This window comes from Amblyomma americanum, chromosome 3 (assembly GCF_052857255.1).
Source record: "Amblyomma americanum isolate KBUSLIRL-KWMA chromosome 3, ASM5285725v1, whole genome shotgun sequence".
Lineage (NCBI taxonomy): Eukaryota > Metazoa > Arthropoda > Arachnida > Ixodida > Ixodidae > Amblyomma > Amblyomma americanum.
Genome location: NC_135499.1, coordinates 202306945 through 202378192, shown reverse-complemented (window position 1 = coordinate 202378192; position 71248 = coordinate 202306945). Strand labels below are relative to the sequence as shown.

At 50.2% G+C, this 71248-nt stretch overlaps 2 protein-coding genes across 5 annotated transcripts in view; one reads left to right on the top strand and one right to left on the bottom strand.

Moving 5' to 3' along the window:
- The first annotated feature begins 21966 nt into the window (after nucleotides 1-21966).
- Mmp1 (Matrix metalloproteinase 1) lies at nucleotides 21967-50990 on the top strand. 2 transcript variants are annotated; one of them, XM_077659694.1, is made up of 9 exons: nucleotides 21967-22590; nucleotides 31003-31126; nucleotides 38817-39034; nucleotides 39558-39762; nucleotides 41581-41739; nucleotides 43128-43262; nucleotides 47140-47276; nucleotides 48140-48463; nucleotides 48975-50990. In XM_077659694.1, the coding sequence occupies exons 1-9, from the start codon at nucleotides 22357-22359 to the stop codon at nucleotides 49329-49331; spliced, it is 1893 nt and encodes a 630-aa protein (XP_077515820.1). In that variant the 5' UTR covers nucleotides 21967-22356; the 3' UTR covers nucleotides 49332-50990. The 2 variants fall into 2 exon arrangements, with proteins under 2 accessions (XP_077515820.1, XP_077515819.1); XM_077659693.1 differs by having other exon boundaries at nucleotides 22197-22590; nucleotides 31000-31126.
- A 13929-nt stretch (nucleotides 50991-64919) lies between these two features.
- The window catches only part of LOC144125897 (uncharacterized), a 12225-nt gene continuing 5896 nt past the window's right edge, over nucleotides 64920-71248 (bottom strand). For 2 of the 3 annotated variants that reach the window (XM_077659696.1, XM_077659695.1), the window contains 2 exons: nucleotides 66833-66917; nucleotides 64920-65324 (listed from right to left, as the gene is read on the bottom strand). In XM_077659696.1, the coding sequence (XP_077515822.1) occupies nucleotides 64968-65324; nucleotides 66833-66917 (442 nt within the window). In that variant the 3' untranslated portion in view covers nucleotides 64920-64967. The remainder of the gene's footprint in view (nucleotides 65325-66832; nucleotides 66918-71248) is intronic. The other variant, XR_013313435.1, reaches the window with a different exon arrangement.

The window sequence follows — 71248 nt, the reverse complement described above, 5'->3', positions numbered from 1 at the left end:
GCGGCTTTCGATTTCAAAGGTGCCCCAACCAAGAAGGCTGTTTCCATTGTCAAGTGCAAAGCTAAGGTTATTAATCAAATATGTCTCATTTAAAAAAAAAGGCTTTTTTGCTAAATGAAGTAGGTCGTAGCAAATCACATCATCTGTATAGCGTCATCTGTCGCTTTTCAGGAATATGTTTGTAAGCGTAGTGCTCACCGTTTGTGAAAGAGTATAAAGGCAACTCGGCGCGTTACAGCCGCTAGCTTAAGGCCATATACTGCCTATACAACGCTCTGGACAGCGAGAAAACGCTCGACATTACCCTCTGAGGGTTTATAGCGTCAATTCTGCAAGGTCGCAAGCTGCGTTCATACTTGAGAGTCGCGGTATGGCCTGGTTGAAAAGCAACAGTCGCAAGACGGTGGCGCGTTGCTTGGTTTCCTAGCCTCGAAAACAAGTCACAGAGCTGCTAAGCCAATCACTGGCACCTCGGAAGTGACACGCAGCTTGTTTTACACGGGGCTTGTCATTACCATAGCAGCGTCAAGACCGACAACTCTCGTGCGAACGGGACCACTTGGGAAATATAATCGCAGGTCCTGCTTGCTATAGTGTGAACGTCAGTACTGTCAAATTGCTCCTCAGTCGCAGATCACGGATGGTTCCACCCCTTTTCGACTTGTAAGTGTGAATGCACCTTCGGAGGTTGAGTTACACCGATCAATACGCTATGTTTACGGGCCAGTGACTCGTTCCTCCGCTCAGTCAGCTTAAATCCGCCTCACACAGTGAATGTAACTCTGGCATTTATCCCCTCGGAAAGCCGAGCACCAGACTGGTGGACGCTCGCACTGTGGGTGGGATTTGAGCCCGGTAGCTCTAGCCTATGAGGCGCCTGCTGTTGGCGCCACAAAAGTCCCGTTACACGGACCTGTGCGCTATGTTATTCCGCAAATACTCATAATATCTGCGCAATTTTGACAGAGTGCGTAAATTCATGAAAAAGGGAAGTTTGCGCTAGCAACTCAAGCTTGTTTCTAAAAAGTGTCAATGATCGCAGCAACGTCCGAATCATTTTTCGTGTTTCGACAAATTGTCGCATTGCGTATTCGCGGATGTGCGCAGTGAACGCATTTTTCCCGAAAAAAAAAATTTGAACGGAGTCCAAAACTAAAGAAGAATGCAGCATCCGCGTCGTTCTGCCAGCAAATAGCGCTGCCGGGCGCCGCGCCAGCACGGGGGCCGTAGCGACGTCTCAGCGCTGCGGCCACTGTAGGCTGCAGCCCCTCCCGGAAGCGCTGGCTGAGCGTTGCTCATGCGCGCCGAAGCTGATGTCGTTTTCAATTCATCTCCGCTTTCATTTCTTTCAGTCAGCGTTTAAATAAAACATATATCACTGAGGACTCCGTACGTCTCATTCGACTGCGTCCGCGAGTGTAACTAAACAGGAAAGATGGGCTAATTGGAGAGCATTGAATGACGCTGACATCGTAACTTATGGCGTGCCAAAAACAAAGAATGAGGCGATGGTTACACGGAATAGCACCAGCGCACTACGCTGTGACTTTTTACCTCTCGACCTAGGTGTTTCTGTGCACTGCAACGTATAATTTCCCACACGTTTTGCTTGAAGGCCGACGGCTGAAAACGACGACTGGACAGGTAAGAAAAAGTGTTTTCGTGCCAAAATTGTGCCAGTAGTATACTTTTGCGAAGCCGTGAAGAGAGGATATTACGCAGCTGCTACCGCCTCTAAGGACATTCCGTTTCGCGGAAGAATCGACATGCGCATCGTTTACTTCTTGACATACATTTAGCCTGAGCATTTGTTTGGATTTATACTCTAAGACGTATGAGAAATAAAACACGTGCGCCGCCATTGAACCTGAACACGCTACTGCGGCACTGCACTTTCAATAGGACTAGCACTACACGTTAAATTAAGACTTGACGTAGCGCCTTTAGCACTCAGCCAACTATCTCCTGCTAGCTAGTTAGTTATATGAAGTTTAATGGCGCAAAAGAAACTAAGGCTATGATGCGCCAAGCATCTGCTAATCTCCGTAGCAGCATACCCTCCCTAACGCACCTTCACGCATGACCCCTGATTTTCCTTCCTGCGAAAGGTTGAAACTAGGAGTGGATGAATCCTGGCCGTCATTTCACAATACGCTTTTCGATCGATCAATCAATCAATCAATCAATCAATCAATCAATCAATCAATCAATCAATCAACGCCGTATACTTATTGAGAAGCGTAATAGACGGCACTGATACCTTCAAAATTAATTACCGAGCGTTTTCGCCGCTTAGAAGAGCAAAACTTTTTTGAACTTAAAGAGCCTGCAAGGAAAAACCTTCACATATCGCGCGTGAATTTGGTATCAGGAAACTCGTCTCTGATCGAAGTACCGATGGGGTGACAGCAGCGATCGCGACGCACGCCACCCGAGCTTCGCTGTGTGAGCATACCAGCCAGGGCTTTTTCGCCGGAGGAGAAAGCGGGCCTGCCCCTCCAGGGCGACAGCTCGGACGACCGCTGCCGATAAGAAACCTCACGGCGGAGCCGATGACGCGTCGCCGAACGAGACCTTACGTAAGCGCGCAGGCAGCAGCAGCAGCGGCTGTCGCTTGTATACGCGGGAAGAGTGAGCCAGCAGCCAGTGCCTGTCTCCTCTCTGGACAGGTCCTCCCAGGCCTCAGGCGACGAGCGCTGACTCAGCCTGGCTCGCTCAAGGGAGTGGCCGACCGCCGCTGCCTCCTCGGAAACGGCCTGCCGCCGCCGGCGCTTCGATCCGCTTGGTGCTCCGAGGCATCATCATCCCGAGGCTTGGCTCTGGAAGAACCCGAGCGCCCGCTCACCTACCGCGGCCGGGTCTTTTCCCCTGCATCGCTTTCTTTTTTTCGAATCGAACAAGAGACAAGGAAAAAATTGAAAGACGCACAGTTCGTCATTTGGTGGTGGCAGGGTATAGCCTGAGAGGGGGGGGGGGGGGGGGGGGGAGAAGGAGAGCGTCTCCGGAGGGTGACCACATCCCGAGGAACGCGGCGACTTCCATGCAGACGACCTCCCCTGCTTCCACTCCTGTTCTGGAAGCGATGCCCTCCTTTCTTTCGCCCTTCCTTCTCTCGCGGGCCACTCGGCCGAGTTCGGATGAAATGCCGCCGCCCCGCACATTCATCCCAGATGCAGTGGTCACGTTCCCTCACCGCGGGCTGTCTCGTCAGGTGCACTGTGCGGAGCGTGCCATAGTGCACAGATCTGCGGCGTTGGGCGCGGTCATATTACGGAGTCATGTTCCGGGAATGAGTCCTTTGTATATCGCCTTGCTTTATCGATGAATGCAGTATGCTGCCAACCACCTTAACGACCGCTAAAAATATAGTCACACATGCCGTGAGTCACCGGAACAGTATGTCGGGCTTGGTTCGCTGTACAAGATGAGATCAGGTGGAAAGGTCAAGCGACTGCAGAGCTTTGCACCCGTTCGAAGAGACCGCTTTCGCCTTCCCCGGGAATGCTGGTGTGGTGCTTCTCACATGTTCTACTTGGACTGGCGTTTAGGGGTGTAGGGGGAGGCAGTGAGAGGGGAGCGGGTATGTTGTGTTCATACAAACTTGACCTTGAAGGCCAACGGCTGCTGCCGTGTGCTCGCCGCTGTCTGTTCGGAGAGGCCACTGGCATGCCGTGGCGGCTGCTTCTGCGGCGCGCGTTCTTCACCCACGCTAAAAGTGTCAGCGCGCCAAGGAGCGCGGCCCGTCGGCTACTTTCTTTATGAGAGCCCACAAGGACTGCCAGGAATGCGCCAACGTTGCAGGCCTCAAAAATATGGACATGCGCCGTCCAGTGCAGGCTTTAGGAGAAGTGCTCTTAGCGAGGTTTTTATGTTGCGCATTTTTCCTTCAGCTCGTTCGGTGAAACTGCTGCATGAGTCCGAAATTATCGTGTTTTTTTTCACATATTTTTTTTATCAGCACAAGCGAGTACGCATTTTTAATTTGTTGTCTGGTAGTTGTCTGGTGGTCAGTTAAAGCTTCACCAGGCGCTGCATATTTTTTTGTGTACGATGCGTTTTTCTGTGGCACACATAGGGGAACGATGTGGGGTGAAGGGAGATATGAGTTAGCTGAGGGATACTCCCCTGTACTCCTTAAAAGTGCAAACCATATTACTCATAAACAAATTAAAATAGCTAATGGTCATATTTTCTCACGATTGACATTAACGACGCAACTTTAGCGTTGACAGCGCAAGAACATGACAGCGGGGAAAAAAACATTAATGCTCTGCGGGAGCAGCTGTCTTCTACCACGTGTCTCCTTCGCCCGAAAGCGTTTCATGTCGGCTCGTTCGCACACCGGATGTGACGCCCGGCTAATTTGCGACTCGTCGGAACCATGTTTGCGTGCGCAGTTTGGGAAGTACATAAAGCGCGAGTACGGCAAAGCCGGCGTGCCTTGGTGTTGTGTGCTCTTTCGCAATTTCGTCAGAGGGACGAGCGCCCTTTTAATTAGCGACGAGCCTGCTCGGCCCTCGGGGCCTGGTGCGCATCGGAAGACGCACCACGAGCGAGTGAGAAATGACGAGATGAGCCTTCAATCTAAATGACCTCAGAGTTCGAGTAATGCGCACTTTTGTCTCGAGGATGAAGATGAGCTCTAAACGCATGTTGTAACGTATCAGTGCCTCGGGACTCTATACCGGAGAATCTTGATGAAGTCTTGGTTTGTGACATATAAATGATATAAAGTTTCTGGGCATGGTTTCATGATCCTGAGCGAGCTTTCGTCTGGTAGAACCTTCCCCACCACGAGAAAGGGAGGGTACGTGTGAGTGGGGTGTATACTGGTTAGTTGGGAGGAGGGAGGTATGGTGACGCAGCTATAATTGGTATTTATGTCATGGCACTATACAAATAAGCCCGTATCCCTCGCTACCTTTATTAACGCACAGGAAACAGTTTTTGTTTTGTGATAGTTATATTCAAGTACAATCGCTCCTCCCAACCGAAAAATGCGCGCTGCAAAGCTCTGCGTGAGAACCGTCAACAAACACGCAAAGCTAATGACTAGTCAGATCTCTTGAGTAAACAATGCATGTTGTGGCATTTCGAATTATGTACTTAAAACGGGAGAGAAAACAGATTATGCTGAAGGCAAACAATATAGTCTATGCTGGGGACATGCGACAGACCGTGGAGGCTAATATCAAAGGCGCTACGTGAGCCACCGACCAACAACGTTCAAAGGTCAGACATCAAAAGAGAGCATGTTACCGTGAGCAGTAATGCAACTGCCGCTCGGTTGTTTACGTGTAGTGCTTGATGGGTTGCACTTTTAATCCTGTCCCTCGCTTGAAGAAGGACTCCAGTCCAGCGAGTCGTTCGTTGCTCCGATTCGCTCCATTTCTCCCCGTTCCGGCCTCAAGCATGCCGTTACAAGGCCATGGCGGCGACATGAAAGGCACACACCGGCGACATGAGTGAAGGCTGTTTTTTCATGCAAATGGCTTTCCCCCATACTTTCGGCTTTGGTGACGATAGCAGAACCCTGCGCTATTCGCGTATTTCTCGGCTGCGTCAAAATTCTCCCTCCTTCTGAATGCTGACTCGGATTACGACAGCACGAAGAGCTCGTGCCGCCTCTCTTTCGTCGTCTCCATCTTGTTGCAAGTTCTGGTGGGTCTTCGTGCTGCAATAAAAAAGAAGATTTTCTCTTTTCATGACCTGAGCAGAGGGAGCATCTCAGGCATAATACGCCACTGCATTTGCAAATCAATAAACAGGAGCCAACGGTCGTGCTTGTAAACCGTCTCGCTGAGACAGCGTTCAACCACCTCTTGGCAGCGACAGCCAGGGAGAGGTAAGTGAACGGACATGTACACACGAGCATGTAGCTCGCTGGAGCTACCCCCCCCCCCCCCCCCTCCTTCTTCTCCAACAGTTTTGGCCTCAAGGGGCGGAGCCCGGGTACGTGACTCGCTTTCCACTGTTCGCATTTCCCGCGAAACAGCGCGCTCCGAGAAATACGGCCAGACACGGTGCCACCGAGAACTGAAAACAATCAAGAATTGTGAAAAAGAACGGCGGAAAGAAAAGACAAGGCGTGAGACCGCCGAGGACAGCTGTGTGGCTCATGCAGCCCTTGAAACCCCATAGAGCAGAGAAGCAGCCACAGGAGGAGGGGTGGGAGGGGCGAAGAGAAACCAGAAGTGGTTCTGGCAGGCGCTTGTGTGCGCATATCCCAGACGCGGCGAACTCGACGGCAGCAGCAAGCAGCAGCAGCTCGGGCCAGCTTGCGGGGCATAAGCGCGCGATCGGGGAGGCTGGGGCGCCCACACTCGGGTGTATACTTAGCCAAACGCGTTGGCGCCGCCACCGCTGGTTTATCGGGCGCGATGAGGCATTCGCCCGTGTAAGGGCAACGCCACGTAAGCGCCGCTCTCCAAGAGCCTGTGCCCGTCGCCGGCAACACACTGGGTTGCCTTGTGCGCTCGCTGCCTCAAGGGCGGACGATGCGACGCCAGTCGTCGACCAGTGGAAAGCACTCGGAAGTTCAAAACGGTTAGAGACGGTTGTCTCTACGACGCACTAGGCTTTTATAGGACCGCGCGAATGATGTGTTTGTTGATTCACGTTGAACCCCGCGCTGCTGATATGCAAAGAAAAACGGACGCTACTTGAAGACAACGACGGAAAGAAACGCGAATAAGAAAGATGTTCGTGTTGAAGTGCTTGTTGGCTGGGATCAAGGCGGTGCAAGCTCTTTGAGCCTTGAAGCTTTGCAAAGCAGCTAACAGCTGAGGCAATTAGTGTGGCAGTTGGATTATTCCCTCCAAATGCCTCGTCCTGAGCCCCGTTTAGTTTGGAGCTGTAGGCAGGCAGTAGTAGTGAAAACTGCGGTGCTGAACAGGGAGCTGGTTGTGTGAAAATCGTTAAACATGTCGGACGTTTCAGCGCATACTGGTACAGCTAACGGCACGTGGGCAGCCAAAACACGTTAAGTCGATAACACAATCAAAGCATATAAACTGGCCATATATACAGAAAGCTTTGAGACCAAACTTACGAGCGCACCTGACTTTTTTTTTTTTTTTGAGGTTCAAGTGCTATTATCACAGCTCGCTTTCTTTTCTGTACGGATGTGTTTCATTCGTCACAGATACCTACCACGCCACGCTTAACTCAATGTCATTTATTGCTGAAATGGAAGCAACGATATAAGGAAACCTTGATAATCGCTGACAGGCATGTGTATCGTGAGACTTCAATGCTACTCACATTGTTTACTTAACGTGTCCTTCCACAAGGTACGCAATTTAAACTGTTGCGTATATGTCTCGAAGGCTTGGCCTGCATGACAAGTGAATTTCGCACAGATGCAAGAACCAACCAATGGCAGTTTTCGCAACGCACACGACGTGGCAATATACGTCGCATCTTGTCAGCCAAGTAATATAAGCGGAGTTACTAGTTACGCGTCTAATGACGTTCGTCTTCCTCTCGGAAACTTCCACGTCTCCGTGGGGCTTAGTCAACTGGCTGTCGCTAGATCTTTTCTTTTTTTTCGCCCTTTCTTCTACTGACGCCGCGCGTGTCTCAGCTCTGCTGCCTCGGTTCACAGGATAGGAGGGACTGCCGTCCGTCGGAATGACGTCCTGAGTCACTCGTCATGGCTCCTAGGCACGTCATCAACGAAAAGTTTCTCACGCGACCGCAAAATGAAAAAGCTCCTCATATATGTCTCCTTTCTCGGCTGCTACGCAGAAAGGCTTTCTTTCCGTCACCTTCGACAAAAAGAAAGATTTCCAAGCTCCTAAGCAAGAACCGACCGATGGAAACTCTACGAAATTCATTCTATACTGTCTTATAATGTCTACATTCATCAAAAGCAAAACTCACGCATGCTGCATTTGCACCAGCCAACCATCTGGTCGTCAGCATTATTCCCAGGTCGCATCAGTTTCCTTCAGGCCTTCATGAGGCTTTATAGGTAGCCGTGCTTGTATTTTTGTTAGGTCCTGTCTGAGACGTCAAAATGCCACCACCACTATCGCTTTCTTTCTTTCTATATTTATTTATTTATTTATTTATTTATTTATTTATTTATTTATTTTGTTTCCTTCTTTCTTTCTTTGTCGCTTCTTTTGAACTGAATCTCAGGCCAAGCGCCGAGACAATACACGTTTTTAGCATACCGCAGACGTACTAGCGTAGACGTATGCCGGTTTACCGGACCCCCCCTGCGCACGCGCAGTGGCATACGTCTACGCTAGTACGTCTGCGGTATGTATGCTGAAAACGTCTAATGACGTCTTGATGCCGAGCGCGAAGTCACAGGTTCGATACGCTGCTGGGGCGGCTACGTTTCCATGCAAGTGAAATAGCCAAAAGTTCGATAATATTTCGTTCTGTGCACGTTAGAAAACGAGTCTGCACAGTGCCGGAAGAAAAAAAAAATTGTTTGCCTTCCATGTCGGGAGCGAGTGCGGTGACACTTACACAAACGAGCGACTTCCTTCGGCAAATCAGATTCGGTAAACGAGTGGGCGTGAGTTTTCCCAGCGCTGACGTCTCGCTGCTTTCGTCTCTGGCACGAGACGAGAGCGCGTGAATGAAGCTGGCGTCGTCTCTGCAGGCTTTCCCGGCGCTCCCTTTCGCTTTTCGCCATTTACATCTAAACGACAACAGCATCAGCAACGACAAGAAGCACGACACGCATGTGAGCGTGGAATCACACCCCAGGTGTCACGCTTTACACCGAACAGCGCTACCTTGGGGAAGGCCGCTCGGAGGCTGTTCACTCCAGACGTCTGCGTCGCTGCCATAAACGACGCCAGAAAGTTGGAGGGGAGCTGCGGGCGCCATGGCGACGCTACGAGTAATAACGCGGGTCTCAGCCTGGTTCACACGCCTCATGCGCGAGCAGAGACGCGGGAAGCCCAGCTCCGCAGGTGTGCACTCGAGTCGCACGCCCCGTCTTGCTGGAGTTTCGTGCAGTTCGCTCGAAACAGTAGCTGCACGCTTTCCAGATTGGAGAACATGCGTTGTGAGATAGGACGCAGCGAGAAGCTATAAAAGAAGCTCCAGTTCTTTGGATCGTGCGTGATTCTTTTGCGTCAAATGAAGCCGGAAGATGCAGTTTTTATTTATTTATTTATTCAAGGTACCTACAGCGCCTTGAGAGGCATTATTGTAGGGGGGGGTAAGTACATTAACAGTAAAATTCAATACAGCATGTGTGTCTCTTTGCTTCTCATTTTGTAATATATTTTTTCACAAACTTTTTATTTATTAAGTGAACTGCAGCAGCCATCATCAGAGTAGCTCTACAATACAAGACCTTTGCAAAGTTGACAACTTCTATCACTCCCAGTGCAGTTTTTTTTTATTATCCTCATTACATCTTTCATCTGTCAGCTGATGAAAAAAAAACAAAAAGAACATTTTTTTACCTCACTGCATAGCCTCACGTAGGCTATCTGTGAAGCATCGTTAAGATTTCACCAGGAATTGTTGTGAACGCCCCGAAGTGCTGCACAGAAAGTAGTGTGCGCACAATGCGCAACCCAGTGAACAAAAATAAAAAAAAGAAATAGATGACAGCGGAGGCTGGGGAAAAGAGGTGTGTCAGTGAGAGGACGCGGGGCGGGGTAAGGAGAGGGGGAAGGAACAGCCGTGCGACACTCGGGCAGGCAGCTCCTGGGTGCAGCCGGGAGTTTTCTCCGGAGGCCGGAAACGGACCCTTCTTGTGCTGCGGCTGGGAAACGGAGGCGACCTAGGTAAACATCCGACGCGCGTGTCGCCGGAACAGGTGGCGGCGGGGGTTGCTGCCGCTCGTGCGTTCTGCTCTGCGGCGCGTTTGGTGGAATCATCGTAAAGGGAAGAAAGCCGCTCCTGGCAATGAACGGCCCGGTGTGCAAAGCCGTGCAATGCGCGTCCGGCCCCGGGAAATACCCCTCCGGGGCAGGCGGCTGACCTGGCAATGGTGCTCGATGTGAGTGAACGGTGTGTCTCGGCCGAGGTCGGCCATGCAAAGCGGGGGGATGTCGTGCACTCTCCCTGCCCTTCTTCTTTTTTATTGTTTCTGCAAGCATGAAAGTGAGCACCCATCGGCGAACACTCCACGCAGTTTAATAACTACCATACTTCTGACGTCTACCTGAAGTCTAATGTCTCCGGCCCTTTCTTCCTCCCGCGCCTCTACGAGTACAACCACTCCATGCCTACGTGGGCCTATGGCCACAGATACCGCACTCCGCTCTAACACTGCGATTAAGGCGACAGATAAGAACGAGAAACACGTGACAAAGCTATCGTCTTGTTTGGTTCCCGTTCTCGTCTAACCTCTCTATCACGCTACAGGATAGGAAGAAAGTATGCGTCAACAACTATAGCCCAAGCTGCTATATGACCCATGACACACAGCGTCCCCTTCTCTGACCGATGTACTGCCCATGATAATGACAAAATTATGACTTGCCAAAGTGAGCGCAGCAGTCTCTCAATTTCGTCAAACAAAGACGCCGATGGTGGCGACCTTTATACCCCGGGGAAAGTCGTGCATACAGCTATCGAATGTTTAGAGCAGGCTGTTTTTTTTTCTTTTCATAAACAAAGGCGGCTTTGAACGCTGGTCTTTCAAGTCGTTGACGTCGTCTTTATCCAAGCTTTATCGTTCTGTTCCGCTTTTCAGAGCGCAAGCCGAGCAGCAAACCATCAAAAGCATATTTGTTTCAACTGGCTAAAGCAGCACCTCTGACTGAGAAAGACGTTGACCGGAATACATTCCTGGCTAAGGTCGGCTACCACGCAAGCAAGCTGAACGTCTTACAAATGCAGGATATAAAAGAGCAGGCACGCGCAACCTTCTCCTTGTTCATGCATGGCTGTCAGGCGCTGATTTAGTCCTGAATACGCTGTCCCCACTGCGTATACTAAGCGTCGTCCACCGCTGTAGGAAGCGCAGTAGAATGGAATCCCGCAAGCGGGCGGAAATATTCGCTGCCTTACGTCCCCTTGATCTACACGAGAAACAGCCCCGGATGAGTGAGTGAATAAACATCTTTATTTTGAAAAACGTGTAGCGCGCCGTCCGGGAGGAGCTGCAGACTCTGGGCGAAGTGCTGCAGGTTACGTCGCGCGTGCTCGTGATAGTAAACGCCGAATTAGCATTGGAATGCACGCGGCTCCTGAAGGCGAGCTCGGCTGCTCAGGAAGTACACACGCTAATCTTGTACAGCTTTGTGTCGTCCCTGTATGCAGGAGCCTCGAAGAAACACAGGAATGTCACTCGTACTGACTCCACAGCATACACTGGCGTCTCCGTAATACATTAGGAAAGAGAAGAGGGCTCAGCATTTGAAAATGAGTTTTTTTTCCCCTCCTGCTTTCCCAAATGCCCAGAAAACGGCAAAAACTGGTTGCAGGAAGATGCGGGTTGAAATCTCAGCTTCCATATCTCTCGCGATGCTTTAATTTTTATTCTTTTTTGGGGAGTAAGTCAGTGCATAGTAATATTCGCAGCGGTGTCGTTCTCAGCAAGTATCTTTAAAAAGTTTAATTTATATTTTTTTCCAGGAGGCAATGGCCGAGCCTATATGGTTATGGAGTTGAATTTGGACATGGCGTACGAAGCGAGGCCGAAGCTAACAAAACGTATGCTTTTAAATTCAGCCGCGAACAAAATACTTCAGCGTTGCCAGTGGCCTGCAAGCGGCACTTTTTTTAAAAGAAGACATTACGTCTTTCAGTAATTCTTCATTTACGTCATACTCCTAACTTCATGATGCAGTCGCTCATATGCTTTTGCCAACAACATTATGCATAAAGTAAAAATCGTGAAAACCTCCCAGTTAGCCTGTGTATTTGGGAGAGCTCCACTACGGCACCTCTTTCTTCCTTTCTTCTTTCACTCCTTCCTTTGTCCCTTCCCTTACGACGCGGTTCGAGTGTCCACCGAGATAAGCGACACAGTTTGCGTCATTTCCTTTCCTCAAAGCCAATTTAACTATTTAACTGCGTAGTTAAAAAAGAACAAAAGTGCAGAAAAACAGTGTATATGGAACTCTCATCAAGCTTCTAGAGAAAAAAAAAGCTAAATATCATGAACTGGTACTCTGCGTACCAACGTAATAAAGTGAGTGGGAATCATTCATAAACGGAGTCCTCGTTTCGAGCATGAGATGTTCTGACTCATCCGCGGTCTGCTACGCTCTTGCTAGGAGCGTGGGAACAGGGAAGCCCTCTTCCAGGGAAAGAGGAAGAGTTACAACGTGAGCGTATTGTGACGAGCGATCTCAGGCGCCTACGCGAGCGTTGTAGTTCCTCCAAGGCACGTCTTCCGCGCTCAGAGCGCAATCGAATGCACTCGCTGGGACCACGACCGGATGAAACTTGACACTGCTGCGCGCATCCGCGCCAGCTTCGAGAGAAGCAACGCGGACGAGTTGTGCAGGAAAAACGTCTTCGAAGGGCCGATTTTACTCGGAGGTGCCTTTCGTGTTGCAAGCCAGCCAAAGTGCGATGAAAGGAAGCCAATAACGACGGTTAGAAAAAAAAAAGAAGAGGAAACATAAAACGTCACGTTTTGCAGGCCGGGGGATTATGGCAGAAAATAAGAGGCGACTCGGGGATCGCGTTTCGTGGAAGTCCCCGGCGAAAAACAAAGCGCGAAGAGACGTCGAACGGTGAACTCCGGATTTCCAGCGTCGGGACCTTGAAGTTTGATGCCGTAAATAGCGTGCGGCTCTTTTCGTGTACAAACGTTTCTGCTGGGGTAATAACAAATTCCGGACCTGGCGTGTGCGCCAGGTAAAATAGGGCTGCGTTGCAAGCTGTAGAAAGAGCCTCGCCGATCCGCACTGTAAGTTAGTAAGTTTCAGAAGGCAGCGCAATACGCAGACCACGGGTGCGCAGAACCATCGCGAGCGGCCAGGCGTGTACTCGAGCGAGTGACCGTATACGGAGTGTCTGGACTAAAAGCGGCTGCGGGACAACACGTGGCGCTGGTCAGCAGCAGTTCGTTGGCGCCGGACGCGCCTGCGGGACAGTCACGACGCATGCACGCGTGCACGCCCACCCCGGAGGGTTTTACGCGTCCTTTCAGTCATGGGCTGTTGACGGGCAGGTTTTTGACGGCCTGCGCGGACGAGGCGGCGATTCCGGCGCTCGCTGCAGACTGCGCGGTGCGCTGATCTGTCATTAGTGACGGGTTGACTGCACCACGGAGTTGGCCTCCGAGCGGCAACCGTCTAGGCGACCGTGGATGAACAGGCGGTGAGTCCGAGTTACACGTGCCTGCACTATTACCTCAGCTGCTGATTATTATCATGCGTGTAAATGCTGCAGCCTCTCCGCCCCCCCCCCCCCCCCTCAACCTCTTTGTACAGTTCGGCTCGTCCCGCATGTGATGCTACACACAAGCTAGGTTGAGTGGCGGAACGTCGCCCCGCTTCTCTGTGTGCGGGCCATGTGCTCCTTGTGTGAGAGTTGCCAGAGTGCTTCTGTTAGTATCGCCACAATGGGTGGTCTTTAATAATTGAGATCATCGGTGTGCGCACTTTGATCAGGCCTGTCGCGGAAGATGGCTGCTCGATTGCAATGCTATGATTGCAAGTCCAAGAAGGCAGCAGATAACATGGCTCTGTTCTTGGGCAGACAGCTTGAGGCATCCGCATATATGTTCGTCATCAGCAGAGGCTGGGGCACCTGGTGGGATGTTTAGTAATGAAGCACGCAGTAGTTCAGGTACTTACCGCTAGCGATGTCAAACATCCATGATATAGAATGAACCATGCCTCTCTGCAACCATCGCAGATGTGTAGTCAGGGAAAATAAACGTTACTGCTCAACCTACAAATGCGGAGCCCACTTATCCCTCCACAGAAAAGCAAAGCAACAATACAGAACGGAAGAGTTAAAAGCTGTCGAATAAAATAAGTCGAGCTTGTAGAGAAAGTCTCATTGATCTCTCAAATGGCGGATATACAGGTAGACTGAAGCTATGCAAGATGCAAACAGCAGACGAAAGCGCATGGTTATGACATGTTACGTTTCGAGCTCAGCTATGGGTCACAATGTGTCATCTCGAAGAGTGCGTGAGCGGCCTGGTTAACTCAGCGTCGACGTAGCTATGAATGACTGAGGCGACGAGAGAGAGAGGACTGCGAGTGGCGAGAGAAAGAAGCTGAGCTCTCGTCACCCAACAACGGTCTCGGAGTGGGCGCGAGTCAGCGTCCGACAGCTCCGAGTTAACGGCGGTCCGACTTGGCGCGCGGAACAGTTGCACTTGGCCGCGTTTCAAGCGTCGCCGCCGGCAGACAATGAGCGGCGCTGGTGAGAAATGTGGCACTGCAAGCGACGTCTCCGAGCATCACGTCGCAAGCATCCGTCCAGTGCACGGCGCGCTTGGCGGAGATCTCCTGTTTTGCCCGTCGGTGCGTTCCTCGAAAGCACGACCCGCCCCGTCTGACAAGCGGCCGAGATCACCAGCTGGGCACCTTCTTCGTTGGGCTCAGTCTGCCCGTCTTCGCGATCGTGTAAACAGGAGCCGGGTGCCGCAAACAAGCTCGGCGGCTCGGTAGACGGTGGCGTGCGATGCACTCTTGAGTGGCGCCGTCTGTTGAGGCTGTAATTGGCACTTAAATACGATTGCACAACGAAGAAGAAGGCTGAATGCGCGTGGCAACACTAAGCGCGCTTTGAAAGTGCGTGCACGAGGATGAAAAGCAAAAAAGGAAAGTTGGCAACGCTGTCGACGTCCGAGCTTAGCTCGTGTGCACGTGCTCGGTCGCGGTCAACTGGTGCTCCCTGTTAATTTTAGCAACATGCGCTTTCTTCTAAGGTTAGGACCGTCCCTGATAGCACAGCTTGCATTTACTGTTGACCCTCACTATTAGGCCTGGTACGGCCTCCCGGAGCAGGATCACGCATGTTCGAGTTGAGTGTGACGTGACAGCGCGCATGCGCGAGTCTGGAAGCAGCTTTGACGGCGAAGGTACTTGGCAATATTAACGGGAATTAATTCACCGGCCACATAACCTCTCAAGAATAACGAGGCACGTGCGATACGGCCCCAGAAGGTCTTCACTCTGTGATTCAAACAAAGTCGCTTTGTTATTTTAATTGGAAAATCAAATAACAACTTAAGGCGTCCACTCGGAATTTGGACTCTTCTTTGAGATGCTCTTGTGCAAAGAAGTTTCTTTCCGATTGAGATGCTTTCTGTGTTCAAACAAAACGTGCGCATTAACGACCGCAAGCCGCGGCATATGAGAAGCAACTGCTTAACCCCGAGTACAATTGTGGCTGAAGAGCGCGGAAAAATAGAGAAAAAAATGTTGCTAAACTAGGAGCTCCGGGGAAGTTCTTAGAGACAGGTGAAACGACGCAGCAAAGCGTGAAACACCAGCGAACGCCGAATCCTATCAGTCACGCTCATCCTACAAGTCTGCGACGTTACCTAAGGACTGAAGCGTATATACCCGTCACCGCACAGGTAAAGTTCTCGGGAAAAGAAATGTAGGAAGACGCTACGAGTCCGCGAAACTGAGAGGCCCGCGGAGCCCAGAAATCGCTTACTTGAAAGCGATAAGCCCTCTTTTTTTCACAATGGCCTCTCCCGTTTCACATTCAAGCGAACACTATACGGAAGAAGGGGGTAACAGGAGCTGACAGCAGACGCCTTCTAAGCGTGCGTTGTGTTTTTTCAATGCATCCGGCAACGTTCAACGTAAAAAAAAAAAAAACTTTCACCGTTCGCCACTTGCGAGACGTGCACTGCGCCGCTTGTGTTCGCTGCCCGCTTTGCAATAATAGCCAAGCGGGTTAGTGGGCGCGTGCCACTCAAATGCAGCAACCTCGACATAAAACAGAGCGGCCCTCGAAACTTGCAGACTCCCCACACGCTGGTTTCAAGCAACAAACTACGTTCACTTCCAGGGAAGCAGTGCGTTGGTGCCCAGCCTTTTGCTCGATCCCCGATCGAAGTTCGGAAATCCGGCGGCGCCGTGCAAGACAGCGTTCTCTCGTGAACGCCGTTCACTCGGTCCTGCTTATCTGTCGTGCTGACTCGTTCAGAAGTCTGGACAGTGTCAGGGTAGCGGCACAGGACGCAGAAGTGAGGGTACAGTAAACTATTCTAGACACGAAGAAAATGGTAGTACAGCAGCATTAGAAAGAAAATAAAATAACCTTAATTCACACTCATTGAAACGAGAGCACCAATTTCAATTTGCGTTATTAAAACTTAGGTATTAATGAAAAATGTCGACACTGTGGTACCAAAGGGGCGCTGAATACAACTTCATCCAATTACTGTTGTCACGAAAAATTTGTTATCCGGCTCTTTCAGGCTACGTTGGCGTTTGCCCAGCAGGAAAAGAAGAATTTAATGCTGAGAAATTTGGGTTCAAAAATCTTCTCGTCCGTTAAATAAAACTCGTGACGTCCTCATCTAAAAGGACAGGTTGCAGCCGTTTTGGAGTGAATGGCGGTGTGTAAAGTATAGCCTCTGAGATCCGCGCGGAAAATCGATGTCGACGCATGCATTTTACTTGCGAAATCTGCCGATGATGGCGACACCTACATTTCGTTTTCGTTTTTTGTTGTTATTTTTAAGCTTATAAAAACACTGTCTTCGGTGAGAGTTATCTCTCTCTGATTAAAACACAGGACCATATCGCTACAAGCCACCTTTCCTCAGTGTCCCCTTAAGTCCACGATGGGGTAACTTCGCACAGTTCTCCACACATTCGCATAGAGAGTGCAAAAGGCGCATGCGTCGTGAGCTCTTATCTTCGATTGGCACGGGGGCTCGAAATACTATACTGCTGAGCACGTGCTTTCTTATTGAGTGTCACACGTCTTAGAAAGCCTAATCGAGTCGATAAGAACGAGGCTAAGATCGTCAGCACGCGCCGTATCACACAGCTCGAGTGGTCTAGTCGATTGTGCGGAGCACATGCATGCACAGCTCACCCAGTACTTTCCTCCTCTTTTGATGTCGATATACTGTTACACTTGTTTTCTGTTGGGCTCCCGGTCTCTTGAAGCTGTGTATTATTTTTTGCGCTTTTCACATCAAGAAGGCTGTAAGCATTGATTTCAGTGTTGTTTCGAAAAATAAACTTAAAGCGCGTAAAATTGTATGTTTTTTTAACGTAGACATAATATCACCATTTCGTCGTACGTCTGCGTGAGCGGAGTGAAATTATGCACAAGTGAAGCAAGTGCAACAGGTTCGATGCATGTACTCGGCTGCAGTCAGCATGGTCCTGGTCGTAGCATATATACCCAGCAATTCTGGACAAAAACTTTTTCGAACTTGAAAGAGCACACATTTTATATATATATATATATATATATATATATATATATATATATATATATATATATATATATATATATATATATATATATATATATATATATATATATATATATATATATATATATATATATATATATATATATATATATATATATATTGTAAGATTTCACTCTAACAATCAATATAACCGTAGATCTGCCGTCAGCAAACCTCAATTTTTTTTTTTTTGCTACTAACGTTTTTGCTCTCGTCAAAAACGTTCCCATTGTTTTTCTATAGCAGTCGTAACTGCTGGATGAGGGTGATGGAAACACTATAAAAGAAAGTTTTTGCTACATATCGGAAGAATGGACCATTACCTTCAATATTGCTATACCAGTACCGTGCAGTTTTGCAACATTCAAAATTTTCGTTCTAGGCTGTTGGACATGAGACAACATACGGCCAACAGCGCACAAGCGACCCGCGCGTATCGTTTCATAAATGAGGTTGCCAAGGAAAACCGTCGAAACTGCCATATACATTTCAGGATGAGTGAGAACGCGTGCAAAGCCTGTGCTGTCCTAGTGGTACTTAGAATATTGGACAAGCGCCAGGTAGTGTCTTTTTAAATTTATGTAGGTATTGTTAATGTTCCGTAATAATTTTATTAGGCACAATTCATTCTTTCATGTACGCGGGAAAAGACGGGTTGATTGATTATGGATTGGTAAATCGATATATTGATAACGAGGCATGTCGTGTTGACAACATATCGTTTTTTTTCTTTTGCCCCGAAGTAAGTGCAGGCGCGGCCACAACACACTGAGAGCCTTGAATTGAGACTAGCCGAGAGGATGCCGCCGTAATTGCTGGTTTTAATTACTGTGGCTGACGTCGACGACCCAATGAGGTTGCGTAAACACCAAAGGTGACTTAACTGATGGCCTTGAGAAGAGGCCATTAATACGTGAAGGATCTCGCTTAATCGCCACCTCGCTTGAGCACGGACACTAATGAAGTGCTTGATTGCCCTTCAGTGGTCTTTGACTGAGCGAAGCTGCGACAGGTTTGCGCACCTGGCGCGGCAGGGACCATCAGGACCACTCGTGAGTGTTCGAACCATCGATGAAGTTAAATGCGATTTCCTTTCGGCACAATCCAAGAGCATCATGCTGCCTGTGGTGATGCCACTGTCAAGCCCCTAAAATACCACTTCATGGTCTTTTTTTTTTTAACAGATGCCCTGTAGAGCTTTCGTCTAGCATACGATGAAGAAACATAAAACCAAGGAGGGACAGTGGAAGGTGTCAAGAAAGTATTGAAAATGCGTTTTTGTGCGAGGCCTCCAAAAACATGAAGGGAGAGTGCATGTCTGCCGTCATGAGGAGGTTAACGCTCAACGATACGTAACGTTCTCAGTACAAAAGGTCCAAACTCTGGGTGCCACCGTCCTCCACTGTACCCTTTTTAACTTTTATCTGGCCGATGTATGTCCTCCTTATGTTGAATAGAGGTGGCCATAGCTTTTTGTTGCCTCCCTTGCGGGCACCTGTGACTATAACAAGCACTAAACCAGATATCATGTGGATGTGACATAAAAGTGGACAAAATGTTGCTCGTTTCAACTTCAGTCTTCTGTGTCGACGGGCTAAATTTAGTAATCGAAAGAGCAGTACCGATACAAATACCATGCAACATAACAAAAAAGAACTCAATTTTCTGTGCCCATCACATAAAAAAGAAAAAAATGCAGAGTGTACGATGCAATAGATATTTAAAATAAATTTAGTTTGACAGCAGTCTTTCTATTCGGTCGACTTCGATGACAGCTGTCATCCATAGAAGCCTGAGTCGCTTTGGGGCGTTAAATCTCCATAAGCCATAGAAGCGACGACGCTAAAACAAATTCTGAAGGCAGCCGTCCGGAAGTGCTGGAGATGGTTTTTACGGAGGCTTCACACGTCACTTTAACGAACGGTTTTGCGTAATATGGACAGAAGAAAAAAAGAACGTCTTAGCCGCTCGGGCTAGGTTAGGCTGCTCTTCATTTTTTTTTCCTCGGTGGAGGCAACTTGGAGGTGTGCCTCTATTGTTTCTGGCACAGAAAACCATTTCAGTCATACTTATCAGGTCCCCCCCCCCCCCCCCCCGCAAACTTGAAAAACAGGGGCCCAGTTAAACTAGCACTGGTCACCATGTTCGTCTCTTGAGCACGGCAAAACATTTTATTTCCCTAGTTATTCTCGTACTTGTTTAGCTTTGGTTTATGTGGGTTTAACGTCCCAAAGCGACTCAGGCTATGAGAGACGCCGTAGTGAAGGGCTCCGGAAATTTCGACCACCTGCGGTTCTTCAACGTGCACTGACATCGCACAGTAACACGGGCCTCCAGAATTTCGCCTCCATCGAAATTCGACCGCCGCGGCCGGGATCGAACCCGCGCCTTTCGGGCCAGCAGCCGAGCGCCATAACCACTCAGCCACCGCGGCGGCTGCTACTTGTTTAGTAGGAACTCATAAATAAGTTCAATACGATATGAAAAAGGTAAACAGGATATCGAACTGTATACACACCAAAAGGCAAAACGCGGTAATTTATTCTACCTCTCTCTCTCCGTTAAAAAGAACAACAATATTGAAATTGCGCTAGCAGTCAACAACAAGCCTCCTCTCCTAAACTCCAGGCAGTCACGAGATTCCACTAATTTCCCAATGGCGAACTGCGATCGAAGTGCTTTTGTTAACGGAAACAGCAGCGGACACGAGACATCGTTGTTTCGCCAACGTCTCCGGGCTGTGACCGCGTCCGTGGCGCAACTTACCCACCCCCTTCATCAGTTACCTGACGCACACCTCGCCGTTTGCTTTTGTCTGTAGGGTTGAATATTCAGCTAGCGCGCCGACCTGGCATGCCCTGCAAAAATACAGTGCTACGTTTTCCTTCTGCGTTATTTACTTCCTCCTCAATTGTGTTTTCGCTGTTCTTCTCAACCGTGCGCGAATATTACTTTCTATTGGAGTGCTGCAACGCAAACAACAATGATGGTGCAATGTGTTTCCTATGGCTTCGCCGGGAAGAGAAATTAGCCCCAAAGGCACGTCTATCAGCCGGCATATTAAGTTGAGAACCTGCTACGACACCATCACTCCCCTTACAATGGTCGATAAAAATGCGCGTCCTCACCCATTTCCAGGTAACTTTGAGCTGCAACCGACAATAATAATAATAATTGGTTTTGGGGGGAAAGGAAATGGCGCAGTATCTGTCGCATATATCGTTGGACACCTGAACCGCGCCGTAAGGGAAGGGATAAAGGAGGGAGTGAAAGAAGAAAGGAAGAGAGAGGCGCCCTGCTACCGACAGCTGTTCATTTTTTTTAATCTACAGCAAAACTAACGCACAACCAAGCTCAGCTATAAGAAGCTCTAAGAAGTCCAGCAATACGCAAGAGAAGCGCCGCCCACAAAGACAACGTTTCACGAGGTAGGCTAGGCAGCTTCGAGCACCATTCCCCGGTGCGAAAACGTGTCGCTGCTGGCCACTGCTCACTCACCCATCTGGAAGCTTTCATGTCAGGTGTCTTTGAACTCTCCGCATTGTGTTCGGTCGGGGAATACCGTGTAACTCGAATTTAGCTGGAACTCCGAATTCGGCAAAGTCTCGCTCTAATGCTTCCCCCGGTTCTAGAGGCGTCCCTTTTGTTGCCAGCGTCAGATGCAAACAAGTCAGCCAAGAATGAAAGCGGCGGGCGGTGCGCATCAAATGAGATGCAAATAAAAAAAAAAATTAAACGTTGGAGAGAAGTGACGCCGGGTGCGAGCATCACCGGCTGCTGGTCTTTTGTGTGCCAGACAGGCCAGAGAGAGAGAGTGAACCAGCCAGTCGGCAAACGTTTGCACGCACCACGGCGCGACGCAGCAACATCTCGCAGACTGCCGCTGTCAAAGCAGCGGACGCTGCGGGGGTTCTTTTTCCAGGCCCCGAGTCGCCCACCGGCTCGACTTTTCTTCTTTTCGTTTCGACACGCACGAGACGTCTGGCATCTTCACGGACGCTAATTTTTCACGCAAGAAAGTAGCGTAAGCAAAAGAGGGCGCGTGCACTAGCGCCCGTTGTAACAAGCTCTCGTTGTCCCCGCTAATCTGATGTCGCGCGCACCGGAAAGCCCAGAATAGTCATTCACCGTCTCCTGCACCAGGGGCGCCGGTCTCGTTCAAAGCGTTCGCAGACACCCTGAAACAACTGGCAGCTCTATCTGAATCTTAGAGGAACTACGCCCTCCATGTCCACTTTCGGCCGGTATCAAGTGACCAGTCCGTGAGGATGTTGCTTTAGATGTCGCCAGTGGAACTTAGCGCACCATGTCTTCGTGTAACAGGCGCTACTGGCGGTCGACCTGTATGGCCGCCTACTGTGGGCCACTGACATCTTGCTTTCATGTGTGGTGACTTCGGTCCAGTTTGGACGTCCCAGGGACCTGGAAGCTCAGCGGAGAGTGATGATCGTTCCCGGGTCAGGTGCGCCGGGGCTGGGACCGTGGCAGTGACCGTGGCGGCGGCCACAAGCGTTGCGCCGCCAGCGTAGTTGTTGTCTACCGGCAGCGTTCGCGGAAAAGGTGGCTTGGCGCTGCGCCAGCCAGCGGTGTCGGCGCAGCGCCACTCCGCCCAGACCGGCTCCGGGAATCGCGGTGAACGGCTGGGGCCGTCGTCCGACGAACCTGACGTCACCCTTTTCCGCGCCTTTCCGGAAGGAAGAAGCCTCGCGTGCCGCCGGAAGCTCTACCCTTGGCGAAGGCTACCCCTGGGCTCCCGCGGTACACCTCCCAAGGACGTCCTTCCTCGCGACAGGGTACCTCCATAGATTTGGAACTGCCCCGCAGGAAGAGCCGGGCGGCCCGCGAAAGTTTCGGGACAGGTGACGGGCGCGGGGGCGGTCGGTTGTTGTCCCCGGCGCGCATTCCGGGGCCGGGTTCAAGGCCCGGGCCCCGCTTCTTCCCCGCATCCTCGCCGGGACTGCCAGCAGGACTCGGGCCGTTCCGGAGAGCGGCCGCGCCGGCGGCCAATGGGCGGCCCCGGCCCCTCACCCGCGCCGCGCGGGGGAAAGGAGGCCCCTCATAAGAGCGCCGGCGGACGCACTCCGCCGCAAAACAAAGCCATGCGCCGTCGGGAACTAGTCGCCGTCGATGCGTGCCGGCTCCTCCTGTCCACGATGCCGCTGCTGCCTGCACTCGTCCTTCTCGTGGCGTCGTCGCCCCTGTTCGCCGGCGCCGCCTCGGACTCCAGCGACATGGCCATGGTGAGTGGCCTTGAGGCCCCATTGCTTCGACAAGAGAAAAAGGGACCAAGGACGCTCGTTCGAACCACTGCCGCGGCCACCGGCGTCGTGTCTGCGAAGTTGTTGCCCCATCCTCAGTGTCCGGCCCGCTTGCCGCTGCACGGCCGACGTCTAGGCCCCGACAGAAACAGCCCAACGACGCAGCCTCTGAGCCCGGCACCCAGGTTTGCCCGGAGACCCGTGTGCCCGTCGCTGTGTTGTTTCTGCCCGCAGAGCCGAGGCGAAGGGTCTTGACCGTGCTTCGGCCGCGTGCCCTTGGCCTTCCTTTGGGTGCCCTCATTATCGACCAGCGCTCCCGGTGAAAGGCGCGCTCGCGATCTCCGTCTTCGCCGCTTCGTCCGTGGCGTTTCACTCTGGTTCAACTGTGCCTCGAGCCCTTTCTGGCACAGCTAAAATGCAGGCGGCAAGCGAGACAGGTAATGTAGTACGGCCCACACAACCCATCCTTTTTTTAACAATGGTTGCTTCGGCAAGGAACTGCGGGAAATCTGGTAAATTGCGTTTTTATTCGTTCACATAGATATCCATCTTTTCTTCCCTAATATGCCTCTCTTTTGGCAGGACCTGCTTTTCCTAGTTCAATAGCAGCTCGTGATCCAGATAACGTATTCAATTCGGCAAAATTATAGCGATTAACTTTCAAGCCGTAATGAAAGGTCTTACCACCTCACAGTCCTTCCGCAAAGTGCAAGCAAGGCACATCCTTCGTTCTCCTCTGCGCCACTTTTATTTTCCTTACCGAGGCATTTTTCTCTCGAGGGGAAAGCGGCCAGCACAATAGCTTCAAAGAAAGGCGCCCTTCAACGCTCGCGCGTGCAACGCCTCAATTTTTTCCTTCCGCCCGTCACGGTCGAGCATGATGAATGTTGGCGGCACTCGCACTCCGCGCCGCTGGCCATGCAGCTTCGCTTGACGAGCCGCCAAGGCGAGAATCGCGCGGCGGCGGTTTCTCTCGGCGGTGTTTGTCAACACTGGCCAATGCACCTCCGAGAAGGTGCCTTCGCGCGGTAGAGCTGCCTCTCGCTCGGCACGCTCCCTTGGCGCCAGCAGACACTCTCGCATTCCTGCTGCGTGCCCATCTCGAAGGGCGAGAGTGCACCAGCCTCTGACTGACGTGCTCCACCGCAAGTGACGAGTGTACCCGGCTGCCGCTGCTGCTACGAGGCGTAATTTATTCGGGCGGACGACCGCGGGTGACGGGCGGCTCGCCTTTACCGGGGAGTCGCCCTGTTTACCTGGCCGCATGCGAGGCTGCTGCCGCTGGTGGTGGGTTCAAGGTCGGCCCCCCGTTTTTTCTGTGGAGAAATACCCCCCTCCCCGCTTTTTCGCTTGTCGCTCGCTCCGGACACGCTTGCTTCGACATTACTGAAAGGTGCCCGAGGAAGCGATTCACCAGGAGGGCTCGTTCCGGCGGATCTTGCAGGAGGCCATCAGTTAACTTTCCTCCGTCTATTACTTTTATTTTTCCCTCCCTTAAATTGTCTGCTTGGCCGTCGCTGTGGACACAAGCTGCATTTTCTCCGGCCTGCCTTGTTTATGTTGGCAACGCTGTAACGTTCCCTGTGCGCGTAGCGTGGCATGCAGTTGGTATATGTTTTCCTCCAGCGGCGCCCACTGTGCCACGTTGCTTGATGCAACGCAAGTGTTTACCCTCACCTCCCGCCCTAATGGACACTGGGTGGTCCCTTGCCTTGCCCCTTCTAACCATGGCGGGAAAAGTGAAGCAGGGATTACGTCTTGCTTCGGCGGACGCAGGCGCTGAGGCTCAACAGGCTGGATGCAACAGAGGGAGCGCTACGGAGGTGGCTGACTTGTTTTAAGCATGCGAGGAAGTCGTCCATCTTCATGTCTTCTGTGGCAGCAGTGCCTGACACGCGAGTGCTGTACGGCTTGCGAACAAACCCTCGGCATATGTTCCGCTAGCATGGTTGTAAACGAGGCCATTCCTGGTCTTGAGGCGCTGAAGCAGCATGCTTACATTCTGCAAGACATAACAAGTCTGCCTCCTAGCGTTTAATACATTCACACAACCTCCTTCATCACTCGTTTCTTTTTTTTCTACTAGTGCCAGCCATCGCCTTGATTTCAGTAAGTTCTTCCGCTAAATGTCAGCCTTCGTCGGTCACCTTTTCCTCGCCGCAGTTTCACGCATCGCATGGCAACCACACGTCTCCGACAACCAGCCACTTAATCTCAGTTTGAAACTCGAAGCTTAGATAAGCGTCTTGACAGAGCAAGAGTTGCGTCACGTGTTTTTCGGACGACTCTTTAATGAGCTAGACGTTGAAGATCTGGCAGCTGTCTCGGCCTCTGCGCCGTAACACGCATCGTCCGACCGTCCATCAACTTGTACTCGACACCGGTAAAGACATTCGCTTCCTAGGGGAGTCGCCGCCGCCATTTTTGTTTACCCGTCTTCCGCATGCCTTGCGCGTCTCTACCTTGGTAGGCACCCAACCATGCAGGGTAGAGCTTGCAGTGCAGGGCTGCACTGACGTCAGCGCGGCGCGCTTTTGAAGAGTCTGTCGCGGTTCGTATAAGCAAAGAGCCGACGTTGGTCGTTAGTGGACAAAGCCGTTCCAGTCGAAGCGCGCATGTGTCCCGTGTGCGCCTCGTATATTGCCCGCACCCTGGACAGCAGCCAAATGGGCGTCCCAGATGAATCACGGGGCCAGGCGGCGACCGACTCCATTTTCCTTAACAAATAAGAGCTCAGTTGCGCGCATGGGCAGCGTTTTGGACGGGCGAGTGAGAGAGGTTGGAAAGCTTAGTGTATAATCATACGCGGAGTCCTTTCTCTCTCTCTCTCCTTTCGGAGATTTCGGTGCCTGTAGAACAGTGTTTACTGACTCTACAACGGGCCTGTTTGGCCTGTCGCTGGGGCTGAGTGGCTTGGTGGGTACTTCGAGGACGCTTATGTACTGTTGGGCTTTCAAGAACGCACCAACTTGATGGCTTTTTTCCCTCACTTATTTATTTATGCATGTGGAACTAGACGCGTAATCATTGATATACTTATATGTGAAGCTTGCCATTTATAAGCGAAAATTGCAAGTCTTTAATATAACCAGCGCCTCCACCAGTGTCACGACCTGAGGAGCCGTGCAGGTAGGTGTCGGGGAGAACCCAAGACTGAAGGCTATTTTTAATTAGAGAGCCAGGGTCCAGGTCACAGAGCCAGAGCGCCTCTAGAGCGAACCACCGCTTCGTCGTCGTTTCGACTAAGCGTGGAGACCGCGGCGCGTTAGGCACGTAGCAATATGTTAAAGGTCACATCTGGACACACTTTAGTGAGCCCTATTGCCAATGTCAGAGGCCGAGCAGCCTTTCGTAGGCGCCAATTCTGATGCGAGATCACTCTGTTCGAGCATGCGGAGTCGCACATCCCGTATGCGACTCACGCGTGCATTTAGGCACTCCCGTGGTCTGAGAATCACGTCAGCTGCCTTTTCTCAACCGGTTCTCGCTTTCAGCGTTCTCTAATCTCTTTTCCAGCCTGAAGTGTCGCGCCCAAAATAACTGCATGCGCCCGCCGGGGCGTTCGATAAAGTCCTCTCCCCCACACTTTGTTCGCCAGTCCGTTCTCCAAAGAGCAGTTAACGCGGAAACAGACCAGGCGCCATGCGGCTCTCTTTTCAGGGGCGACCCTGAAACGGCACTCGAGCGAGACCCGCGTCCTCGGGCCTCGTGTTGGCTCAGCCGTTGTCCAGAGTCCTTCGCTCGCTCGCGCCCGGCTCCAACGGGGCGTGCTGCCTCCTTCCGTCGCGTGTGCCTCTCAGCTGCCGCAAGGTTTCCAATCGTACGGCAACTGGCGCGTTACTGCTGCTGTACGCACCCGAAGCCCAGGGAGGCAGTAGGAGCCTTGAATACGGCAGCGTTTTCCCAATGTGGTGCATGTGCACGCGCAGCCGCATATGGGCGTGCTCAATGAAGACGCCATGAAGCACCGGCAACGTTTTGTCTTCACCGCAAGCGCGCACGCTGCGTAGCGCAAAGCCAGTACGACGCACGCGATGTTTATCTCTGGCAACACTGAAGGGTGTACGCGTTGCGTCACGGTTAGCCGTTCGCTCGTGTTCTCAGGGGCACTTGTCGGCTGATATTGCCGTATACCCTCGCGTGGAAACAGATGGGACGGAAACAGTTTCCTTCCGGGAAGCAGGCTTTGTCACGTGCAATCCGGCAGGCCTCTCGCAAATTACTCCGCCACTTGGTTCGGTAGCGGAAAATTATCGACGGATTCTTTCGGCCTAACTTTTTTAAAGATAAACTGGTAGTTTACAGGTAACATATATTTTGTTTCCAACTGGACTATGAGACGTGCTTCAGTGACGGGATCTGGATAAGTTTAAACCTAATAACGTACCCTCTCTGTAGGCAACAATCGCCGAAATATTAATAATCGAAGCAAAGCGAGAAGTTGGGCATGTTGGTGCTGGTTCATCTTGAAGGAGAACGCAGAAAAAGATGAGACACTTGAAGGAACACTTGAAGTAATGGGGCATTTTTGCAATATTTCGCCTGGAACGTCATCAAACACGCGAATTCTCTCTCATCAGCAGAAGGCCTTAGCGAGTCACCGTGCAGGTGGGGTGAATCGATTTAGAAGACAGGTCACCCGGTTTATGTCACATGATTAAACTTTCTCGCTAGCCGCGAGAGGTATTCCCAGACCTGTAGTTTTAGGTCACGTTCGGAACAGCAAAATTATGACGCAGTTTGTTTTTGTCCCGCTCCTACGACGTGCCTGACACAGCGACCTTGTATATATAACGACGTTAGCGAATGTGTACTCATTGCGCAACTCATATGAGTCGGCTAGAAGTCACATTGCGAATGGAGCAATGTCGATCGATGGTTTCCGAGAATCGAGTGCATGCCGTTTTTTTTTTCTTGCTCGCCTACCACTGCGTTGCTCTATCCACGCGTGAATCGATAGCGTCTCTACACGTGTACTCGCAAAAAGAAAAGAAAAAATATCAAGCAAGCAAAACGAGGTTCTGAGAAAACGCAGCGATGACCGCTCTGCTTACGCGTTCGCCACTGTCTCGGCGACCAAAGGCTATCGTGCGCCCGACACAAACTGCGTGACGCGAAACGTGAAGCGCAACTCGGCGGCGGTGTCGCCGGTGAGTCACTTTTCCGAGCATGCGTCGGCCCGAAGAATGATGCGAAATGCTTGGTGTCGCCCCCACCTCACACCAACCTCCTCTATCCCTCTACTCCGCCCACCCACTCGGTTCTGTTTAACTCGCTCTGCCTTTCGGACCCGTCTCAGAGGCAATGCGAAAGATATGCATACGTAGAAAACACCGCATCCATTGCAGGCGAACACTGCCGACCGTTCCGGGCAACGATCGAGGCTTGTTTTCACGTATCTGCTGCAGCATTCCATCTCACTTAATGCATGCAGTGTTGTGGAAGCTAAGGCTGCCGGAAGCCACTCGGGCGCTGTATGCACAGATCCGGGCAATATAAAAGGGAGCCCTTATTTCGCCCTCAAGAATGAAGTTCATCTTTAGTTTTCAAAAATTATATAAAGCGCACTTAGGACAACAGACAAGGGAGACCAAACAACAAAAGCGCTTGCTCGCAACTGCGCGTTTTTTTCGAGAAACACACAAAAGGAAGAACAATCACAAACAAAACAAAAGCCATCGCGCAGGCGTGACAGGAAAAGTGCTCATACAGGTGCGTCAAGATAACAAAACTCTCTTTCATGCAAAACCACCATAGGGTCGGCAACACACGTGTGCTGATTCTTACGGATGTGATAGGCCTCTGAAATTTCTCTGGCTAGCTGATTAGGGTGTCGGAACAAGATTTTAGTTTGGTCAAGCAAAGGCTTGCAGCCGCTGCATTTCGAACAGTGCTTAGCGAGATTAGATGAAGGCGACTTATTCAGTGACAAAAAATGCTCTTGCAAGCGCACATTAAGGCAGCGGCCCGTTTGACCGATATAGGTCCGGCCACAAGAAAAGGGAATGTGATACACCACTCCTTTTGAACATCTGACATAGCGGTTCTTGTGATTCACAGTGCAGCACCGCTTTCGTTTATCACATACGCCGTTTATCACATAAACCAACTAGCTCAGATGTCAATTCTGCTTCAGTTTATCTGTAGTTCTGCGTAGAACTCAAGGAGCCATTAAATGGGATGATGTGCCTAAAGGGAAACTAAGTGAAAAAAAAACGAACCACGTGGTTATCTCTCGTACTTCTGGAGAGTAGTTGAGTGCGCGCTGAGGAAGTGTTCTCTTTCATAGTGCTTCCAACTACGTATAACAAAGGTTTGAGAACTGGCCAGTGCCCCCTGTGCTGACCAATCTCAATGGCCAGAGACACGACGCATCCCAAGATAGCTGTATGGATTCGGCTCCTGATTGGCTGACAGTGTAGCTGTACCTTCCATAACGAGCACACGTTTGTTTTGACGAAGTACGACGCCTCGTAGAATAGCAGGGTGACTCCGCTCGGCTCCGATGGCCGTGTCATGCTCCGTTGCAGACGCCCCCACCATACTCGATCGGAGCACATATGCGGGGAACACCCACGCGCTGCCTCCGAGCCGAAGTCGACCCGCGCGCTCGTGTGAAGAAGGGCGCCCCTACGACGAACCGTGAATATCAGCGACGACACTGACCTGGACGAACGAGACCCCGATGTGAAAAAGCGACGGGTGCAAACATATGCCCACATTATAACATCGCCGAATGCATCGGGCGCTCAAGTCGAACGGTGATAAGGCGAGGCGGCATAAGCACTTCGTCTAGAAATCGGTGCGGCGTTTCGCGAGCCGGCAGGCTTCTCCCTGGATCTCGCGATTCTGTCGCCGGCCGCTGCTATCGCGATCTGCGGTACCCGCAGAAGACATCGGGCCATCTCGCTGTTGCAGCGAGTGGCGAGGGCAGTCAAGGGCAGATTAGCGCAGGATTGCGTGGTGCCAAGAAAATGGCAGATAAATGCACTCATTTGCTGGCCGCAAAGAGATGGACAGAGAAAAGAAATGCCTCGACAACAAGGCAAAATATATTTTTGCCGAAATGACTTCCCTCACGTTTATTTTATTTCGTGCTACGAGTCCGGGCAGGATGAGGTTCGATGCATTTAAATGTGCCGTCATTTCAGTACTATGCTGGACTTGCAGCACTCCGCTCCAAGCAGGCTATAAGTGTACGTACTTAGACGGCATCTGGACCGAGCACAGACGTGACCAGAATGCGATCGTTGCTATAGGTCGTCAGTCCCGACTATCAAACCTCTACATGGCAGGGTGTACACAATGAAGCGACGAAACAGAAGCCATACTGTGTCATGGAGGCGGAGGTTACGCAGCATTTTGTAGGACAGGGTCTAGTCGGGCGGAAACTGGCCTGTGCAATACCATGGAGCGCTCGCCCCTCATTACTCTAAATCCGAGGAACTGCCTTTTTTGTTTCATTTTTTCTTCACTCAAAAGGTGCGTCGCTGTAGGCAGGCACAAGTCCTGCAGGTATTATCTGGAGTTCGCGAAGAAGAAGTCTGCAGTGCCCTCTTGTACAAGGCTTTGACATCTGGCTTTGTCTCTGTCTTCTTCTGATTTAAGAATTCATGCTCTTTTACACCAACGAAGCTGGTTGTCACGAATTAACGCAGCGCACTAAACAGCATGGCGGTTTGCATGTGTGGTAGTAAAATAGCTGAATACGCCAAAAGGCTATTCGCAACATCTGTCTGATCTTCTAATTACAGCTCCATGTTCAATTTACAGTATGGGTACATTTTCTTGTTGGCCGGCTTAAAGTGAGGCTTTGCATTGAAGCAGCCCATGCCGTGCCGTCGGTAATCGGTTTTGGGGGAAAGGAAATGGCGCAGTATCTGTCTCATATATCGTTGGACACCTGAGCCGCGCCGTAAGGGAAGGGATAAAGGAGCGAGTGAAAGAAGAAAGGAAGAGTCGGTAACCTGTTTGTTTTCGTGCACACGAAAACTCTCTCCTTCCTTTTATGAACCCGACCGCGGCGGCTGCGTTTTTATGGAGGAAAAACGCTAAGGCGCCCGTGTGCTGTGCGATGTCAGTGCACGTTAAAGATCCTCAGGTGGTCGAAATTATTCCGGAGCCCTCCACTACGGCACCTCTTCTTCCTTTCTTCTTTCACTCCCTCCTTTATCCCTTCCCTTACGGCGCGGTTCAGGTGTCCAACGATATATGAGACAGATACTGCGCCATTTCCTTTCCCCCAAAACCAATTATTATTATTATTATTATTATTATTATTATTATTATTATTATTATTATTATTATTATTATTTTATAAGGAAGGCACTCGAAAAGTAGTAGAGACCGTCGCCAATCTAACCAATCGTCTCCCGCTTTTCTCTCCACAAGCAGAACTACCTGGAGAAGTTCGGCTACATCGCGCCCACCAAGAACGGCACAGCGGCTCTGCGTTCCCAAGAGGCGCTCGTCGATGCTGTCAAGGAGTTCCAGCGCTTCGCCGGGCTCAGGGTTACCGGTGAGTTGCCACCGCCGTGGCCTGTTCTCTTCATAGCAGCTTCAAGCACTGTTCATCTCAGTCCTACCGTCTATAGCGTTAGCGCTGTCGCGAACGAACCCATAATATTATGGTGTCTGTAATAAGCACCCGACAAAACGGCCTCCCTGTGCCCTGAGCGCATTGTATTTCCTGCGTATATAGCAGCACAGCACTACTACGTTAACGGACTGAAAAGCGCGCTATGAACATTGGGATCGCGCACTGGGCGTATACATAATCGCAACACACTAAAGCGTAAGCAATATATGCTTTTTCCTGTCTCGTTCAGGCACGAGAATCCTTATCTATAGAGTGTGCTCTTGAAGAACACTTGCGAAAGTTACGAGGGCCACGCGCAGGCCGCACTTTTTTTTTTCTACTCGGTTTAGTAGTCCTTCAGGTAATCTGCATTCGAACAAAAATCAAAACCGTTCATCCTTTACTATTAGCGTCATTTCATATTTTGCCTCAATACCGCGTCACGCGCTCACGTCAGTGACTCAACGTGACGCTCGAAGGGAAATCTTTTGCGTATCATACACTCGCGCGCGCACATCCCTCAAGTGCGGAACTCTCCGTCGTATGCGGCCGCCAGGAAAAGGCAAATCTCGCGCGTGGTTGCACAATGTCTCTGACACCAGCAGCCGGGTTGTCACTCGATGTCGACTTCGAGGATCGCGACGCCACCAAGTCGTCGTCGAGCAGGAAACGCGATGCCGCGCGCGATTGCGCGCGCTCCTCCGCGGCCTCGTCACGCCGTGTGTCCGAAGCGCTCGTCGCCGTCGATATCCCTCGCGTGCTAACAGCGCGTAACTACTGCGCGCACGACCGCCGTCCCTGGCCGGACGGACAGCGTTGTACCTTTCCTCGACCGCCTCTTCCTCCGAAAGCTGAGCAGTTCCCGCGGACGTGTTTGAATATCGGCGCGTGTGTATCCTCTGGCGTGCCTTCACCCGCCTGGTGTGCAATGCTGCAGGGATGAAAGCGTGAGAGGGAATTGTGCATAGCGGCCAGTCAGTCGAGATGGCTGTGTAGGTGGGATCCATGCTGTATGCGTCACGCATTTACGTCTTCTGGCTCCCGCGTGACGTCTACAAAACACGGTTAATTGAATCAGTAGGCCGTCAACATCATTCCTGCCGAACCCACTTGATATTACTTTGGGCAAAGGGGTGAATTATAAACAGTTTAAGCTCCTGTGGTAGCTTGAACTGTCGTATAGCTGCCGCCATGTTAAAAAGAAAAGCTGCCAGACTGGGAAGATGCTGTATGCATTAAAGCTGCGCGAGTTTTGCAAGCGCGAAAAAGGTGGCAGTAGCAGGAAAAAGTCAGCGTATTGAAGACTACAACTGCACCCACGGCATAGAGTTTCTTACTATTAAGTAGAGGGAAAGCCGGCGCCCCGCCTATGGGAGTTTGCATGGAGCTTCCTCGAAGCCACCTGTACCACCATGGGCGCTCTGAGCATCATGGGGCGGAGAGCTACCGACTGCAGAACTACAACTTTTGGCCAAAAAATAATGAAAAAAAACAAGCATAACAGAAAAGCATGTAAATGCAAAGTTTGCTCAAAATAAGCGATGACTTGCTCTCCTATTGGCCAAGCATTGCAGACAACAAAAGCCAACATTTCGTGCTTAACAGGCGCACTTTTAAAAAGAAATATGTTTTTGAAAAAAATGTCGCTTCAACATTTTAAAAGGTTTCTCCACAGCATCTCGGAAAACAAAAACATTTTATTGGCGTCGTGTGCTGTTGCGTTTTCGCTACTATGGCTTTTGCACACTACTTTTACGCCGAAGTTGTCTGCGCGCGAAGCGCGCCGTGGATACGGAATGGGACATCTTAGTAACGCCACTCTGTGTTCCTGAAAAAAAAAAAAAAACCTACTGTCTCGCACCAAGTAGCTCATTGCCCCATGGTGCTTTGCGCGCCCGTGGAGGTTCAGGTGTAGCGCCACCAGCTTTCCCTCTAGTTAATAGTAAGAAACTCTATGACCCACGGCTCCAGAATATCTCTTCTTGATAACGCAGAATAGGATCAGAATTTCCTTATGCCGCGAAAGCGTGCCAGCCATTACATCTGCTTCAGATTTCTTTTCCAGCGCATGGCTGCTTGCTGACGAGACGAAAACTGAACTGGCAGCCTTGCGCAGCCGTGCTGCGCGCATTCCTCTGCGTGGTTGAATTCTTACAAATCAGTTTACGAGAGGCAGAGAATTAGAGAAATGAAGCCGGGAACGGCCTCAGCACCGAACCACCGTGCGTCAACGCGGCCGTTTCTTTCTGGCGAATGCTCTCGGAATACTCGCGAAGCTGGACGCATTGGCATGCATGCCACGGGCCAGGGTCGGCAGACAGCCGCCGACGCGGGCTGTCCGCTGCGTTCAAGAACGCGCTTCTGTGGCGACAACAACAGCGGCACTGGGTTTTCCACACCTCATTTTCATTCCGAAAAGGGGGGGGGGGGGGGGGGGGGGCACTGGACGATTAGCAGCGCGGCGCAACTGCTATCAGACGCCGTTCTTGCATTGCATTCTTGTGTGCTTGTGCCAGTCGCTTATAATTATCCAATCTGGAACGGAAGGGTTGGATGCCGAAGTTGTGTTCGTTGATCCCCTTTTATGTTTCGTCGGAACCCTTGCGTCGGAGCTGCCTGTGTCATATTAAATCCATGAGTCGGAAGGGCCGGTATCAATGCAAACCCGGTTAGTAGTACAGCTATGACATTTCTATGAGAGCGCCTGACGTGTGTGGGGTCGATCCCCGTCTTCTTGGCGCGAAATGGCCACGTGACGCTGACGATCTTTCCTCTACTCGCCGAAGAAAAACTTTCTTTGTGGTCACAAGCATTCATCGACGCCACCGCCTCGTGAGCAAGCGACGCTTTGCTTGGAACTGCGTGCTAGAGTCTCCATTTAAACAAATAGTTATTTCATCACGCCGCGCTTAAGGACAACAAAGCAAGCACTTTGTATGCAAAAGGGAGAGCATATATACCGGCCGCTTTGGAGTCATTGAGGTGCGTTCGTTTTGGGGAGGAGGACTCCTGTCTTCCACCAACCACGCTTGGTACAGAAACTAGCTCTTCTAAGTAGAATACTGGAAAACCCCCGTTTCAATACCCCTGTTCGCCTTGGAAGCGTGAAAGTCACACGTCATGCGTAATCGTTACGGAAGACGCATGTGCTGATTTGTAGCACAGGGCGCACTCTGAAATAAGAGTCGGTAACTTATTCCGAAACTAGTTGGCCGAGGCTCTTCTTGGAGTCGAGGTATCTTTCCTATTACGGGCCGCCTTGTGCCCGAGGGCTGCTTGGGCGCCGAAGGCGTCTTGGCGATGGCGCGATTATGGGCCGCTGTGACGTCACGCGTGCACTCGGGCGCGCTCTTTCCCGGACCGGAGGCACGCTACCGCTGAGGAAGGTCGCGGTGACGTCTCGCTGTCGCCGCCAGCGGCCACTTGTTTGTCCACCGGCCTGGCGGGCGACTGCGTGGCCTCAACGAGCTGAGCGCCGCTCATCAGTGGTGGGCGCACGGCTCGACTCTCTCAGGCTCAGGGGACAAGCAGCGTTTTCGAACGTTTGCTCATCAGTGGTGGGCGCACGGCTCGACTCTCTCAGGCTCAGGGGACAAGCAGCGTTTTCGAACGTTTGCTCATCTCGAGTCACGAGATGCGCGGAGAAGTGTTCTAGCTGCGCACTCGAAACACACATTAGATAATAATAATAATAATTGGTCTTTGTGGAAAGGAAATGGCGCAGTATCTGTCTCATACATCGTTGGACACCTGAACCGCGCCGTAAGGGAAGGGATAAGGGAGGGAGTGGAAGAAGAAAGGAATAAAGAGTGCCGTAGTGAAGGGAGGAGGAGAAGAAGAAGAAGAAGAAGAAGAAGAAGAAGAAGAAGAAGAAGGGCTCCGGAATAATTTCGACCGCTTGGGGATCTTTAACGTGCATTGACATCGCACAGCACACGGGCGCCTTAGCGTTTTTCCTCCATAAAAACGCAGCCGCCGCGGTCGGGTTCGAACCCGGGAACTCCGGATCAGTAGTCTAGCGCCCTAACCACTGAGCCACCGCGGCGGGTAAACACACTTTAGACGAAACAGTCTAGTAAAAAAAACAGTAAAAAAAAACGAAACAAAACACCGGCATATGCTCATAGACGCACGCAGGCATGCACACTAGCTTGGCCGCGTCGCCGGGTGGCCTCGCGGTTTTACCGCGCCGATTTGCAGGCCGATGGGAAACACGCGCGCCTCTGTGTGGCTAAGGCTTCCCGGTCGGAAAAGCCTATAGTGCCACGGAAAATTGGCGCCGGTCTATCGACGGCGGCGCGTTTAGTTTTGAATTATGGCGAGCGGGAAAAAAGCAGAGAGAATGCAGAGAAGAAAAAAAGAATATTGGAGAAGAAGCAACGGAGGCCTCAGGTGTTTTCCCTATCCCACAGCTCCACGCGCTCAGCGTGATAAACATCGACTTGCACACCCGTGAGTCGATGCCTTTAGCTTAAAGCACTCGTTCAACTGGTTCTGAAAGAAACTGGGCGCAAGGACGGGGAAAAGCACGGACAAGTGATTCTTGCAGTAACAAAGATGCAACAACAAAAAGAACTTACAGCGGGAAAATTTTGAGCTCTCATGGTTACCCTGTATTTAGATTAAGAGCAAGCTGTGCCTGTGCCAGAAGTAGCTGAGTCGGAGACTGTTCCCTGTAGTTAGCTAGCTGCAGGCAACAGAACAATGAGTGCAAAAAAAAAAAAAAGTCGCTATCTTTGTCGCTCGGTTTTTCCACTTCAACGGACACGTTGCCTCGTAACAAACGAAACGGCAGTTTTCTTTAGTTGTATTTTTAGTTGTTGAAATTACAATGTCACGGTTACATGCGTGGTGCATAAATTAGCAAATGAGCTCCAATAGAAAACTGATTTGTTCCAAAAAGGACTTCGGAAAACATTTGCGGCCCCGCCGCGGTGGCTCAGTGGTTAGGGCGCTCGACTACTGGTCCGGAGTTCCCGGGTTCGAACTCGACCGCGGCGGCTGCGTTTTTATGGAGGAAAAACGCTAAGGCGCCCGTGTGCTGTGCGATGTCAGTGCACGTTAAAGATCCCCAGGTGGTCGAAATTATTCCGGAGCCCTCCACTACGTCACCTCTCTCTTCCATTCTTCTTTCACTACCTCCCTTATCCCTTCCCTTACGGCGCGGTTCAGGTGTCCAACGATATATGAGACAGATACTGCGCCATTTCATTTCCCCCCCAAAACCAATTATTATTATTATTAAAACATTTGCGCAATTTTTCTGAAACGTTTTAGTTACTGTCAGATGGGAACAAAATTAGGATGGGTTTTCCGCAGTGAGATGCAATATTTGCATAGCCTGCCCGATATGCATAACCCACCAATCAGTACGGTTATATTTTTTCATGAGCTGATCTAGTAAACTCCGCGTCTGTTCAGCTATAAATATACACCGAAGCTCGCTTCGCGATTAAGAGGCTGCGCGTGCATTAGGCTGGCTTAATTCTGACGACGGCGCCGTTTCCGCTCGGAGAGTCGGAGAGAGTGAATCCACGCACTCAGCAACAAAGGCCAGACCTCCTTTCCGGTAACCTTGGGTCGCCGCTCCGTAGATGTGAAGAGCAAAGGCTGGCGCAATTTGTGATAAGAAAAACGAAAATAGATGCTGAGATAGACACTGTGAAAGGTTTCCGCCCGCGTTGGCGGCAGGCTAACAAATAAATGAGAAGAAGCGGGAGGTTTAATTGCTGCAAAAATGCACGCCGCCCTTTTCGGGTTAAGTAAAAAGAAAAAAAAAACAGACAATGCTTCAAGGAAGGGTGAAGAAAAAAGTAAAAATATATGCATATACTCGTTCGCCGAATTCATACCTACCGGTGGGTATGTATGTCGTGTGGAGCTGGCGTGACCGCTCCGTGGTATTTGAGGCAGCTGTGGTATTGCGACATTGAACGTGACCGCAACCACTGGTTTTGAAGCAACGGGGAAAGAACAAAAAACCGCGCTACGTTTGTGTCAGGGAGGAAAGCCCGCCATACAATACAATGAAGGCCGACATGTAGCCTGTACCTGTGTAGTATAGAAAGCGAGAGAGTTTATCGTGTCAAATTGCGCGTTGAGAGCGGTTTACAAATGTTAGTGAGCGACATGAGGCCGTAAAAATGCGAGAACCTAACGCAACTGAGCCAATCACTTTGAGCAACACAGGACTGGCGTTGTGTAATGTGAAAACAGAAAAAATAACAAAAAAAGCTTCAAAACAAAGCAGTAGCGATCAGTACTGGCCGAAGGAAACATACGGGTGCTGTTAATTGTCAGCGGCTCTTAGGGAACAACAAACGCTCGAATGCAGCCTACCACTGTGCAGGACTGGAAGAGCGCGTGGGAGTCATTCGACACTTCTTTTTTGTGAGGAGTTAATGACGCTGAAAACAAAAACACGTCGTCGCGTTCACGTGTTGTGCAACGAGACAGGCGTTTGGCAGGTGAGCCTGACAAATGACTGAGATGTGAGGCCCCCCCCCCCCCCCCCCCCTTGTTGCTGATGATGCCGCTTTGACGGCAGCCCAAGAGCAGCAGCCTCGGGCGCTGATTCACTGCCTGGCAAGACAGGAACAGAGGCCGCCTCGAGCCCCGCGTGGGAAGCTTGTACACGGGCCGAGCGCGGGCCATCGCCGATGAGTCAAGGAGCCTCCGCGCGCTGTCCGGAAGCAGCTCCGCAATGTCGCGCCGCTGACCTTGCTCCACTGGTGAGTCAAGTGCGGTCGCCGTGTGTGTTAACTGGGGCACGCGACTGGGGTCGTGCCGTATGCGGTTCACAAGTGCTCTCGTCGCCGAAAGGGAGAGCGGCGGACGTAGGAAGAGCGCAGCGCGCACTTAAGTCCTCCACGACGATGAGGTAACGCACGCCGAGCAGCTCTGAATGACTCAGGGCTGTGCAGCCGGACGGGGATTAGGCGGCGCTTACCTTACTCGAGCGTCTGCGCGGCGCGGAGTGGTTGTGTCATATGTCGTGACGAAGTGGGCTCTGCGCGAGCTTTCTGCCCCATTCTGACTCATAGAACAATCGCTTCCGTGCTGTCTACTCCCGTCAAGGCACTGCCGGAACGTTGGCTTCACGGTGACCTTTTCCGAAGTCTCAGACGGTCGTTTTATAGTATCATTTATGATATTGTCAGTCCAACAACGTCTCACAACGAACAGATCAAGATTAGAAAAAAAATATAAGTATTTTTTTTTTCAAATTACATTTGACATTATGTCGCTGAGAGAGTCCATTCTTCAAATATGAACATCTTGACCAGTTCAACTGATTTATGGAATAATTCCCAGTTGGTTCCAGTTGGTTCCAACTGGGACGAATTGAATTCCCCTCTCTGTTCCAACTGTAGCCAACTAGGAATTATTCTATAACCCAGTTGAACAGGTCAAGGATTTCATCTGAATCTGAAATGACGGGCAACACATACCCGCACGCTCATCTGGAAGCCGATTTCGCCCAATGCTTTGGATGGCCCGGATGTGGTTCGTCTGCTGAGTGATTCCGAAGCACGACATTTAGTTGTGGCGCCGGAAGTGTCCTATAAACACTTGCCCCTCCCTTTAACGAGCATCCCCCCCCCCCCCCTCTCCTCCTTGTGTGCTGCAGGGCGCGTGGACAACGAGACCGCGGCCACGATGCAGCTGCCGCGCTGCGGCGTCCGGGACAAGGTTGGCTTCGGCCTGGACGCCCGACGCAGAAGGAGGCGCTACGCGCTGCAAGGTTCCAAGTGGGCCAGCAACGAGCTCTCCTACCGCATTAGCAAGTACCCGCGCCGTGTGAAGGACCGGGTGGCCGTCGACAAGGAGATTGCCCGGGCGTTCAAGGTACGCGTACACTGCTGTCGCGACTGCCATATAGCTATGCTACACTATGGCTTTTTTCCGCACGGAGCTACGCACTGCACTGCGCCGGCCGTGATATATGGTGAAGCTAGCATGTATACCTTTGTGCCTTAAGTCGTGTCCAAAGCGCGACTCACTTCGAGAGACTGCTTAACCAACTACAAGTGATCGACTTTAGGAACGGATTCGTAGCTACCACTGACATAAACCTGAGTCTCGTCGTGCTCTTGTATTGACGACGGCCAGGAGCATCTATATAGGATTTCACTCCCTGCGGGCGTCGCTATCAGAGGTATCGGAGGGCCGCTTGTAGATTTACCTGAATCCGTGATTGTCGCGCAGCGTTCACCGAAGACAAACTAACACGTAATCTTGTCGTTACGTGAGGCTTGCTTTCTACAAGCACAGACAGCTATAAAGGCCATTGCCTCTCATATGTATCTAAACCTATAGACCTTTGAATACACTTCCGGAGTTAATCTCACCGCCGCTTTTACACATGCAGATGTGGTCGGACGTGTCCCCTCTGACCTTCACGCACAAGAAGACCGGCCCGGTGAACATCGACATCCAGTTCGTGCGCGGCGAGCACGGAGACGGCGACCCGTTCAACGGACCCGGAGGAACCCTGGCACACGCCTTCTTCCCGCGATACGGCGGCGACGCGCACTTTGACGACGAGGAGAAGTGGACCATCGATGAGTACAACGGTGAGCACCGTGGCCGCTATGTGCGGGCACAAGTCCGAGACTCGCCAGTTACGCTTTTATAACCCACTTAGTTTACCTTCTACGAGACAGCCCGCATTTTCGGCAGCCTTGGGCCATTTCGCCTTATTCTATAGGGGCTGTTATGCTTCTCTGTTCTTGTCCCTCTGGGAAGCAAGTGCGCGAAAGAATCAACGGCCGAAAGGTGCTCAGTGAATGCATCTGGTCTATTCGTGCTAAATGCAGCGATCTTGGACGAAATTGCTAGAGCATTGGTTAGCGCCCGCATGATAGCATCGCAGCAGACCTATTGGTTTAGACAACAGAAAACAGTGGAACGAGGCTGAGAAAGTGAGGGAGAGATGGAGAACCTCATACTCCGCAAGCGAGCATATGTATTTTGAGCAGCGTCGCATAAAAACGAAGTTGTAGGCCGTTAAGCTTCCCATCAGAACCACGCCTGCACTCTCTGCACTCGCTGGCTTCCCCTCCAAGCGGCAGCGTAATCAGGAAGAAAGAAGCAGCAGGTACTATTATAAGAAGAGTCTCAACTTAATATAGGGCTGCAAAAGTGACTGCCATTACAGTAATCACACACGCCGTTCATGTAGACTCCGGGGAAGTCCCTAATTAAGTAATCAGGTGAGGCCACCAGAGTGCAATGTTACACGATGTAGTGTTTTGGGGTCACCGGTGCAAGCAGGGGTGTGGGCAGCACTGTGCGGGGTTCTAGCAAGTCTCAGCCGCGTACTATAGTTATTCTTCCTTCTGATGGCTGCAAACTCCTGATGAGGTCTGTGCGTGCACTTTCTCCCCCGACAATAACCGGTGCTCCTCCGTGATAAACGTGCACGATTGATGGTGTGCAGTGGGTTAGGGGAGCGGTCAGCGGCGCGGTCAAGTGACTCGCGCACAGCTGGGAACTCGGCGATGGGCATCGTACTTTGACCATCTTACTACTTTGTTTCGTGGACGGCGCGCAAGCCCACTGAAGCGCTCTTCCAAGAAGGCGTGCAGTCTCCTCTGGGCGACCGCTTCTGAATGTTGTGCTTGGACGGACGGCCGCTGCGCTTTACGCGGAACAGAGTGATTAGGGGAAATCCCATTGGCCTCGCTAATGACCGACTCGTCGCCAGCGAAGCCATGCGGCACCCCCTCCGCCACTGCTTCTGGGAATGGCGCGGAAACAGGCACGGGGACCAGGAGGGCACGTTGGCTCGATAAGAATCTCTTTCCCGGAATAATTATTCCCACGCAAACCTGCATCGGAAAGCATCGGTAAATAGAAAAAAAGGATCGCTGCGATTTTTTTCTCGCAGAAATATGCGCAAAGGGCGAAAGGCTTTGTGTGTGCACTGTGTGGTTCCGCCTCCTGCGGATGTTACTGTGCAAGCGAATTTGAGGGTGCATCTTCGCTGCTATCTCCAGTGAGGCGGAACTGTTTCTTCAGTAGATGAACAAGGACGTCGCGTGTCATTGCCGATGATGAAAAGTTCCGTAACTGCTCTCTGCTGCGCGACAACTCGTAGCTGGGGCTTCGTTCGCCCCACCGACTGTCGACGCTGTGTGCTCTGCGCTCTAAAGACGAATGCGCATATACGGGAGTAAGCTTTCCCTCAACGCTCTTCCTTTTATAAAAGGGAGTGCGCTAAGGGAAGCTTGCTCCCTCTTCTCTCCCTTGTTAAGAATGGTAGCAACCTATAAAAGCCGCCCGTGACAGTGCACCATTGGCTCGCTTTCCGAGGCGCACTCGCATTACCTGCCCACAGCAGTGCTCAAGACTGACACCGTCCCCTTTTTCCCCTGTCTTCGCCGCTGCAGGCGTGAACCTCTTCCAAGTGGCGGCGCACGAGTTCGGCCACTCGCTGGGCCTGTCACACTCGGACGTGCGGCGGTCCTTGATGGCACCCTTCTACAGGGGCTTCGAGCCCGGATTCCAGCTGGACCGGGACGACATCGACGGCATCCAGGCGCTCTACGGTAAGGTCCAGCCTCGCCAAGACCCCAGGTGGCAGCCGAGGCCAGCGTGGCCGCCCTACGATGCCGACCGCCGCCGCCGCTTGCCGCAGCCCTGGACCCCGCCGCCTCGCAGACGCCATTGGCCGTCCTACTGGCCGCGTAGGAGAGCCCGCTTACTGCGCCCCCCGCTCACCCCACTGCCTCCCATGCATGGCGCCACCGTCGTGATCAATGCGCGGACCCACTAACACAGCGCGCTACTAATAAAGCAACACCCGCATGGCTTTGCCCGTCGTACCTCCTCGTCGAGCTGTGTGCGCTTCTGCCTGGCTCTCTACTGGAACACGCCACCAGTTGGCCGCTTTCTAACAGACGCCCTGCCTGCTCCGCCTTGCCTGTTCCCGCCGGCTCTGCGCTTCCACGGAACGGCAGCGCTCCGTCTAAAGAGGGAAGGAACCAGCATGCCGACTGGGCGATGGCGTTACAGCCTCGATAAGAGCAACGATGCGCGGAGGGACGCTCGGTGTTTGGCTATGCCGACGGCCAGTAAGTCGCTGACGCAGCTTTCGGCTTGCGCTTCATTTTTCATTTGTTCTCCTTTTTTGCGAACCTTGCAGCTATTTCTGCTTGCGAGCTGCAGCATCTGTAGACGTGCTGCTTATGCTGCATCCGCGCGGCTTCCTGGCCAAGCCGTGCAACCAATGGTTCCTTCCGTCATAGTGATACGTGACATCTCCCTTCCACAGGATGCAAGGAGAAAATTTTGGCTCCAGGACTTTGTGCGCCGCGATATTGTCGACGTATTACATGTAGTGTGCTATACTGCAGAACAGAGAAAAACGGCGGACCTAGACCAATTGCTCGATATACTTTTCATGCTATATGCAGTTACCAAAATCGTTAGATTGTGATTTCTTATAATTCCTAACGCACGAATATTATTCTCTAGAATAATAATGAATAGAGGTGACTCAGTTATGTGTTGTTATACTTTTTACCGTGTGGAGACGCATAAGCAAGGCCAAACTTCTAGTTCTTAGCATTTAAAAAGAGGTCCATAATGACTAGTGGCTACTGATAAAAGTGATCCTTTATGTTATGGAACATTTGCGAAAAGTGAAAGAACTAGACCTTGTAATTCTGTGACAAACTTAGTTTCCAGCAAAATTTTGCTTGGCATCGCTCTAAACGTGCATTACTCTCCAGCGAGCGAGCTGTTCTATTTTTTCATTGTGCATGAGAGAAAACGACATGCGAAAGCGACACTGCACCTGACTGATGGCATGGCCCGGCAGGCGAACGAAAGAGTTTGTGGACTGCGTATGCGGCGAATGCTTTGGCACTGACGCTAACACGTTGCCTGCTGTCTGCGTGGGGAACAGCGCGTTTAACTTGATCTCTCCCGCCAGGTGCCGTGCACAGAACGACCAAAACGCCCAGCAAGGGAAGCCGCAAGCCAGCGCAGCCTGGTCCCGACCTCTGCCAGGACGCCGCCATCGACGCTGCTACCAGGACTGAGGACGGCAGTTCGTACGTGTTCAAGGGTAAGTGTACTCTTGTCGGCATATGTCCAAATCGGTCGCCCTAAAGATTCATATTATCGAGGAACGCCATGGAAGAACTGGTTGCTTCATGCACCACAGCTGCTGCAGATTAGCCCCTTCCAGGTGGTCACAAATGGAATGAAGGAATCATTGCAACTGCCATCAATCTCAGCGCTGTAATGTGAAGATTTCTCTCATCTTCGCAGTTAAAAAAAATTCATTCTGGAATGGCGATCGAGTCCACAACCACCGCCACGCTAGTTGCAGTTGCCGCCCCAATATAACTGAAAACAATTGCGAGCAGACGGCGGGAAGAGGTTTAATAAATCAACAGTTAGAAGCAGGATCAATGCTTATTCACTCCATTGAATGACGAGGCGGGGATACACGCACAATTAACGAAATCAGTGGTATCGTCGACGATGGGTGGCCTTTCGTTGCAAGCTGGATCGCTGCAGAAGGCGGTGATTGTATTGTCTGAACGCGAAGGGCTTCCAGTAAAGGGCTCACTTGGTTAAGGTAATATAGTCGTGACGAATGCTCCTTAATTTGGCAGCACACTGCAGAAGTATGCTCGATGCAGAAAAGGCATCTGGTAGTGGACGTGTCATGCCGGAATACCCCATTGTACTCAGCAGGCACATAGCCAGAAACTTTTTGAGAGAGGGGCCCAAGGCAGTTTCTTGCAATGTGCGTGTGTGTGGAAAAATAGGAGGAGGGGAGCTCCCCTTCCCCCTTTGGATGCGTGTCTGGTACTCAGGACACAGGCTGGGAAAGGCGCAGTCATCTTTATTGTCCTCCCACTCAATTTAATTACCTCATTTATTACCACCCACAAACGGCTCAAAACCAAAATTACTACATCGTGTTTTAAAGTATATAAACATGGCTTGCGTAACCGTGATCTCTCATTAGATAAAACCAATTTCTCCTTCTTGAAACACATCACACCTAAACAAGACACCTGAAGACTTGGAACTCACCTTTGCATTTTAAAGAGAGAAAGTACGCTGGTGCTGCCTCAGGCAGAAAAGTTCTAGATAGATTCTTTTTTTGTTTTCCTTCCTTTGTTGCTTATCGGAATAGCAATATTCTTTAAGCTTTTCCAGATTTCTTTTCTGGGAAAAGGAATTTCGTTGATCGGTCGTCCGCTGTCGCTTTATACGTAGCGGCAAGGCAAAACAAACCCTATCAAAGAAGAACCGTGCCGCGCACTTTTGTCGATGTGCGTCGCCTTTCAAAAACTAAATAGCGAAGACGACTTTGGTTGCCGGGCTGCCAGGGTCAAGCGATGTTAGCGATTTGCCGCGTTCGCGGTCGTGGCGAGAGCGATAGCATCAGTTTGCATCTCCAATCCTTTCACGTGCGGAAAATCCCCGCGAGGCAGACAAACAGAAAATCAAAGCCGAACGGCGCCCCGCTGCTAAAAGACCGTCTCCGAAGGCTGAAACTGACTTTCACGTAGTACCACGGATGTGCGCGGTGACAGTCGGCAGCGAGAGGATGCAGGTCTGACATTCGGAAGTTTCGGGCAGCTCACGCGCAATCTGCGTATTATGAATGTAACTCGAATTAGTAAAAAAAGAGAAAGAACAAACAAACAACGTGGCCATTGCCGATAGAATGACAAAGGCAGCGTTACTTTATTTTGCACGAAGCAGCTGTGTTCGCGCTGGCATCCCGACCGCCCTCAGCAACCATTAGCCAGTCGATCGACCTTGGCGTCTCCAGCCTGGAACGCCGCTATGGCTCGAGTTTTCCTCGTGCCAGGCGCTGTTTTTTTGCTGCTGCTGCCACGCACCACAGAGGAGGAGAAAATACGAAGAGACTGGGGACCGGAGGAGGGAAAAAAAGAAATAAAATGAAATTGAAAATAAGAAACGAGAGAAAAGTAAGAGTGGGGGGAGGACAGGTGATTCGCGGGTGGCGCGGCAGCAAGCCTTCACGGCTCAGGGCCCGCCGATAATGGTGGCACATGCATCGCAAGACGTCGTCGGGTCGGACCGGCCGATGTCACCGGCGGCATGGCGGTCGCATCCGCTGCTGTCTGCGGAAAAGGCGACGCATACGCGAGCGAGCGTGTTGCTGCCGGCGGAGGACGCTCGCATGGGCGACTTGGGCAACAGGCTGCCGTTGCGTAATGGGGAAGGAAAAAAGAAGTCCTCCCCCTCCCCACCTTTTGAAGCACGATGACGAAGACGTCGTGAGGCGCGTCGCCATGCGGGCACTTCAGCCGGCGACGCCGAGGAGACAGCCGTGAGCCTAATTATAGCCGGTGTTTATAAATTCGGGGCAAGGAAAGAATTATGGACACGCAAGTACAAAACGTGACGCGCGGACGCTTGGGTTTGAGCGGCTTTTCCAAACGTTGCCACACCGTCGGTGCTTAAGACAGTCGGTTGGGAAAGTACAGGCATATGCATTTTTTTTTTGTCATTGCGTCTAACCGGACTGTTGGCCACTCGGGCAAGTCCCGCTTTAAGCAGTCTAAACGGGTTTTCTGAAGTTTGAGCGAAATCATCAAGAATTATTCCAAGTACGCCGTCGCGGTGGTGGTGAAAACTTTAATTGACACAGGGGAGTTTAGGACACGCAGGTCCTTGGGCACCCGCGCGGCCCCACTGCACTCAAACGTTCATGTCCCGGACGCTCATGACGCTGGCAGCCAGACCTTTGGCGATGGTTTGCTTGGCCGAGTCCTCGGAGCGCAGAAGGGTCTCCCAAGCCTCCCAAGTAGTGAGGTGCTCCAGGCCCAGCGGGGGAGGATCCGTCGGGCAGAGAAAAAGGATATGATCGAGAGTGGCTTTGGGGTGGTGGCAGAGGGTACAGGAGGGGTTTGTGTGGACTTTGTGATAGCGCGAGCGTATATAAGGGGAGGGTAAAGTGCGTGTTTGGAGCCGCCTCCAAAGTGTCTGGTGATAATTGTCGAGGGAGGGATGGGGTGGGGGTAGAGCGGACGCTCGGCTTTGCAGGCCTGCATCAGTTCACTGAATGAATGCATGCGCTCCCGTGAGAACCCTTGATCGGAGGTCGCCGGTGCCCGGTTGAGAGAACCTCGGGCTAAAGCGTTGGCAGCCTCGTTTCCGGGATTCCCGGAGTGGGCAGGCACGCCGTCGCGTGGTGTAGATGCAGGCCTCATCCTGCAGACCTGCATTACGGAGCAGGCAAACGTTTTCAAAACGAAGTTGTTACTCGATGACCCGCTGCTCGATAGTGGGCGCTGTCAATGAGCCATGGATATATATGTCGCGAAAACTGAAATTCCTTGGTGCAAAACTCAATATATTCTGCAATTTTTGGGTGGGAATTACGGCCATATAACCAGCAGTAGAACAACTGTGATAAGTAATAAATCAACGAAATTTCCACATACAAGAAATGTCTTGGCGGCAACGGGCCAGAGCGTAGCTATCAAGTTAGTACAAAGCTGCCGCGGACGCTCCAAGTTTACGAAACTGCATAAGAAAAAATAATCGCATCCTCAAGCGCGTGGAGAAGCATTGTGTTCGTGATGAAACATAATGAGCTCAGCATTATGACCAGAACAAAAATGAAATTTGCTCTCAATATGTTAAACCTTGTAAATTTACTCTTGTAGTGGTTGTATATTGTTTATAAATGCATTTTTAAAGTTGATTTACTAGTGTAGAATGATGATCATGAAGAGGGCATGCAGAGTGCCCGAAGGCCATGTGGTCGAGGCATGGGCTAGCGCTTTATATTTCATCCACATGTCGCCATCTGACTTCACATAAAAATATTGCCTGGAGCCTATCAGATATGCCCATAATTGTGCATAATTCTGCACAACCACATCGTCAAATGTGTGAAATATCTTGCTATATGTCAGCTGAGACATTTTAAATGATCTCTCCAGGTGACTATTACTGGAAGATTGAGACTGATGGCGTGGCCGATGGCTACCCGCGGAGGATATCAGACGACTGGGGTGGCCTTCCTGGTCACATTGATGCCGCGCTTACGTGGTCCGACGGAAAGACCTTCTTCTTCAAGGTAAGCAGATGCTCGACACCCAATATTAGCTATGACAAGGCATACATTCCTTACCTTCGCGTCTCGTCGCTAGATTATTGCAATTTGACTGCACATATCAGTTGCAACTTAGTTATTGCGCATCAACTCTTTGTCTTCACTCAGTGAAAACTGTGTCCCATGCTATCCCTTGGATCGGCAGCGGGAATTAGTGTTGTGTCGATGCTGAAAAGCGAAACATTGCTGTTGTCTCGCCTCAAGTTCGGATTTCTGACACAGGTCATAATTGGGAAGAGCTGCAGTACATTTTGTTTAGAAAGGTTATAAAGAGCCCAATCGGTTCAAAACACAACCATTAATCATATACTCTTATTTTCTGGCAAGTTAATCTGCATCGCTGAACTACCTGCAATTCTTCCAACAAAATTGTGGACTACAGTGCGCTAGGCTTAGCAAACCTTTTCCGGCGAACATGATGTGTAAAGCATGTAAAATTGCAACGAACTGCATCGAGCGCGAACATAACATTTGCCTCGAGGCTTTTCCATGGTACGCTTCATTTTCCACTGTATTGCGACATTCCTTTCCATAGGCTACATTTGTAACTAAATTATCGGGAATAGTACCAAAATCTGGCGCAATGTAAACATAGATGAGTCATTTGAAGGGACATGAGATTCTTGTCCCTATTCTTACACGCTTGGTCCGCTCCCCTATAGTTCATTGTGGCCCAGGCACAACAACCAGCCAAGCAAAGAGGTCCTTGGTATTAGATCTTGACATTTGGTGGCGCCTAACAACATTACGTACAGAACGGCTATAACCATGCAATCCCCTCCATTGGCCGTGACACAAACCAATTCCTTGCATGGTGCTTTTCGCAGGGAGGCAACTATTGGCGTTTCCGCAACAAGCAAGTGAGCAAGGGCTACCCGCAGAAGATCAGCGTCGGCTTCCAGGGCATCCCGGACAATGTGGACGCTGCGCTCGTCTGGAGTGGCAACGGAAAGACGTACTTCTTCAAGGGATCCCAGTACTGGCGGTACGACAGCCGCAACGAGGTGCCTGTCAGCGACCGCTACCCGCAGCCCATCAGCAACTGGAACGGCATTCCTTCGCACCTGGACGCCGCATTCCAGTGGCAGAATGGCTACTCCTACTTCTTCAAGGGACCCAACTACTACCGCTTCAACGACAAAGACTTTGGTGTAAGTGCAAGATGAGATCCGTGCGGACGCGATTTGAAGTGCCGACGGCCTGCTATCGGATGGTCTTCTGCTCAGCTTCATTTTTTACGGGTGCAAAGCTCGCTAATGTTAAATCTCCAGCGATGAAAACAGGTAACGGGGCCTTTCTAAGTTATTAGAGCCTTCGCTCTGTGATCAGAGTAATCGCCAAGACATACGATATAACTCTTGACTCGCCCTTTGGTGGCGCTAAATCTTTGGGCACTGAGATGGACTGTCCTGCCACTGTCCCATTAAGCATGCAAAGCACGGGTTAAGGTACCTCTGAACCCCCACTTCGCCACTGTCTTTACCGTTGTATCAAACCGCAAGTAGCGCAACAGCTCCCTCATTACACTGCTTTGTAACCATACCGTGCACATGACAATAGCCCGAACAGCACTGTACGTAAGGTAAAACAAGCAGTCAACCTCTTTCCACTTTCGTATCAGGGCGATATTCTTGGCACTCACAATGTTACTTCCTTCGGCAGGTGGACAAGGGTGACCCGCCATACCCACGCGCCACGTCGGTCTGGTGGTTCGACTGCAAGGCGATGTCCAGCGCCATGGCTCAACAGCAGGCCTCCTCACGACGCCACCCTGAGAGCGCCACAGTTCACGTGCTCGACCGCACCGAGGCACCGATGACCGCCAGGTTTCCGGTGCGCCCACAGGGTCTGCAGAGGGACGCCGCGCCCGAGGCACCCGAGCTAGGACCCGTGGGACACGCCGAGGCTCCGCCTCCCACGACAGTCGCTGCCGGCGCCAGCTCATCCTTCCTTACATCCAGTGCTTCGGCGCTTGTCCTTCTCATTGTGCCCCTCTTCAGGCCGCTGCAGCTCGTGTGATGGCACAGCCCTAGCTCGTACAGGGCGCCATCCGCGTTCTGAGAATGGCTTGCGTCAAAGTAGTTGTGGTTGCCACGCCTGCCAACCGCAATACAACCAAGGCAAAGAAGCAGTGTTCATGGAGGCATTTCTGATGTTTACAAGTTACGACGCCCAAGAGATTTTTGGGCCGCTGTGAAGACACACAGAATTGTTTCGCGACCACTCACTAAAGTAGTTGAAGCACACGGTTGTCAAGACTGCGGCGGTGTTCGAGTGGATTCCGAGAAGGTCCGTTTTTGAAGCAGCACAGAAATTGAAACTGCCAGCCCAAAACAGTGGCGGTGACAACGTGCTGTACACGCTGCCGGTGAAGTTAAACACCAGTTAGTTTGCAAAGTGTATGTCCTCTCCGATCTTCTTGGTCCATTGAAACAAGCGCCACGCTAATCCCAGCGGTGCGTTTTGAACGGTGCTTTTTGTTATTTAACATTCACCTCTTTACATTATTCGCGAGTTCTGCGGAGACGACGGCGCGTATCACTTCGACATCGTCCCTTCCTCCTTGAAGAGAACGTGCCACCCCTCTCAGCTCATCGCCTCCAAGTGCCTCGTCGACATTTCGTGGTCCAACTCTCTCTTTTGGATGACACACAGACACTCCCATTGTTTCCACTCGTGGACAGTTTTGTAGTGACAGCTCGTGTGTGTGGAGAGCCTCCTGACTGTGTCAGGAGGAGGTTGTGAATCCGCGGCTCCTTCCAAGAAGAAACCGAATAGCCAAGAGTCATGGTTTTTTTATCACTTTTTTTTTCTTGGTGAGTGGCTAGTTTGTCAAGGACAGAAGGAATTGATGGTGTTTGCCGAGTGTTCGCGAAATAAGGTCGCCTCTCCTTTACACAGCTGCTACTCGTTCCAGGCGCTCTGAAGACCGCCACAGGAGTTAAAGAACAGCGCAAGAGCTACTGCCTTCACCTTAACTCTTCTACAGTACAGCAAAACATTCATGTTGCCAATCAAGAACGCCCAGCTACAGTCCATTTCAACGTAACCCAGGATATATGGTAGAAATTGCGAGCTGCGGTCGTCAGTTTGACAAACTGCTAACTCGGACAGTGCAGGCACCCGGTCACCTATTCACCGTGCCAAGCCTAAAACTAAAAAGAAATCACCCAAGTATTGACGACTTCATTTCTGAGAGCGCAAGGAACGATTCTGCGAAGGAGAGGTAGTTTCCTTCACGCGGGAGCCGCGCGGCTGCACGTGAGCAGGAGTGAATTGTGAGACAAGCATGCAACGTGATAGTGCCAGGCAGTGAGCACCGGCCATGGTGTGCGTGGTGCCACCGCCATTCACCAAAGACTGACCAAGAGGGGCGCAGGCCGCCCCCCTCTGGCGTTCCCCACCCCCCCTTTCCCAAACCCTCAACCCCCGTCCGGCTGGCCCGGGCTCCGCCCAGAGGCGGCCGGACCCCAAGGGCCTTAGCTCCCCCAACCCTCCACTCATCCACTGGGCGTTTCGTCGCCGAGGGCGGCGCATGGCCTGTGGACGGTATATACGAAGTGTCAGTGGGTCGTGGAAACCTCTCGCCGCCAAAACGCCCAGTGCTCCCGCGGCGTGCGCTTGTTGGCGCCGCCAAGGGAGTCGGTTGTTTCTTCATTAAAGTCGTTTGCCATTGTACCCTCTTGTTTTCTTTTTATTTTTTCCACGCTTGTCCATGGTGCCCATCTCTGCCCTGGGTCAGTGGTCTTTGCGTGTCTGTACTCACATGCATGTATGCAGGCAGTCAAGGCCAGCCTTTAAGTTCGGAGACTCACATGTTTACTGTAACGTAATTTACAAATTGCATCACAACCAGTTGGCGAAAATAATCGGAAACTACAGTGGATGACTGTGATGGCCCACAGGATGTTGATAATGTACATTCAACAAGAACTCTCGGCGTTCTGTACCCGAGCCTGTTACTGTGTCGGTCATGTAATGCGCCATGGTTCGCACCACACATTAGTGCAAAGTGGTGCTTGTTCGTTGGGAAGGACAAAGAGCAGCTACGGCACGCGATCTGGTCTGGATGTCACAGCGTGCTTTGCCGTGACTCATGTCACCAGCCGCTTCCATATTTCGCTCGAGCCTTTCAATGCATGAAATGATGAATTACGGAGTAAACCAGATCTTAGCACGACTCTTGCTCATTCTCACTGATGTCTGGAAATTCTCATAAAGAAATCTGGGTGATGACATACCCAAATAGGGTGTGTCAACAGTCATCCTGTAGTGAACCAAGCACAATCATGCACGTGAAGCTTGGTCAAACAGTGGGAGCTCGACCTCTTGACTCCAAGACAGGCAGGTTGCTGACTCCGCCCACTTGTGCCAGCATGCTGTCATAGCGTTAGGTGCGTGGAGGTAGAGACAGGTGTTCCCAGGAAGCGGAAGACGATGACAACTGCGATGACCGCTGCTGCAATGGAGCATAGCCTATATAGGCTATGCTCCCTGCGCATTGTATATGGTTAATCTATGCATAGGTACAGGCATATGTATACCAGTGTCTGTGTAGGCAGCGACTTGAAGCTAAAGAGAAAGAGGTGAAATTAAATTGAGCGCAACGCACTGAGCTATGGGGAAAAAATGATAGGGGTAACGTTAAGAGAACGGGGAACACGAGTTAATGATATCCTGGCTGAGATAAAGAAGAAATGGACATGAACAAGGCAAACATTGCGGATAAAAGATAACCGATTGTGTTAGGGAAACAAATTACATTACAAGAAAAGGCAAACACAGCAGGGTGCGACAGACAGTCAGGTTGGCGGGTGAGGTTTTGAAATTTGCGAGGACATGGCGGCCGCGGCTGGTGCAGGGGAGGAGTAACTAAGGATCACATGGAGAGGCCTTTGTAGCAGACAAGGGAATGGAGAGAGGTGCTCGTTATGACGTAAATGACAGAAGCCAACAGTCAACGAAACCAAGCAGCATATAGGGACGTGTTTTTTTTTAATTTGTGGTTTTCATCAATGGGAGACTAATAAAAGCAGAATAAAAAACACCACATGCCACCGATAGGATCCGAACCCACGACCTCTGACTTTCGCGTTCGGTGACTTTGTTCTGCTGCTGTGATGATGACGACGCTAGAAAAATTGAAAACGCAGATGGATAGAGCAATTAAAGTCCCTTACAACGCGTATTGTCCCCCGAGTTGATCTAAGATTAATCGGCACAGCAGTCTGCACCTGATTTCGTGCAAATCTAGCGAGACAGGCTTAGTCACACACTGCTCAAACACCAGAAAGAGGGGAGCTGGACGTACCGTTACAAAATCAGCCAGCTCGAGGAAAAGACCTTCACCATTTGCGAGCGCCTCACTTTAACACCTGCACGGAGGTGGAGCTGTTACTATGAGTTGCACATGATGTATTAGCATACGCCACTGTGAGTAAACTTCTCTTGTCAAATCCAACCGCAAACATCTGACCTACCGTTTAAAACAGCGCTGGCATTTTTCTGTGAAGTAACTGATTATGGAGTGCATACGTCTACACTTTCAGCATCATCGCACTTGTTTCCTGGCTGCAGGAAAGTGCACGATAATGTCTCCGAGTGCGAGATAGGAATGTAGTTATATTTTTAAGGCTTTAGGGGAGCATAATTTGCCAGGCCCGAACTGTGCTCGTCATGGAATGCTGTACCAAAATCGCCCATGATGAGTCATGTTCGTCGAGCAAGCCCGATGCTGTCTTAATATCGCTGCCAAAGATGAAGTAGACTCTTCCAATTTTCTCCGCGTTCTCCTGATATTTGGTTACGGTGCATCTGATCAAATACTGTGCATTTCAGGGCCAATGATTTTATAACTCTCACATGCACTGAGGAAAAGCTTCTCTGAAAAACGCCTTTTCTTTTAAACTGTTTGGGTTATTACCATCAGAAGTGCACGAAATTAGTGCACTTTTTTCCTAAGTTAACTTGGGTGTTAAAGGGTCAACGAAAATCCTAACGAGAAATTGCTCATTGGTATCCCCCTGAGCGCAGCTGTACGGCTACAAAGGAAGGCTGTATAGCTCGAGTTGATCAATTCACCCTCGCTCTACCATTTACAAGGCGTCCTGGTTAGTGCAGTTGGTTGAGCGACTGCTCTGGACAGGCAATGGTCCCGGGTTCGATCCCCGAACCAGGACGAATTATTCAACTGCAGAGCTTGTGAGAAAGCTGCATAGCTTTTCTTTGTAGCCATATGGTTGCACTCAGGATGGACGCTAATAAGTAATTACTCCCTAACTGAAATCTACTCCACTTTGGGTGTTTCACCTAAAAAATTGGGCTACATATCACCAGAGATACGACAAAGGAACACAATAAAGGAGCGCATTTCATCATGCCACACCTTGTCAAACTGTTCGAAGGACAAGCAATTCGTGACAAAAACCCAAACAGATTTTTTTTTATTTCATAGGGAAAGAACGAGCGCGGTAACTGTCTCGCTCCCTGTGACACCTGAATCATGTCATGGTGGGAGGAATGACAGGAGGCAGAGGAAGAGAGCAGCCATGGTGGAGGGCTCCCTAACTACCGTATAAACGCATGTAAGGGCCGCACTTTCTTTTCCAGATTTGGGGGCCAATTTTCGGAGTGCGGCCCATACACGCGATTTTCGAAAAAAAAAAAATTTTTTAAGTAAAAACACTCCAATCAGAAAATCAGCAGCATTTATTCTACATTCAATCGCCACTCGCGGTGTATTCCGACTCCGAGCTGGTGCTGCGGTAAAAAGTTCTAGCCACCCTAGCTGTGCTCTGGTTGCGGTCATTCCACAAGAAGTCGCGCAGCACATCCGCTTTCAACACGTAGCCGTTGAGCAGCTCCTCTTCCAGTTCGGGAAACTTGCACGCCAATCACCACTCGCGGTGTATTCCGACTCCGAGCTGGTGCTGCGGTAAAAAGTTCTAGCCACCCTAGCTGTGCTCTGGTTGCTCTGGTGCATGCTCATTCCACAAGAAGTCGCGCAGCACGCCCGCTTTCATCGCGTAGCCGTTGAACAGCTCCTCTTCCAGTTCGGGAAACTTGCACGGCTTGCCTCGAAAAGCGCGCTTTTTGCAGCTCGAGTTCCTCAATGCATCCTTTTGGTTCCACCGTCGTCGGACGCACTTCTCGGCCACGTCAAATTTTCTGCCTGCTGCATGCTTGCCGCGTTCGACAGCAAGCTCCCAGCCGTGTAGCTATTAAGGTGCTTGCGCATCATGCTAAAACTACAACGCTCGGCGGCAGCACGCGAAAGCCGCAACTATAGTGACCCATAACTCCCGTGCCTTTGACAGCCGCAAAACAAAACGCTGGTGATGCTGATGCCGATATGGATAGCGGGAGCCAGTGGAAGCTCGCGGCGGCGGTAAAAGTTGACGATCTGCCATCCGTGGGCGGCACCTGGAAGCTCCTATGCGCATGCGTCACCTCCGCAATCAAGCATGCCGTTGCTCGCAGCTGGAGGTGATCTCGGAGGCAACGGCGCGTACATTTCGAAGGCTATTCCCACGTGGGTCATGTGGAAAGTTTGGGTGCGGCCCATACAGGGATATTATTTTTTTCTAATATTTCCTTCTGGAAAACAGGGTGCGGCCCATACACGGGTGTGGCCCTTAGACGCGTTTATGCGGTATTAGTTTCGACTTGGTGTCGTTCTTTAACGTGCCCTGACATCACGCAGCACAGGGGTGTCTTTTGCATTTCACCTTCACAGAAATGCTGATCCCGCGACCTGGCATTGAGTAGCCGAATAAAATGACTACCGAGCCACCGCGGTGGGTCAGCATGTAGCCGGTACCCTCATAACGTGCATAAAGGCGTTACATGTTGAATATATGCTGGGAAGTTCCAACTATGCGAGAAAAAAGCGCCTGACTTGAGAGAATGTGAAAAGCGCTGTTACAGATGTAGGCAAATGCCATACAGAACAGCGCGAAAGGCTACAATCCGGGATATTTTTGTTAGGCGCACACATATATATAGTGGAACTGCACAGCATAACAGAACATAAATTAACACATCCACGTAAGCGGCGACCACACTGCTCCTGGCTCCTGTAAGCAAAGTACTATTTTTGTCTTTTTCCCAGCACGTCACCACAAGTAAGCTTTTCTTGGACAACAATATATTGAACAAGCGAGTCGGCCTCTGAGTGACTCCATGTTAATTCGTGCGCTGTCAAAACCTTTTTGGACATGCTATAGTTTATATATTATAGTTAGCACACGTTACTGATGACCTAGCGAAATAGACGAAGTCCACATAGCAGAGTTTTGCAAACGTTTCTGATACCAACTCCCACTCAACATGCGAGCTCACAGGTACGTACAACTGCGCTGACTTCTACAAATGACGGGACGAAGAAAGAGCATAGAATGCACAGACAACACAATTCGCAATTATAACTGCCACTCTAACTGCAGCGTAACACTCGGGCTAGTTGGCAGCTCGTAGCTGACGAAAACACATTGTGTTGAGGATTAAGCCAGAGTGCTTGCAAACGAACACAATAAATTGCGCATGCGCATTTCAATTCTTCAGTTTATGCGTCACTCGTTCAGTATTTAATACAGCGCTCTTCGCCATCTAAGCAACTATTTTGTTTGCACGAACAGCGGAAATCATACTGTGGATAAATTCTGACAGCTGTAATGCAATAAAAATTTAACACAATGTTTTTAGGAGAGTCCATATAAGTAGAGTAAATTTGCAACAAGGGAGCGATTACTCATTATATAGCATCAACCCAAGTGTAGCCACGGCCGGTCTCGAGGGGGGAGCGCGCGCTCTTTCATACGGCCTTTGCATTCGCCGCGGAAGCAATGCGAGTTTTTCTCCGAGAGTTATGCCGCCCGCCGCCGCTAGAGGCGCGACGACCCCACCGCTGGCTCCACGCCTGCATCTGCGGCGGCAGGTGGTTTTTGCCTGGTTTCGCGCTGTAGCCCGCTGGTTTCATGGTGAGCGCAGCACCGAAATCAAATAAACAAAATGCAGGTGCTTAAGCTGCGTATCTTCAACACAGTCCACTTGTGCACAAATTCTTTGTCACAAACTTTGCTTGATGAAAACATTTAAAATGAGGAATCGCTCTCACACTTCTCAGAACTATGTCGAGAATTTGTGGTTTTAAATCCAGAAGGAAATACTCTGATCACTTTCTTGCATATGTCTCATGGTCAGTGGTTAAATGACAAGTTAATGCTAAGGGGAAGAGAAAGAAATCTCGGAGAACGAAAGCGTTGCGATCATCCCATAAAAATGCACTATATCGAGGAAAATATTCTCTACGACGTGTGAGCCGTAAATCCAATAGCGCCATAGCTAATGGCTTGAGACAATACTTGTAAAGTTGAAAGTCAGACTCATGTACACCAACGCTGAACTGTGAAATGAACTGACTGCTGAGGGAGATGTATATAGTACTTAATTACGCCGATATCACTTTTCGCATATCCTGAATGTACTTATTTTCCCCCTCATATACATCACAACTTCCTTAAACGAGAGGCCTGTATCAATAGCTCAAAAGAATGCTAATTACTAACGTGCGAGCAAGTGTCAAGAAGAATTGTAATGCATTGTTCCGTGCTCGAAGCCAATGGCACGCGGCCTTTCCGCTTTTGTTGTAAAACGCGAGGCCACCAGATTTCTCTGGAATGACTGTAGCCGTGCACAAGTCTCTCTTCATGTTTAAAATTGTCGTAAGCGCATTAGGCGCATTAGGCAACCTTAGTTGACTGAGCACTTGTTTTATCGCTGCGTGCCGAACTGCTTTCTGTTTGAGACATGTCGAGTTCCCCCAATAAACCGTTTTCAACTTGGACGCAAGCTTCCTTGTCATCATTCTGGCCTGACTGACGTTAGCAGAACGTTACAGAAGCAACAAGTACAGGCTGCGTATGCTGCCATAGACATTGACGCGTAGAGTATTGCAATTTCAGAGAGTATGTATGTCCAGTGATTGACTTCAGCTAACATAAAGAATGCCATTTTTTGCTGTCCACGTGTATTCAACATGCAGCGTGTCCTGAAACTGCCTAAAGAAATTTGGTTTAAATATCTTTGCAAAAGATCTCAGATTATGCAGTTGAATGATCAGTGCCCTTTATTCTCTTAAATTTGGGGTCTTTTATTAAGATGTAAGCATTGCAAATGTTAATTTTTAGTTCCTTACATTGTAAGCTGAGCAGCTGGTATAACGCACATTGCTGTGAGTTTTAGTGGACTCCGTTATGTTGCTGAAAACTTCTTTTTGGAGTGCTATTTTGTTTTCTGAATGATGTGAGGAAAGTTCGTGCCCTCGGGAGTTTTATCGAAAGCGATGACGAGGCTACAGAAATGCAGGAGAATAATGCAAAGCTTTTATAGTCAATGCCTCTCAGATGAATCTGTTCGCTCGTAAAGGCCGATTTTGTTGACAGAATGCAGTTCCGAACTAATTTTGCTTTACTGGCAGTTAGTTCATGCTTGCAGTTACTGTCAACAACTGACTTAATTTTTGCGCCGAACTTCAAAATGCTTTTCCAGGAGGAGATCTTGGACGTCGCATGCGTGCAACATGTTCTGCTCCTGCAGCCAGGGTTGGGTTCCATCTATACCCATTCGTTTCGCGAATGACATGTGTTTTCCTGGGGAGCACCACGAATTCTTGCTAACGCCGCTGCTGTGCAAAATTAAAGCAGCTGGACTTGAAATTTCAGGAGCTATATGTACGCTGGAGAATCTTTTACTCTTTGAAACTTGCCATTCAAGTATAACATGCCGCATATCATTCTACATACTCATAAAGAACCTGCCGTAAGACGAACTATGTAAGCTGATAGCCTTGCTTTCTAGCCAAATATAAGGGCAGAACGTGTTGATGTCTATGCTCGAAGCAATATATGTTCGACCATATACAGTCGTGCTAAAGGAGAGAGCTCGCAAACGGTAATCCGTTGTTGCAGATTTCTCCCATGGCAAAGAGGCTGACTACGCAGTCTTTGCGTAAAGCTTAAGAGGTAAAAAATAAAGGCTTGATGGTTACCACTGACGCGGGCTGAACTGGGATCGAGCGCGCATTCTCCTTCCGCGTGAACGGCGGTCGCAGTGCCAACCCCACAGAGGTACGGTGGGAGGCAGAAACAGACCCCATTGCGAAGGCCGCAAGAAGAGAAGTGCACGCTCCACTTGAGACCAGCCGTGGTGTAGCCATACAGCCACAGGGGAAAGCTATACATCCTTCACAAAAACTTCGCAGTTCGAAGAAAAATTCGTTATTGTCAAGGTTTCTAGCTTGGGATTGCTGCCTTTCCAAGGCAGTCACTCTACCAAAGTGGGATCGGTGTTAATACAATTTTTGATAAGGGCAACATTGGACTAAAACTGTTCCAGCTTCTAGTTGTCACTTAGGCCTCGTCCTGACTGCTAGCTTTCCTATGTTAACAGAGCTGGCAGAGCGACTGCACAAGACACACAGTAGTTTGGTGCTGGAACCCTGAACCAGGACGAATTTTCCTTCAACTGGAAAGTTTCTGTGATGAAGCTGTATAGCTATCCTCTGTGGCCATATGGCTGCATTTGGGCGGATGCTTATTACAATAATAGTGAGAACAGTAGCATTAATATGTTATAATAGCAATACTTCTAAATTTACAGCAGAAATCCCGTACCCTTCAGCGTGAATAAAAGTTATTTGTGCCTCAGGTTGTCTGTGTCTGCATTGCTCTCCTTTCTTTCTGTCGTCGATAGAAGTTATCGCATTCATTGTAGGGGAACAGCGCAACAGCGACGAGACATAGACAAGACAAGAGCCATGTCTTGTCTATGTCCCAACGCTGTTGCGCTGTTCCCCTACGACAACTGCATACCAAATCGCCCAAATTTCAGCTTTACTCTAAGTTATCACAGCAGTTTCTGCCTGCGCCTCACAGTCCATCTTACTGTCATGTTCCTTGAATGAACCCATGGCCGAATTCTCAAAGAACTACACAAATGTCGTGGAAGAAGCTTCAAACTGCCCTGTACGTCCTCTAATCATGACGATCATGGGTCGGCATCTCCGAAAGAGCTGAAAGGCTGATGCATGGCACAACACTCTGGAGTGGGCCAGATCCGCACGACTGAGCTGAGGTCAATCGATATTCGAAGAAACAAATTTGTGCAGAAAACCTCGTGAAGGTCATTCGACGTGCTCAGTAACCATAAAAGTTTGTTCTATGTCCTAACGTGCTATCGGTCTAGTGCCCCGTCTACTCCTATCCTCATCAGTCTACGCTCTAATGCCGCTAGTGATATATTTGTTTTTAGCACCTTTTAGGCGCCCACTGCTATGGCCTTCGTGTAACTACGCGTACAACGTAGGGGCGTAACAACCACCGTTCACGTTGAGTTCTGTAAGCACCAATGCCTTGTTGCGAGGAAGGGCTCTTCAAGGTGAAGAGGCCAGCTTCAACCGTATCTGGCTCTTGCTCGTCATCGGCATCCGTGGTTGGGTGACTCTTAGTTCGTTATATATGTTGGCACCGGCGAGGATGATTTTATTCCTTCTTGTGACCTACCATAGTATTTAGTTTGCATCCTGGAGCTACCGAAAGAGGCGTCCTGTGATGCCCTAACTGTTTTCATGTAGTAACTTTTAAGATAATACTACCAAACTAACGCAGTGTTAAGTTCCAGGGGTGGGCCATACTACAGAGGCGAGTAAAAGTGCCTTTGCGAAAAGTATTAAAAAACAAGCACATGGTTTTAGGATTCAGTTCCTTTGGTCGTGGCTTGTGCCTGCGTATCTACTTAAAAGAGAACTATTGGGCACGTGTGTACATACTACACTGGTATCTCTTGGGACTCTTTTAAAACCACATTCATAACTTTGGGCTTTGGTTATCACTTTAATAAAACTGACAGCCTTGAGGCACTGTTTAATGCAAGCTTAAATACACTGTTCAGTTTTAACAAACTGTGCGACCCGGATTCAACTCGTCTTGGGAGTCAGAAAAGCGTGCTAACTGTGAATTTTCGGTTTATGGGACTTAACATCCCAAAGAGACTCGGGCTATGATACGCCGTGGTAGAGGGCTCTGGATAATTTCGGCCACCTGGAGTTCTTCAACGTGCACTGGCATCGAACAGTACACGGGGCTTTAGCAATTCACCTCCATCGAAATGCGACCGCCTCGGCCGGGATCGAACCCGTGGCTTTCGGGTCAGCAGTCGAGCGCCATAACCACTGAGCCACCGTGGCGGCAAACTGTGAAGTATTTCAAGGCATATTCTGAAAAAAATGAACAATGCTGAGCACATTCTTAAGTCTGCCGTGAAGGCCCAATCGCTTCACACGTGTTTTATTAGCCATTAGTTATGGTTCATAACACCGAAGCATATTACTGATGTTCTATAGGGCTTGAACTTTCATAAAGGAAAGAAACTATTGGAGCCTTTTTCATGACGGTTAATGTCAGCTTCTTTTATTTTGCCACTTACATTATCCTCCAAATGTAATAGCCTTATTGCCTTCGAGCTACGTTTCCGGTTCCAGCTTTAGGCACCCTTGCCCTGGTATTGTGAGCTTATCCTTTGAGACAGTTATTTCGCAGAAATACGGCTTAGACAACGCCAGCGCATGGGGATGAAGGTGACGAAGATGGGGCAGGACGTTATTGACACTTAGTTACAGAAGACAATGGCTCAACAAAGACACGGGGCTGGGGCTGCTATGTCTATGCTGTGCCTTTTGCCGTGTCGTTTTGAGCAAGAAAAAACAACAAACAAAAATTAGAACAAAAACTTCGCAGTGGGAGAACTAATCCGGACAAAACTTCCATTGGTACATCCGCACTGTCAAGCAGTTAAGCTCGCGGCGATCACTGCAGCATTCAGCATCCATCTCCCGCCCTTGGTGCACCACACATTTGTAGCAGGCTCACAGTCGCTAAATGCACAGAGGTTCCTTTAGAAACTGCGCGCATAATGAAAGGTGCACTGCAGATCTGCACATAGGCATAGGCGATGACGCTGGAAAGACAGCGGTTTGCTTAGTCGGGCATCACCTTAACTATAAGTTAAGCAGTGCCCCTCTTGCTTCCACTTATGGACAGTTCAGCTGAGCTCAGAGCTGACCACACCAGCAAAAGCTGCACGAGGCACCGGGATGGCTGCTCACGCCCCCTGGTGGGGCGCTTCATCGCCGATCAGCGGCAATCTGCCCCTAACGAAGACCTGCTACAGCGCCTGCGCCGAGGACACCAGGTGGAATGCGATCAGCTTCTCAGCCGCCAGTGGGTGCCAGTCGCCCGGCGTGCGCCCAGGTCCTCGTGCACCTCGTAGTAGTGGCAGCGCTTGGTCAGCCGCATCGAGGGCACCAGCTCGTAGGCGTCCACGTGGCGGCACTGCTTCAGCAGCAGCAGCAGACCTGTGCCCAGGCGCCGCTTATACGTTTGCACCTTCTACATATCGATCACAACACGAGAGCGATTCACGGCTATGGTCATATGCAAGTCAAAAAGAAGGCGGCTTTTTTCCGTCAATGGAGCCCCTTTCAGCCAATAGCGTCGGCTGATTCTCATGAACCTGCTAGCTGGAGTAGCACAGCATTGCAGGGAGTGGCGTGACAATGCAGAGAGGGGACTATCTCCTTTCATCTCCCACTCCCTGCATTGTCACGCTGGGAGGTTCACGAGAATCGGCCGACGCCATTGGCTGGAAGGGGGTACTTTGACGAGGAATAGCCGCTTCGTTCTTGAGTTGTATCCGTGCATAGTATAATATACTACCACATTTTTGTTCGTCTGCATTTAATTCTTTTCTATGCCATTTCATTCGACTGGCGGACTCTGGAAATAGCAGGGATGTGGCCCTTGAGCCTAACAAATCAAAACGGAATAAAATTAGAATAATTTTCTTATAATATGCATACTAGGCTGTTTTGATTAGAACAGAACGAGGAAATGGAAAAAGCGAGGCTTCCGGAAAATGTATGTGCAACCTCCCCCAATCCCCAGTGCAGGCTCTCCTATCTTCCTAGTTATGCTTGATAGCAGAAAAAGTGGAAATATTTAAGAGAGACAGCGAGCGAGCATATAGTGGTTCAGATGCGTGCGGGGAAAAAAATGACAGATGAAACGACACGATAAGTCATTGCGCCTTCAGTCACGCAATGAGTTTTACATATATTTACTTACACTTTACCCGGTATCGAACATATGCTACAATCTGCCGTGGTGGCTCAGTGGTTACGGCACTCGGCTGCTGACCCGAAAGACGTGGGTTTGATCCCGGCCGCGGCGGTTGAATTTCGATGCAGGCGAAGTTCTAGAGGCCCGTGTACTGTGCGATGTCAGTGCACGTTAAAGAACACCAGGTGGTCGAAATTTCCGGAGCCCTTCACTACGGCGTCCCTCGTAGCCTGAGTCGCTTTGGGACGTTAAACCCAATAAATCATACCAAACCGAACATATGCTACGCTGCGTATGTCATGAATGAACCCCCTCTCTCGCATGTTCCTTCGAGCATTTAGCTTTTCTGATCAGATTAATCTCCTATATGCAGCTTGGTTTTGCATTTTATCATTTCGATTTGCATTAGATGAAGGGTGCTACCTCCACCTTTGGTTTTTCCCTGAATTATGTATATCTCCAGTTGATATGAAAACCAAAAGCCAAAGTGAGTGTCATTGGAATCCGATGCCACGGTGCTGCGGTGTTGACGACCTCGCTTTGCGACACGTCCAACATTTGGCTGCGCATGAGCCGAAGCCACGACTTACGTTTCCAGTGCGAGAGCACTACTTCACTAGCAAAGCTGAGAAACCAGTTGTATGTGCGAAGCTTCAACCTCTGATCCTTTGCCTTGACCTTGAACTTCGACCTTGATATTGCATGCAGTTGCCTTTGAGGCAGTATTGCCTCAAGTGCTTACGCATATCCTACTTGCTTTAACTAAGTTAAAACCCTACCATTTTTTGTCGTTTTTAAGGTTTTAGAGAAAAACAGTGTCTGCAGTGCCGAGCCTTTCTATGTAAATTGCATGTCACAGACAACTATATATGATAAGCTTAAAAGTGCCGAACGGTGCCACAATCTGTGCAAATTTCGGAAACACTTTTGCTGGCAGTGTTCACGCACTGAGGAATCAGTTCGAGGGTGGGTTCCTGAGCACGGGCCCAGGGAAACCCCGGGAAACGGGCCTTGGAAACCAGGCGCTATCGTGGTCACAATCGCTGGAGGGGAGAGCTCTCACACAAACGTTGTTTCTGCCCGAGATGGTTAAGAATTTACTTTTTTTTTTAAGCGTTTGCTTTTTTTGTGTTCCCCTGTTTGGCACTGTCCGCAACACAGTTCTTGGCAGCACGCCACGATGCTTTGCACCGATAACATCGCAGCACCGATTCCAGAGGGGGTGGGGGTGGCTCGCTTGGCGAACTTGGCAGAGCACCAAGATTCTTTGAGCCCTTGACAGGAGCACCGGTGGCGAGGCTACATGCATGGGGTGATACCAACATGCATGGGCAATATGTGGGTGTGTTCTTTTTGCTTTTTTTTTTGCCGGTCCAGATATAACGATAATCGGTTATAACAATCGGATTTTCCGGTTTCCTCAATATCGTTGATTGCTCTGTACATGATGTGCAATGAAAGACGAAGCCAATGATGACAGAGGGAGAACGATGCTCAAGCAAGTCAGCTAAGAGTCAACTCAGTTCAACACCGCAGTTATGCATTGACTTCACTTGGCAGTCAAAATTCCTGTCAAGTTAAACCGGCTGAGGAGTTATGGTTTCCATTACTTGCAAACTTGGCTGAGCACTGTTCTGTCTTGGCTGTCATTGATCTTGTCTTTTAAAGCCATCTGAAAAACATTAAAAATCCGTGCCACAATGACCTAACACTGTCCCTTTTTCTTTTGTTACTCAATTTTAGCATATCCCCCACGTGGCACCCCGAAACTCGTTCCTAGCTCTGCCATCACGCTGGCACCTTACAGGACTTTCGCTACCAGTTGATCTGCCTCGGGGTTTGCATGAAATGTAGACAAGAAGCACATATATATAAAAATGTGATACGCTCTGTTTACACCACATAGTATCTGCTAACTCTGTCCAGTATATTCCAGCAAGATGTAAGCCTAAATAAAGTAACTACACCAAACTGACCATCAGGAAGGAAAATCTGATGTTTGCAGCTGAAACAAATATGCTATTCAAACGTATTATCTTTTTCTGCAGAGGCCAGGAAAGCACTACTGAAAGAATACAAAGGAGAGTAGAGGAGGAAGCCTTGAAGGCTCAACAAATTACTCCAGAAAATGCTACTCACATCATAAGGAGGATAAACTGAGCCTGCCACAAGCCCAGTATACTAGTATTGCACAAACAAACTAGCCATATGACCTTTGCTGACCAGAAATATTTTTGCCCTTTCTGTCCAAGAAAGACATTTTACTTTTATTAATTATAAACTCTCCCTCTCATATTAACTTTATGCAGTGCTCATGTTGCAACACCTCAATCTCTGTAGTGCACAGCTCTAATCCCTATTTTTCAAAGCCACTAAGGATATCTCATATTCAACGTAAACAAAAATACCAACAGAAGGAGGCACGCTTCACAAATGAGCACTAAAATGGTTATATTGAAGAAAACCAAGCTAAAAAAATTTGTTAGGGTATGGCACGTTGAAGGCATGCATGGTTGCAAGAAATGGCAACACGTGCCTCAAGCTGCCGGTGTGTGTCTTGTACTCCATGACGGTGTTGATGGGCAGGGTTGAAAACACGCCGCAGGGTGTCTCGGATGCGTAGCGTGGTATGGCTGTCACTGGCAGTGCGGTTCCATATTGACACTCCTCCTGGATTGATGTCCTCCTGGAAGCGCACTGACGCCACCGCACCGCACACCTCTTCACCGACCATAAACTGCTCGCCAAGGATGGCCAGGATCAGGTTCTCCCAGCAGCGGGACGCTAGCCCCTTGCGCAGCCGTACGATCCACTTGCCACCAGTGCGGTTAGCTTCATCCTGGCATAGAAATCAAACAGAGTGCACTGAAGAAAACTGCCAACATCATGATGCACGCTAATAGCTCTCAATGTTGGCACTCTGATGCGATGTTTGTGCCAAAATTGCTATGGTGGTTGGTGCATAGTAGTAGCGGCAGCCTTAGCTTCAAGTTCCCTTTTGTATTTTGAGTGGACCAGTAGGAGCAGTACGAAACTATCATGACATGGCCTCAGTGCCTGCACAGCATATTAGTAAACCCCCGGGTTTACAAAGGTTACACATGCTGCAGAAAGCATTTTATGTCTGGCTCAGAGTAATGTTTTTGTACCAATGTTGCTTGATGTTTTTAATAGCCAGCTTTGTTTCCTGGTTCTGCAACAATACTGTAGTTGCTGCAGCTCCCTCCCTTCTTGCTTAATGTGAAAAATGTGTTATTTGCTGAAAAACTGACAACTAATGTAATCCCATTCTTGCAACAATGAGAAATAAACTTACTTTTTACACTCAGACCTCACTTTAAACTTTGAGAATTTCAGGATAACTGCTAGTCTGCTTCACTGTATAACCTTACTTCTCATGTTTTTTCTTTCGCCTTAAGTTTAGTTCAGTGAAAGTAAATGAAACAAATGGCCACATCTGCCTGGCCTCTCCTAAGAGATGGTATTTTCATACAGTCCTCTGGTGTGCACACTGTAATGTTAATTCCATTGCTGCTGAAACGATTATCACAAGTTTGATTTCTGCCAGGATAACCAGTGAGCTCTTGCATGCCAGTAAAGAGCTGAAAATGTGTATGCAATGAAGCAGTGTGCCTGAAATACCTACTTGTGAAATTATGCACACGGACGCTGTACAAACAGCTGTTACCTTTAGAAGGCTACAGAATACGCATCATTTTGCATTACCCAGCTGATTTGTCACATTCTCTAAATTTTACAACAGCCTTGGAATACTTTCTAATCCCCCTGCCTGTCTCCTGCTTGAGAGCATGATGACTTATATTACAGGCAGCTGCATGGAGAGGATGCTCTCCTCAGTTTTGCAGCAGAGGAACGTCAACAGTGAGGCTGCCACTATGAATCAGTTCACATGTAAGTGCGAAGTAAGGTATCCACTGAATAAACAGAGCAAACTATCTTTTAAAGTATATGAGAGTAATAATGTGCACTTGTTTCCTTTTTACTGTGCGAACTACTACTGTGCATGTAAGAAAACTGAGCTGAAGACAGTAAAAGGAAGTTGCAGAAGTGCATTGAAAGCAGGGCTGTTCAATGCCTAGTAAAACACTTTGCCTAATCATCTACTTTCTGTTTTCTCAGTCACTTGGGCAAATTTGCATGTGACCTCACAGAAGCACCCATGGAATGCGGTAAACGAAAAATTCAGTCAACTACAAAGCAACTTTAACACTTCTGGAATTACATAAAGTCATATATCAGTTCCAATTTTTCAACATTCAGTGTCCAAGATGGCATGCAAATACAAAAACAACAGAAAAGAGCTTGCCTCCCACATTGGTTTGATACCTTCCTTGAAGAGGTGGTAGTCACTGTGTCCTGACATTTCTGATGGCCAAATCTAATGGCTGTAGTGCCTCCAGAACTGTTCCACCTGAAATTAACCAAAGCCAACATTTAAAAAAGGTCAGCAGTGACGAAAACAGTATTGACAGTGACACAAAGATACTGTATACAAAAATAAACTAAAATAGTAAACATGTCACTTGTGCAACACCGTAAAAAATTGATTGTACAATCAAGTCAACAACGACATCTGTAAAACACTGGAATGTGTTTGATCACATGAAATAGAGTTGTGCCTAGCAGTCCTAAGAAAGGATTTAAATTATGTGATCAGATTAAGCTCCCAGCACCACAATTACTACAAGGCCACCCTTAAAATGCCAGGAGACCATTTAAGGAGTGCCTTAACAAATATTCCAAAAAGAAGTCTTCTTTCTGTTTGTGCCAAACACACATTATGTGCATTCCTCTGAACATGTGTGCTAACTACCCCTTAGCATGAAATTCTGTCTTCAGCGTCACCTTTATTTCCTTTCGAAGGAAAAAAAAAGCAAAGGCGTCACCATTTTTACTGTCATGTACAGTGCATGCCGATTCCCTCCTGCTCTTCGTGTTTCACTTGGCTCGTGCATTTCCACTGACACCTCGCATGGTCTGTTATGCACTTATGATCGACTCTACTGATGACTCAAAAGAAAGGTCATATTGCCAGGTGGCGCTGAGGCAAAAAGACGTTGATGCTGGTGGCGCGTGGATTGAACGACGAAGCGCACTGTCACCCCCCCCCCATCGAAGGACGTCTGCTGAGCCCTCTCTTGCCGGATACTTGTCTTGTCACCAACACCGTGACAAATCTAGTGGAGGTGGGATCGATCTCATGTCCCGTACCCCAAAGGTTAGCCTGAGCTCCAGTCCTGTTCCCGTCAAGACGCCTGTTCCCCGTGTTCGCGCCGGATTCGAGGCTTACCACCCGAGCCTGCCCCATCTGGTATGTCCACGGAACACCCTGGTGCGACCACCCCAATGCCTGGGGCGACCACACTCTACTTCATGCTTCAGAAACCCCGCATCCCGAAGTCCTTCCATGGTGACATCTTTGAATACGTGGAAGACTGGTTGCAGTACTACGAGTGAGTTGCCGCGTTCAACCAGTGGGATGACGCCGCCCAGCTCAGGAACGTCTACTTCAGCTTAGACGACGGTGCTCGGACATGGTTCGAAAACCGCGAAGACCAGTTGTCGTCTTGGAGTGAGTTCCGGCGCCAGAAACATACGGCAGCTCGGATCGTCACGAACGGGCAGAACGCGCTCTGCAATCACGTGTTTAGCTTCCAAATGAAAACATTGCAGCGTATGCAGAGGACTTGACATGCCTCTTCAGGCGCGCGGACCCTGAAATGTCCGAGGACAAAAGGCTGCACCATCTCATGCGTGGCGTCAAGGAGTAACTCTTTGCTGGCCTTGTCTGCAGCCTTCCGAAGACTGTCACCGAGTTTCTCACTGAGTCTTCCACGATTGAGAGGGTCCTTCAGCAAAGAGCGACGCGTACGATCGACCCGTGTCCGCCGCCTCCGTTTCCGGCGAATTACCATTCCACAGCATCGACACCTCCCCACTACGTGATCTCATACGTTCGATTGTGCGCGACGTCCATCCCCTCCTCGTGTCTCGCCTGACTGTCGTCTCACCTACGCCGAAGCCCTGTGGTGCCCTGCTCCAGCTTCGGCGCCCTTTGTTCCGGCTCCTGCTGAAGTGCCGGGGCCGCCTGCACCCGTACCGCAGTACGTGGAAGCTCCCCGACCATCCGCACGCAAAGCCGACGTGTGGCGCACATTCGACCGACGCCCCCAATGCTTTCACTGCGGCGAACCAGGTCACCTGTATCGGCACTGCCCCTACCGCCGTCTAGGCTTCGAGGGGTTTCCCGCCGATTCTCCTCGACCCCGCTATGGCGAACGACCACGGGCCGTCGCGGATTTCCTTGAAGACCAACGTTGGCTTCAGTCTCGTCGCCAGCAGGCTCGATTCCCGTTGCCCAGGGGTCGTCCTTCACCACCATCCGCGAGTTGTTCCCGGGCGACGCAAGGTCAGTCGCCCAGCCCACGACGGGAAAACTGCAGCCAGAGACCTCAGGGGGTGGGCTCGCTGGACATTGTTGTGCGGGAGACCCCCCATTAACGTGGACACGACATGCCGACGCCTCAACGGTTCCGAAGTCTGTGGTCACCGTTCACTACGACACAGCGACGCTCCCTTGATATAACGACGCTTTGATGGTTCCGAGGTATGCAGTACCCGCTCGCTTCGACACATCGACGCTGACACATGATGGCGCCTCGACGATTCCGACGCCCGGGCTCTCTGATCCCTCCGATGCACTGACGCCATTAGAAAGCACACGCCACGCCGACGACTTACCGGTGGCAAAGTCTGCAGGCAAAGACGCCTGTGACCGATCATCCCCTCCGGGGCCTGCAACTCGCGAGGGCTTTCCTTAGACATACCTGTGATACTGGATGGTCACCACTTTCGAGCGTTATTAGATACTGGTGCTGATTATTCGATTCTAAGCAGCCAGCTCGCTGCCGTTCTCAAAAAGGTTCTCACGCCATGGGCTGGCACACACTTTTGCACTGCGGGCAGTCATCTGATTGCACCTCACGGCATGTGCACTACCCGAGTTCAAATCCGGGAGTTCATATTTGTCATTTGCTGTCTTGGTCTGAATAACTGTTTGCGCGACCTCATCTTAGGTGTCGATTTTCTGTGTGAATATGGGGGAATTACTGACCTACGCGACAACAAAGTCACGTTTTCAACTGAAATTGCTGTTGCCCTCAGCAATACGCCATGACCAAGCCAGACGCTTCGAGTTTCTACGGACACTGTCACCCTGCCGCCTCGAACCAGCACCTTCATTACGGCTGAGTGCTAATCAGTTCAGGACGGTGATGCCATCGCCGAAACCAACCTTTCATTTCTGCTGACGCAAGGCGTGTGCGTGGCCCGCAGTCTAATCCATCTTAACAGTGGCCAGTCACAGGTACTTGCTACCAATTTTACGCACGAGCATCGGCATCTTTTTCGCGGCACTTCCGTAGCCTTTGCCGAACGCATCTCCGTTATTTCCGAGTGCTTCTCCTCAGAACGAGTGCAGCCTTCTTTCTCCCTCGAGAGCCTCGATGTCAACTCCACGCTGTCAACCAGCCAATGGGAACAGTTGTGTGCACTATTGCTCGAATTCAGAGTGTGTTTCGCCTCCTCTTCATAAGTGTGTCAAACTACCATCGCCAAGCACCGCATCGTGACATACGATGACGTACACTCAATCTGTCAACACCCTATCGCATATCGTCTACAGAGCGCGAAGTCATTAAGTACCAGGTTAAGGAGATGCTCGATGATGATGTTATCCAGCCCATGGTCCTTGCCGGTTGTGCTCGTTAAAAAGAAAGACAGCAATCTGCGTTTTTGCGTCGATTACCGGAAGCTGAACGCGGTCACGAAGAAGGATGTTTACCCATTGCCACGTATTGACGACTCTCTCGACCGCCTTCGGCGTGCTCAGTATTTTTTATCCATCGACCTAAAAAGTGGCTACTGGCAAATTGAGATCGATGAACAGGATCGTGGGAAGGTGGCCTTTGTCACTCCCGACGGCTTTTATGAATTTAAAGTTCTACCTTTTGGTCTTTGTTCTGCGCCTGCCACCTTTCAGCGGATGATGGACATTGTCCTTGCCGGTCTTAAATGGCGGTGCTGCCTCGTCTATCTCGACGACGTGGTGGTTTTTGCCGACTCACTTAGTCAACATCTTGAACGCCTGCGGACGGTCCTCGAATCCCTTTGTTCAGCTAACTTGACATTGAAGCCCCAAAAATGCCACTTCGATTACCAGGAGCTGAAATTTTTCGGCCATGTTGTCAGCGCCTCCGGCGTGAAGCCCAACCCCGACAAGCTTGCCGTGGTTGCGAAATTTCCACCCCCATGTGAAAAGAAAGCTGTTCGGCGCTTGTCGAACTCGCAACCCCGACACGGACGACGACATCAGTTTCCTTAGGGATATTCATTCTTCTGATTTGTCAACCCAGCAGTGCGCCGATCCAGTGTTACGACCCCTCATCGATTATTTGGAAGGTCAGCCAGCCACTGTTCCTAAATGTTTTTCTACGCATGTGTTGTCCTTTTCCCTGCGACGAGGCATGCTCTATAAGAAGAACCCTGGTTTCAGTTCGCGAGCGTACCTCCTTGACGTGCCGACAACACTTCAAGAGGAAATACTTTCTGCATGCCATAACGAACCAACCTCTGGCCATTTCGGATACTCTCGCACGCTTTCCAGAATACGCCAGTTGTTCTACTGGCCCAAACTTGCCACTGTTGTTAGACGCTAGGTGCAGAGCTGTCGGCAATGTCAGC

Bases quoted from the DNA above. Each gene is read 5' to 3' on its own strand.
- Mmp1 (XM_077659693.1), top strand. From the start codon at position 22,357: ATGGGCGGCCCCGGCCCCTCACCCGCGCCGCGCGGGGGAAAGGAGGCC. The intron at 41,740-43,127 runs GTAAGGTCCAGC...CTCTCCCGCCAG, and splicing joins CGGCATCCAGGCGCTCTACG to GTGCCGTGCACAGAACGACC. The intron at 48,464-48,974 runs GTAAGTGCAAGA...TTCCTTCGGCAG, and splicing joins TCAACGACAAAGACTTTGGT to GTGGACAAGGGTGACCCGCC.